The 72,089-nt window shown below is 39.7% G+C and overlaps 2 protein-coding genes across 4 annotated transcripts; both read right to left on the reverse strand.

The window, feature by feature from the left end:
• Window positions 1-527: 527 nt before the first annotated feature.
• LOC145436185 (carboxypeptidase B-like) lies at window positions 528-38,125 on the reverse strand. 3 transcript variants are annotated; one of them, XM_080313528.1, is made up of 13 exons: window positions 37,989-38,115; window positions 37,382-37,454; window positions 12,943-13,043; window positions 11,176-11,299; window positions 7,144-7,245; window positions 6,518-6,610; window positions 6,344-6,448; window positions 4,909-4,996; window positions 3,670-3,731; window positions 3,404-3,541; window positions 3,260-3,344; window positions 1,296-1,407; window positions 528-681 (listed from the first exon to the last, which is right to left on the reverse strand). In XM_080313528.1, the coding sequence occupies exons 1-13, from the start codon at window positions 38,054-38,056 to the stop codon at window positions 600-602; spliced, it is 1,233 nt and encodes a 410-aa protein (XP_080169654.1). In that variant the 5' UTR covers window positions 38,057-38,115; the 3' UTR covers window positions 528-599. The 3 variants fall into 3 exon arrangements, with proteins under 3 accessions (XP_080169654.1, XP_080169653.1, XP_080169655.1); XM_080313527.1 differs by lacking the exons at window positions 37,382-37,454; window positions 37,989-38,115 and adding exons at window positions 13,105-13,177; window positions 13,864-14,020; XM_080313529.1 differs by lacking the exons at window positions 528-681; window positions 1,296-1,407; window positions 3,260-3,344; ... (6 more) ...; window positions 11,176-11,299; window positions 12,943-13,043 and adding exons at window positions 29,888-30,052; window positions 30,681-30,792; window positions 31,987-32,071; ... (6 more) ...; window positions 36,534-36,657; window positions 37,209-37,309 and having other exon boundaries at window positions 37,989-38,125.
• A 5,692-nt stretch (window positions 38,126-43,817) lies between these two features.
• Window positions 43,818-56,436, reverse strand: LOC145436188 (carboxypeptidase B-like). The gene is made up of 13 exons (XM_080313536.1): window positions 56,286-56,436; window positions 55,618-55,690; window positions 55,457-55,557; window positions 54,846-54,954; window positions 53,795-53,896; window positions 53,164-53,256; window positions 53,005-53,097; window positions 52,864-52,951; window positions 47,161-47,222; window positions 45,381-45,521; window positions 45,236-45,320; window positions 44,043-44,154; window positions 43,818-43,983 (listed from the first exon to the last, which is right to left on the reverse strand). The coding sequence occupies exons 1-13, from the start codon at window positions 56,384-56,386 to the stop codon at window positions 43,902-43,904; spliced, it is 1,242 nt and encodes a 413-aa protein (XP_080169662.1). The 5' UTR covers window positions 56,387-56,436; the 3' UTR covers window positions 43,818-43,901.
• Between the last annotated feature and the right edge of the window lie 15,653 nt (window positions 56,437-72,089).

Raw genomic sequence — 72,089 nt, forward strand, 5'->3', positions numbered from 1 at the left:
TAACCAAAATATATAACTCTTGTACGCGATTAGTGCCATTTACTCAGTTTACCGCAACTGTACCGTTTCTGCGCTAAATTCGACCAAAACCCTGTCCAACCGAAGTGTCCGAATTAAGTGGACTCGACTGTAAATAAGAATATATTGCCACGATCTTAAGAAATATTGCGACATCCAAGTACCAAGTTGTTATGTTCGTAAATGCACGAACATAACACAAGTGATAACTCATATCTTTGAAATGAATACATCTTGCACTCTCTGAAGATTCTGAGTTTTCCGTAAATATGAAATTATTACAGTTACTAATATTTCTTCGAAACTATCTCATCATGAAGCTCTGATGATCTGCGATAGGTTCATAACCCTTGTTGTCGTTGAAATTATATCAGCACTTGAGACTTGACTGCTTTTCGTCGTTGCAGGCCTGCACGCGTCAACTTATATTGAAATGTAGTGAGACACGAATAAAATCTGCGCCCCCGGATACAAACACTCGCAACTGCGTTCAAGACACACGGACAAAATTCTCAAGGAATGCGATTTATTAAAACTGCAATCCTGGCCTTTTAGTGAATATTGGTTCGATGAGGTGCATTTTAACCGCATTGTCCGTCAACGATTGCGTTAGCAATGACTTTGAGGCCCTCGACTGTTTCTTCCGCAGTAGGCCGGATTTGACTGGAATACAATATACATACACGTTAAGTCAGTCCTGGCTACTTCTTAGCAGATAAGGCTAACGATGCACTTCTATATAGCTTTTCCTATAACTTGTTGTACCGACTGTAATGGATATGTTTTCATAATACTTCGACAGCTACTTAACAGTTTCCGGAGAAAACATTATTTTTGTCTACTTTGAGTTTCGTAAATCAGGAAGTAATTTTAATCACTGCAATGAGTGAAAATATCGTAAATGTGTACGAAATATCCCATCTATCCACGTAACTGAATAAATATTAATGCTATAAGCCCTCCTTTTTCAGTGTCAGCAGTCCTTTTGCAGAAGTTGCATGGACGAAGCATGCAATTTAGGAATTAGACACTGCCAATTTACTGGCGACAGTATGGAACCCTTCGAGTATGAAGCTGCTTTTGATACTACTTACTTGAGAAATTTTCAGTCCTTATTTTTTATACTTCCACTAAAAGTGGTTCCCAAATGTCACTACTTCTAATTGTAATGGAATAAAAAAACTCAGTGTTACTACTTCTGTAGGCTACTTGACTACCAACGCTGACTGTTTTAACTACATCTGTTTTATAGCGACATCGAACGTATTATTACTTACCGGTCAGGGAGCGTGAATCCATACAAGCCTTTGTCTCTCAGCTCAGCGGCGAAGGAGCATTTCACATTTTGTTTGTCGTAAAAGTAATCAGCTGTACTTCCGCTGGCAACGTCTGTCAAAGAAAATAAACTGCGCATTTTAAGGCACAGTATATGATTTCTGTAGTGGATCCATTTGGAATTCTTGTGGTCAAATTTCAAATTCGAAGCTTATCTAGATGACCCTGTTCGTCGGCAAAAGATGACTTTGAAAGACCTTGTATCGAAAAACATTACATGGATCTGAATATGGTGTAATCCAACATACAATATAAAGCTAGGGAATCCGTGAGCACCGTTGGTGGCAAATATCCAGCTTGATCAAAAAAATGTATCCGTTCACATAAGATTCCTTGGTAGGTTTTACCAAATTTCGATTCGAGTGCGCACAAAGGGAAATGTGTGTGGTTTCTCCCCAATATCGCCAACCTAACGTGGCTACAGCCTCGAACAAGTAGAATTATTGTCTAGATCAGTGGCTCCCAACGTGCGCGATATCGCCCCCCAGGGGGCGATTTCGCGGTCTAGGGGGGCGAAAATGACGAAGGGGGCGACAGGGGGCGAAAATGGACAAAGGGGGCGACGGGGGGCGAAAATAGCGGGGCGATGACGCGTCAAAACGGCTGACCTTTTTTTTCAGTCAACCCACGGAAATTAGACAAATTAGACATCGAGCTGAAAATTTGACCTTTTTTTTAGTCAAGATCGATTAGGTATGGTTGCGTTAGTTTCTTTTCATTTTGTAACACGTAAATTTCTCATTTGTTCCACCATGGAACCTTGACGATTTAGTTAGGTGTATCCGTCAACAATGAAAATTTCCTGAATGAATTTAGGTTACTGATTTAATTTTGCGTCTGAAAATATCATCAGTGATATGTGGGACGCAATGCAAATCAGATTAACGGTTTTGCGTTTCGGAATGAACGTTTTCCCACGTAAATACTCTCCGGAAGATGTAGGTTTCCGATACACCGAGTTAACAAAATTGCAACCTCGTTTTTTTAAGAACGACTTTCAAGAAGGGTGACGATTTATTTCGCTATTTTTCCAACGGGAATCTTGTGAAGACGAGTGAAGAAAAGTTACCTTTTTTATGAAAGCTACATCAGCCTCTGACTGTTTCTGGGAGATGACAAACGAGTCATCACACAAATCGACGGTACATAAATAATGTTTTGATTTCATCTACAGTGTAAAGTTTGCTCTCATGTAATACTACAAATACGTTTGGTAAATTACTTCCGAGGGGAGATCCCACGGCGACGCCGTCGAGTGGCCTGAGCGTAATTTAACTAAAGCTACATTCAATTGATGAAGTAGCGATAGGAACAGTTCAATGAAAACGTTTTGTGATAAGGGCAACGACATTATTGAAGGTGAGTTCAAACCACGGCTTGGGCAGGTATTCATGTTTCGGAAGTTTTCGTGGTCTCATCCTCACTGACCCCGGTGCTTAATCAGTGCAGTTAAAGGCCATACGGTTAGAGCGAGCCGCGCAACGAGATCGGCCGCAAAAAGGAACAGACAAAGGCGCATAGAGAGCGCTATGACGAGAAAAGTGAGCAAATTGTGAGCAAAAGTCTATGAGTATTACAATATTTAAACAAGTGGCAAAAATGACTTGAATATGCGTTAAGAGCCAAATAGTGTGTTTGTAACAAACAGCAACCCATCGGAAGAAAGTAGATGTTTATCCATGAAAGAGCCGCGTCTACCTGTTTTCTCCTACATTCAGAGGCAACCCGCGGGGTGTGCAATGATTGTTTACAGCAGGCGAGTCGATGCTGCTGATGAGAGTACTCAGTAAATGAGCACAGTCATGTCCCAACTAAATCACGTGCACGAATAAAATATCGAATTTGCAAGATAATGATCGATTGGGATGAAGGGTTCGTAGGTTGAGGAAAGAACTATATAACTTACATATAACACCGGAAATAGAGCCAGCTTCGTACGATTTCCCGTGTACTGCGCCAATGGCCGCAACGCTGTCGGTAGCAATTTTGTCCTGTGACATAAATAGCCATTAAGTTAAAATTGACATGGGAATATTTGATAGTGATTTACCAATGAGGCAGCGTCCGCACAGGAGTCATATGTGTAGCCATATGGGTACATCCACATTTGACTGTAAGCGTGTATATCAATGTACGCCTTCACGTTGCCAAGACTGGCGACAAAGTCCCTCTGTGCCTGAGTCTCAACCTGACAATAAACAAGTATCATTTCAGGTCTCAAATCCAAAGGTATAGCGCAGTAGGCACCAAAGCGCATAATATATTCCTTTTACACATAACTACATACAAGAGCAATGCTAACACATTTCAAGTTACCTCGGAAAATACACTTGGTCCGTAATACGTATCGGTGCACGCATTGCCGCTAGCTCCCTCGCCTGTAAGTATGAGTTATTAGAAACCTGATGCATAATATTGTCACCCACGTTACATTTATTATCGATGTAGTGACTGGGAAAATGTTACATCGACTCATTAGGCAAATAAATAGTTAATAGTAAGGCAAGTAATGTGTAGACTTTTCAATCGAATCGAATCCTTGTTGTATTTGCATCGGCAGTATTCTTTGATGCCTACCGGGATAAGGTGCAAGGCAAAATATTGCATGCTCGCCTGATGCATTGCGTTGGAATAACATATATAACATGTATTCAAGTTATGCATAAGGGACGATCAGTGATTGGCTGTTGCTGCATCTTGTCGACATCATTTGTATGTGCTGCGCGATTGTCGCCACGGGACATCTTAGATTAGGCTCTACGAGGGCATTCCTGGCCTAGATCCTTATTGCAAGCAATATTGAGAAGCCAGCCTCATACAACCAGCCGCGCAGGTGTTGTCTCACGAAAAGCCCGGAACTAAAGTGGGACGTGCTACAGCTCGACAGATTTGGAATCATTGAAACATCGGCGCCTTGCAAATGACCACAGTAGTCAAATCACTATCATTACCGATATGGCAGTTTTCCTGGGAGGGGAAATCCACGTCATATTGATTGCTATAAAGAAATTGTCATCAGAGATAGGACTATGATTTTTTCATATCGCCTCAGTGTTTTCTCGCTTTAATTATGATAGTAGCGGCTAGTATTGTGAGAAAATTTTGACACAACCCTCGTCCGTCTCCGATCCTATTTCTTTAAAATAACATCCGGTTTTTTTCTCTACGGTGGCCGTATAAAAGAAAAGTATGAATCCGGATCCGACCAAAAAATAAAGAATACAACGAATATCCGCGCTTGAGTGGATAGATACCGTCCCTGCATTATTGTAGGAGGGCTTTGAAATCATGCTTTGACTGGTTCCATATTTTCCTAGATCGCATTACTCCAATGAGTAATGACGTTTCTTTTATCTTAAGAAATGAACCGAAATTATTCAGAAATAAGCTAATGATAGCACACGACTAATTAAAATTCTAGTTGAAGCCATTGGTAGCTCATTGTCGTATCCGTGACCCAAGAGATAAGGGAAGCTACCCTGTGTAAGAAGCCTCTGTGTTTCTACATGAAAGTTTAATTATATATTCCTACTAATGTGATATGCACAGTCTTACCACTCCAATTTGCATCGAAATTGCGGTTAGGATCTACTCCCGTGCAGACTTTTGTGATTGGTTTCCTTGTTTTCCTCCACATTCTATCCTGTACAAAACGATGAGCAAATTATTTTCATTTGCTTTTCAATTGTATTCTACGCTGTTAGCGAAAATAGTGTGTAGGTGTCTATTCACGCCCGAAGGTAGGTATACGATGGTACACGAAACAGAACCCAAATCAGAATGATGTCGCAGTAATAAATCTACACGTCCGCAATTTCCCGGTCATGTCCGGAATTTCACTGTTAATACTGCGTCCGGGAGGAATTTCTAAAATATGCCTCAATGTCCGGAATTTGAAGGCTTGAAGTAAGCTTATAATTTTTTCCTAAATCAAAATGAACAATACTATTTTTGGGCAGATTTATGCTACACGAAATTTTTCTTCGCGCTGCGCGCGATCTAGTGTCACTTAAATTGGTTTTAATATGGGGACTACCACCCTCGCAAAAACTGCGATCAAAAATAAATAACAACAACTCTCATTTACAGAAATTAGTCTAATTGTAATCGCAATTACATGATAACGGTATATTCATTGAGTCGGTATAGGCCGTTTGGATGCTTCATTCGAGGAAGATGTTGAACGTAATCAGCTTCCAAAGTAGGCCGTGAGTTAGTCTGGGCAAATGTTCCGTCTTTTGATTAGTAATCAGAGTTGTCAAATTTTGAGCTGGATCGCGGAACATTTTCAAGTTGGAAAAGAAGTCGCGACCATAAAAGGTTGGAAACCACCGAATGTGTGGTATTTATGTAGCTCAGTGGTGTAGTGCGCACTGGCATTAGGCTGATAAATAAACTTATCGGTGTGACATGAACATGACTTAACGATGTACAATTATTCTCCTTGCATTTTCGAAGTCATCATCCTCCACCAGCTCTACCGCTAACTTTGATCATGTGGACGGGGAGAGGGCCAAATTATATAGTAATTTATGGAAGAACTAATATTATTGACATAATTCATTCACATCATTTAACGACCAGATATTTGGGCGGGAGGGGGCTGAAAAAATGTGACTCCGACCCTGGTTATAACTTTCAACACACAACCACATACTCCCGAATCGGATCGTGATCACCTCTTTGCTGGTGTGACATCATATTGATCGACAATGTGCTCATTTCTCATTTTAAAATCCGCTAGTGGGCGCTAAAGAGCATTTGAAATTTGCCTTACAAAAATATGGTCACCCTAGCCTATGGGCATACCTTCATACGTTCTTATGTGTATGAATAATTTGGATTATAATGTTGTACTCGATTTATGTCGGGTTATAAGTCAATCTAAGGTAGGTTCTGGCTTTTTGAGCCATTCACAGCCGTATATCAGGGGCGGTACACAAGTGGATATACACATTCTGATTTGATTAGAGTGTGGTATCAAACTCACAGTTGTCCACGTGTATACGTATCCATCAGGATTCGCAGATGGAATGATGTAAAACGTCAATTGGTTGCGGAGATTCACAATCGCTGAATCCGTTGACTCGGCAAGCTGAAGGCGCAAAGAGTGTCAAAGATTTACCATGAGCATTCAATGTTGTATTTCGATGGATATTCGTACCCATTTCGCAGTGAGCATGCATGTAGCTGGGCTGACCCATTCTCGCGAGTGAATACCGCAGTTGATGACGAATGATTGATCACCGGTACCTATCTGGAATAAACGAATATTTTACCGTTAGTATCTCAAAGTTTAGTTGTGCAGATAAGTACAATCTGTCAAGGGGGTTTTGCTATAATTTATTGGTCGTTTGCGCATTGCGACTTTGTTAGGTAAAAAGCATAATAGCACGGAATGTAGCTAGAAAATCTTGTTTATAGTTAATGCCATAATGTTGCTTTCTTATCATAAGTGCATTCCAGAGGTTTATATCGACAGAATTACTGACATATAAACATTATAAATTTTAAATTTTAATGCGAGCTTGAGGAGACTAATTTCAAATGTCGGTGCAAGACTAAATGCCGTTTAGGGTATACCCTGCTTCATGCTCGCGGAGCGTATAAAAGAATAACAATACGATCAGAAATATTTCTACAACGAACGTATTGTGCAGAAAATTGTCACGAAACCACGAAACCTGTAGTCTTATAAGAAAATCCCGTCCATTATTCCCATAAAATATGTATCGATAATTATGATTCCTAATACGGTGTATGGGGTGCAGCTTCAGCCTAGATTCTCACCTTAAGTGCCCCGATGGAACGGCCTTCGTACGAGGTTCCAATCACCAGTTGTGAGGCAACAGCAGAATTGGTAGTCGCAAAAACGTCAATCCACTGGTTGATCTAATATAATTAAAACATTACGTTTTAATAATAGCGTATGCATTTCCGAAATCAAAAGGAAAGAATTATGTAAAATATTCATACGTGTTGGAACTGCTCTAACTGCTCCAACGGGTATATTTGAATTATACGGGGATACAAAGTAAGAGGTGCCAAACTGAGTAATGCTGTCAATTTTTTTTTCAAGTAACTGATCTATATGTCAGTGGCAATAAATGTTATTTTATAATCGAGGAATACCGTTTTGATAGCTTCTCCCATCGCTTGAACTTCATTTTGTAGATATAACATACAGCTTTCAAAACAGGTAAAGTATTTCATTTTTGAGAAAGAGTGATCTATCCGCTGCATTGCAACTAATCGCAATGAAATAATCATAGCAAGGAAGTGCTGAATTAAATTGATTACGTTCAATGAGTACCGTGAGGAGGTGTTCAGAGTAGTTAGCTGGGGTAATGTATTTGAAGTGAAAGTATTTACCACTGTGCTTGGCCACTCAATTTCACGTGGGCGCTGCAATTACCAAGTTGTGACGAAACTACTTTAAATTTAAGAAGAAAACAGAAGGTACGAGAAACAGTTAAGTGAGTTGCTTCTCAAGGTAGATGGGATAGACGGCTAGCAAATCCTACTTCTGGTAGTCTGGCTGTTGAAAATCGCAAGATCCATCTTTGTGATTAACGCAAAATTACTAATGTTAATGACCCTTCAACTAAGTACAATCTTCGATGATGTTTTCGGGAATTACTCATAATGATATTCCACGCTGCTCGTAAGACGATATTTCAGATATAACTGATTCGCACTTTTCCCAAAACTACGTTTTTATTCTTGAAATCCAAAAGCAAAAAGTATTTGGATTTGAATAATAAACTGCACAAGCTGAAGTGAGAATATCATGAAAGCTAAACCACTTGTGTAAAAAGTAAAACTATAGTACAGACAAGCCGTGTGTGGAGAGCTACAGAAACGTAGAAATTCTCAGTTAACAGAAATGAGCGGAATTTGAAATTTTTATGACCTAACGCAATCCAAATCCGAAAGTACAGATCATAATCTTAGTCCTAATCCCGAAATTCTGTATATTTCAATCCTAATGCTAATCCGATATGAAGTAGAATTCCTCTTAGGAAGCCTACATCAGGGGTGTCAAACTCAACTTGGGTCGCGGGCCAGATTCAAAAGATTTGATCGCTCGCGGGCCTGAGTGTCAAATGATTCTAATATGTTATCTACAAATTCACTCCTTTATTTTTATTGGAATGCTTTGTTATCAACGCTATTGAAAATACTATTATATTTTACATCACGGATAATGTGGGCTCTATTCGAACAACACCGTTATTGACAAACAATGGAATTGGCAAAAATACGACGATTGGTCGATTGAATACAGTCATACACCATATACTCCCCTTGTATTATTCATGATGGTTCGCTGGCCCTATACGTATTCGTGGTGAAGCATACAACAGATTGTAAATGCGGATTGCGAGCGTTGGAATTTTGTTCATTAATTTTCTATCATCAATTCACCATTCGAGTGTTTCTATGGAGACCGGCGCTGGGGCCCTTTGAGCAAGGTAAACAGCAGTGTGACCGAATATATTTGAATTATATTCGTCGTGTAGCTCCAAGTCTTTTACAACGGTTTCGGATTCTCGTTTCTGCCTCCAGAAAACATCCAACTAAAACTGTGCACTTTTTTCCTTCTCAGAATGTGGTGTGAATATCACCGACTTTTTGCTGATGGTTACTTGAGTTAGAATTCAACACTGCCGACATATAATTACAGTGTAGCCTCTATGAACAATTGGACATGTTCGACATTTGCTGTCATGAGGTACTATTTGATATTTACATCAATATATTTATTACAAAAATCTCAACCTCTGTTATAAATGTGCTGGATTATACAATTATTTTGCAATTTTCTCAGAATGACCCCGAGGAAATGAATGAAATGAAATGCCCTGGCGGGCCGGATGCGGCCCACGGGCCGTATGTTTGACACCCCTGGCCTACATCTTATGCCTATAATTTTGCAAAAAGATATAAAGCGCATAATGAATGCCAAAGTACATGAAGAAACTTTGGTTAGACGAAAGATTTTGTCACCATTCGTTTCAGGACATTAATCTCACCGAAAACTCGTGATTCTAATCCTAATCAAAATCCATCAAAAAAGCAGAAATCCTAATCCAATCCTAATCCGTCAAAATTTCACAAATCCGGGTTTTCCATATCCTAATGCTAATCCATGCGCCTCACCGTCAGTTAGTGACCATCTCGGGAACTGTGGACTTTTTGGATCATTCGAAGTGTTGAGATGATTCGAGTGAGACTAGATTCACCTTTTCGTGTGACTTGACTCGACTCGAGTCACCTTGCTAAAATGACTTTACTTGACTTGACTCGGCGTATCAGAAATCTGGATTTACTCGTGACTCGGTGCAAAACTCACGAGTCAATTTCAAGTCGTCAAGCAATCGATGTCGATAAAAATCACTGTATCTCCCATGTGTTAGGATTATTCGCGAAAAGCTGGCGTAAACCGTGAGAGCGACCAATCATTCAGTGATCGTGCGTTTCACTGGGTCTCCATTGTTCTCTCACAAATAAATTGACCGCAAACGAAGTGATCGAAGCTTACAGCCTACGTTGTCGTAAGCTAATAGTAAAGTAATAAAATAGCAAAAATTCTACTTCTGTTCTCTGTTCTTACCTGAACCAAACCTCTTGTTTTGTTGAAATTGAATTCGAATATAATTTATATAGTCCTCGACCATTGGCGTAGGCTCGAATTGTATCACATATCAATTTGTAAATGGTTAATGTATTGCATCTTATCAATTCGTTTCTCTATTCTCTATTATCTATTTTGCCGGTAACTGTAAACAGAGCCTATGCAATTACTTACGTAGTATAACAGTTTTACGTATATATGAGCGATACAGCGACATCTTGCGTGTATATTGGACTCTATTTTCGTTCATAGGCTCGGAATCAATGGTTCCATACTATTACCGAGAATGCTATCACCGAGATGGACATTACCGAGAATGCTATTACCGAGAATGGACATTACCGAGAACGGACATTACCGAGAATGGACATTACCGAGAGCGGACATTACCGAGAATGGACATTACCGAGAATGGCCAATGCCAAGAATCTGGCTAAATGTCACGGACGTTGTCGAGAAATTTTTACCTGAGAATCGATACCAAATGTGGCAACGCCGTGATGCACACACATATGCATACCATGCCTGCATTGCATATATTGCATTCTCGGTAATGTCCATTCTCGGTGGTGTCCATTCTCGGTAATGTCCATTCTCGGTATTGTCCATTCTCGCTAATGTCCATTCTCGGTATTGTCTTTCTCGGTAATAGCATTCTCGGTAATAGCATTCTCGGTATTGACCGGACACCGGAATCAATAACCACTCAATCTGTGTTTCCGGCATCCAGCATAATGCCATGACGTAATCATGCCTCATACTTTGAAAAGGCCACTCGACTTGAATTGTGACTTGACTCTTGACTTCACTTGACTCAAGTCACCTTCGAAAATCGATTGACTTGACTTGACTCGAGTCAAAATGTGCAATGACTCGTGACTCGAAGGTAGTGACTTGATCCCAACACTGATCATGATCATTCGTGCATCTACGACGTCGTCATGAGTAGAGCACTCAGGTATTCGATTTTGCATAATATTAATTACAATCACAAGACTGTATGTGTCAATTTGTGTGAACAAGAGTAGGACGCATGAACGCGAGTAAAAAGTGTGAGAATGAAATTTTTTCTTAGCTAAGGACGTCACATGTTTAAGAAAGTTACAATTATTCATTATAGGGGCAGCGCGAATAACGCAACTATGCTATAATTAGGGCCACTGCAATATTTGCGTGATACTAACTTCATCAAGGGTGTGATATTGATCATAGAAAGCCTCGTCGGTTGCTATGTTCCACTGTTGACCGGGCGTGAATTGCGCCCGCGCGGCAATTTCCACGTCTTCAATGAATGTTTCGTATTTGATCCTGAAATATATATCAGTGTCAGTCGATCAACATGACGCGTGCAAATTACAGTGATATCGCCCGATCAACCGACCCTAATTAGGTATTGTCCACGTCAGTGGCCGTATTGTCAAGGTCGCTCACGCATATTGTGTGGTGTAATTTAGGGTTGCCATGTTTTTGTGACACAAATTCCGGACGATCTTTAGCGGCCACTAGCGGATTTCAAAATGGGGTATGAGCACATTGTCGATCAATATGCGCCACACCAGCGAAACTTTATCTATCGACTAGAAGTGGTCACGATTCGGTACAGGAGTATGTGGTTGTATTTTTCAGCCCCATCCCGCCCAAATAAACACTGATCTTGTGCCTAACGTAGGGTTATCGATGCAACTTATTAGGGCTTACTATATATGCATCTGGTCGTTAAATGGTTTGAATGAATTATGTCAATAACATTTGGTTCTTCCATATATTACCATAATACAATTTTGACCTCTCGCTGCTCACACGATAAGAGTTAGCGGTAGAGGTGGTGGAGGATGATGACTTCGAAAATGCAAGGAGCGTAAAGCACATCGTTCATGCCACACCGATAAGATTATTTATCAGCCTAATGCAGGTGCGCACTGCACCACCGAGATATAAACACATTTGACCCAATTCCAACCCGTAGAAGCTGAGTTATTTGAGTTTTTTTATATTAATTCTTGGATTATCCACCGATCAAGGATAATCCCCGAATTATCTAATGAAAACTCAAATAACTCAGCTTCTACGGGTTGAAATCCTCGATTATTGGTCGGAGTGAATTCAAATTTGGTGTGCGTCGTTTTTTATGGCAACCTAACGATTCAATCCCATAGCCGGGAAGTTTAAGGATTTTTTTTAACAGCCCTATTGTACAGACAGTGTCTTGAGCTGATGGTCACTGTATTCATCTACGCCACCGAAGTAGCAGTAGCCTCAAATTTCAAGTGAAAACAACAAATTCCAAGTACCTAAGTTACGCCTATTCTACACTTTTATAAAATAAGAAAGGCTTTGAAGTACAAGCATACGCAGTCTTAAACACTAACCACCTGTGTAATCCGAGAAAGTACGGGAAAAATTTAAAAATATTGAGGTACTTCTCAACTGAGCAATGACCACCTCTGGTCAACAGGGGATGAAAATCATAACTACTGATCAAGTTCATATTGCGTCTATCAAGTCTGTGGCAAGTACCCCGAAACAATGTTTCACTTAGAGCCTGTTGCAGATGAAGTGTCTGTCTTATCACTTTGTCTTGAAGACGTGTCGCGGTGGGACTATTTGAAGTTACGCCCTTCCCGTACATAATCGGCGGGTCAATTCAGAAGATTCAATTAATGGGAATGCCGGCCTCAACAAATTCGTTGCCACTTCTTTCGAGGTTGATTGATAAATTGCGATGATTACCACTATTTTGAACATTATATCGCATTATAGCTGATCTACCGTAGGATGAGTTTTCTTGCTATCTCGAACTAAAAGCTAGTATGGTTGGAGTCATAAAGAACGTGAACACCAACCACTAACAAGTTTTCGTAATTAATTCCGGAATAATGCTGTAAAACGCCACGATATTGTCGCAATCGCTTACACTGCAAAGGCTGCATTTCGAGAAATCAAGTACCCACTTGAAGAAATTCAGAGTCTCTTCAACCAAGGATCGGAATGTCGGTCTGACCATGAAATCAACGAAGTCACCCTCGTAGCGAAGGTCGGACCAGAAATCAAGCTGCAAAATTGTTTTAAAAGTAATTATGAAAAGCGGTTTGATACTTGCAAGGATTGCTCACGTCGTATTTCTCTTTCAAAGTCTTTATCGTTTCGAACTGTTTCAGGGTTGGGTAGGCGCGAAAGACGCGGTACCTGAAATTGGAAGTAAGACTTTTATATAATTAATCCGGCTTTACTAATTTAAAATAAGTAATATTGATTTTACGGTTCGACTTTTCAAATTCAACATCTGATTTCATAAATTAATACAATATCACAGTGTTATATGTGGGATGTATTAGCGCTGTCATATATTTCTCGATAAAAATTTCGAATATTCCATTTTGCGGCTGAACTTCACGATGGCAGGGGGAAGCGAGTGCCGCATTTGGTGAAACACTGCTGTCACGACACCATAAGTTGCTGGTTCTAGTCTCGGCTTTGCTGTGTTTCTATGTGTCGGAGGTTTATCTGGGCCCGGAGTAAGAGAGAGCCGAAATCTAGAAAGATGGCAGCTAAATATCACGTTGAAAGAGCAAAAGACATCTGACATTACTGAAATTCATGTACTGGGCGCAACTGACCTTAGGCGAGAAGAGTCAATGTTGTATGAATAAAACAAACAAACAATCACGATTCCAGATATCGAGCGTGGTTAATTTTATCAAATAAAGATTTACTCGGAAACTGATTTTATGCGACGAAAAAAGAAACTCATTAAAAAGCACAATATTCCAGCAAGAAATATCTGTTGAATCAGTTAATACATTTCAATGAGCAGAATTGGCAAGGGAAACTGCATAATGTTGCGCGGACAGTATACAGGCTTTATGACTCACCCGGAGTAGTCGACCTTAGCGACTGCCAAACCAAGCAGCGCCAACGCAATCACCGTTTTCATCAACATTCCGTAAGTTTCACGAGACGTATAATGTGCGATTTTAATGTACCGCCGCTGTCTTATATGCTCTTAAGATGCCATACCGATCCTGTCAATAGCGTTCACCTAATCACTATGTCTATATCTTTCACGTGTCGTTTTCCCGTACGTCGGTGGATCCGTCATGAGTACTGACATTGCCCAAAATAATATTGTGTTGTATAGATTAGAAGCAAGTCGATAAACTGAGAAACTAAAATAAAACAACATCCTTAACTAATATGGATAAGGTAGCTCAAGTAATGTTGCACAATCCCCGAAAAAACATGAAGGTGAATTCGTATGACGCATAAGTTGCGCAACTCCCCCATGCTACGTGAAAGCATCAGCCAGGACTTGCTGAAATATTCAGTTTGTTAAATTTCTGATACATGAGATCAGGGTTGTAACTAGGGCTGGGCAAAATCGAGTAATTGAGTGATTCGATTCTGAATCAGGCATTTTGCTTCGAGTCGAGTCGAGTATTCGAGTATCACTCATTATGATGTCATAACAGAATGCAATATGTCAAAGTTCAAATATGTACCTTTTATGCCTTCACAAGAATATAATGTCTGTTATCCATCATCATCAGGTACTTTGGTAATTTTTCGACCATACCGATTTCATTGGGCTTTGTGACAATGTTGTGGGATGAATAATGTTTCGGAAATGTGTTATTTCCAGCAACGTTAGTAGCTTTGTTTTATATGTTTTGCATGCTGCGACACGACTAATCAAGGTTTCAAGGCTTCTACAGTGGAAAATACTATCGAAACCATAATCCACGTTGATAAATTAACGTTCAGTGACGAGGAGCGTATAATTTCAGCACTCGAAAAATCGTATTTTACTACTCGACTCGAATCATTAACATTAATACTCGATTCAGATTCGAGTACTCGAATTATTTTGTCCAGCCCTAGTTGTAACCAACTCACAAGGTTGCGAGTCAAAAGTCAATTCGAGCTTCATATTATTAGGATAGAGTTGAGTCAAGTCATTTTCAATTCACCACGAGGTAATTTTGAGTTCAAGTAAAGGAACAACGGGTCAAGTCATAGCGCTAAGACTCGAGTCCAAGTCAATGTTCAACACACATCTGTGAAACCTCTGGGTAATATAAAAGGCCTTGTATTGATAAACATACTCATTTTCCTCATTAATAACATATTTATACAAACAGATAGAATTCAATTTCTGGGAGTATTTTTAAATGATAGGTCGTGGTACAGGAAATTCGAATGCGTAATATACAGTGACACGAGTCATGCGCAATGACTCGAGTACAAGTCGCGTCAATACGAAAATTGACTCGATTCGAATCATCACAACCCTGAATGACACATACTACGAGCTTAGGAGGATATTCCGGGAACGTTGCACGGTCCTGTTAGATCAGTGGTTCCCAACCTTTTTGTCATCATTCTCCACTTCAGATTTATTCCGAGCCTTCATTCCCCACCTGCACCGTAATAGCACTTTGTTAGCCCCGTAAAAGAAACGTTGGTATTGGGCCCCCAGAACCCCCTCAACCCCGCTGAGCCTGTACGCTTTTCTCCTACAACTTATCAGCTACATAGGGTCTACTGTTTGGTACGTCACCCTATTTTGACTAAACGCGCCAGGCGCAAAAATTTTTTATAATTAGTGTTTGAATCGGCCAATATGATCGGTAATTGCATATATTTTGCTATCAATTTTTTATCCCCTCTCTGCTTACGTAATCAGATTTACCGGTACAGCTGAGTGAGGTGTGTTGAAAAAGGTAGGACCACTAAATAAGAATTGAACATCTTCGGGCAGACCCGTTGGCATATTGACTTTGTTATATTATGCTATTCCGTGACCTCCTATATCTGCTATGTCAAAAGATATGGAAATCACCAAAACTAAAAGGCACACACGATTTTAAATTGGTATTGCTTTACTGGCAACTAATTTTTCCCTGCGGGATGGCATTTGTCCTGTGGGGCTCACATCGCCAGGACAGGAACATTCGGCGCCAGCCATTTAGCCAATTAAACATATAGGTATATTGTATTATATCGAAGTTGTGGGTCACGACAAGGGCATTCCTTCTCGGCTAAGGTCTTCTCGCTTCTGATCGTTCTGGCAAACTTCTCGGAGTTGCCCTGTTACATGGCCTATAACTTCATATGCCTTGGTGCGTCGTGGCGCAGTAATAACCGAAGCCGAAGTCTCCATTGCTATAAATTCTACGTATTTTCGTGGGGGAAAGGTACCCAATAATTGGATAATTGGCTATATTAAATCGCGCACCCAGCGCGAAATTTGTTTGAAAAAGTGGCATCAATTTTAAAATGTACTTTAATTTATGTTAATTCACGAAATAAATTTGGGCCCCTTCGAGCTCCCCCCCCCAATTATGGGGTTTGGGGTGCGGCAGTTACGGTCCTGTTCCCCACTACCCAGCACTTTTGTCATCACAGAGCAGCTATTTGCTGGTTTGACTACACAAGACACACAACCACACCAGCACGCAAGTAAGTCGCCTATAACTGCAACATAAAACGTATTGTGAACCGATACCAGTAACGCTGAAAATTTCGCGAAAGCGTTATTTCACGTCAAACTAGTCGTGCTGGATGCGTTTGTGACGCCATGATTGGCCATCCAGAGTTAAAATGAGGTTTTGTGAACAACACGCAATATAATTCTTGTTACATACATTCCAGAACAGTTAACTGGTAACGGTAATTGCGCATGTGTCTCCGTGAATATGTAGACTGTCCTATATATAATTTTGAACAAATGCGTCTATTCCCCACCAGAAACCATTCAATTCCCCACCAGTGGGGAATTCCCCACCGTTTGGGAACCACTGTGTTAGATTGAATTGCCTCTGCGACGTTAGAGTAAATCCATTATAAAGTCTCGTATTCACACGACCTTGAACTTTTTAGGGCAGTGGCTTTTGAACGGGGCTTCCAGATATGCAGGATACAATACACACACTCAGCTCATACGTATGATTTTTGATGACACCCACGAAATTGTAAAAGTCGTCATTGTTGATTGCAAGCAAATATAGGCACCATCGGCAATCGTGCTATGGCTGTCGTGATAATAGGCTAATTACAGTGGCGTACGCAAGGGAGTTATGGGTTGGAAATCGAGGCCCTGTCCTTTCAAAGTTTCAATACTATCTCGTTTTAGTCGATCAAAACACATATTCTACGGTGAGGTTTGCGTTTCCGAACGAAGTTGTTGAATGGAATAGCAGAAATCACGCTGACTTGAAATAAATATTCGTTCAGATGTTTTCGTTTTGTTAAAAAATTGCTTTTGTCCTTTTGACACTATAATGTTAAACAGTTGAGTTTTTGCGCCAGAGCGAATGTTAGTAGATGTTATACTTGGTGTAATCTGACTCCACAAGGTTACGTTTACAATTCGTTGCGTGTTTCTTTGCGTTCGACGACCGGCGTCCCACTCCGTAGGGTTCGTTGGCTGACGTACCACGAAGCCTGTCTACTGCACACGTATTCGAAGATCACACGGACGAATGTTTTGTTTCTGTCTCCACGACTTGTAACTTTATTAAATCAACGTACGACGACGTAATATCTTTCCGATCATAAATATAATTGAATGTATATATACGGTGTATTACATTCGTATATGTATCATAGCCACGAGAGATTACATGCATCAAACATCGTACGATTTATTTCTCTTATCTTTATTCACACGAATCGCAAAGGTCTTATCGGGTTTTCACTTCAGGGAAATAGGTACTGTTTCATAACACTCCTCATTGATCACCATTAAAATGGCGTTAATAATATATTTCGTTAAAAATTCCCCCTTCCTACCAAAAGAACTTGGTGTAAAAAAAAACGAATATATTGTTCAATACCTTATACCTAGGGTAATAACTAATGTAGCCAGTAGTGATGTAATAGGTTTGTAGATACTTGTATATTGTGTAGATTCTTTTTACAACTCAGCAAACATTCGGCTTTCCGAAGGCTTGCGGACTGGCGTAAGGGTTCACTAATTTAGGTGAGGTTAGGTGCGAACCACTGTTTCAGGTGAATGCACCATTCCTAATCAAGCATGGCACATTGCGTTTGGAACTATAATGTTTTAGTCTGTGTAAATATTTCGGACAGTTGGAGGAAACAGAGTGCATATGCAGATACCAAGGTGCTATATGACGTTATATCAATAATTCTTCACTGCCCGTCCACGATGCCTACTGACAATATCGTATGGATTTACCGGGTGACGATAGTTGACTAGTGACAAAATTATGGTAAATATATTATTGTAAGAGCACGTATCTCATTCGTGACACGTGTCGTTAACTTTTCATTGCGCAACACGTGCCATACAGCGTACACTGCTGTGCGTATGATCACCCAGTTTCTCGCGGTATAATTTGCAACAAACAAGCACGGTCTGGTCAATTCCCACCAAATAATCAGATAGCAGTACGAGAATGAGAGAAGCGGGCTATAATTAATTTACCACTTACTGCCGTGAGTTCTTAATAAAGATCAGCTCGTGAATATCTTATATAGTGTACCTGCTTTCATCCGTCTTTCCCAACACGGTTATGGAGCATACGACGGTAGGCTGGTAAAACAAAAACATCCCTGCCATAGCAGTATATTCCAAATAAATAGTCAAAATACATCGCCCCATTTTTACAGTCTACGGTCAATCGAAACTCAAGAATTCGCGTTTTTTAAATTTGGATACGATAATTACGAATAGCTTCTCTACATTCCGACTGATGGCCCGAATCCTGAACTTATCCTAGCTACCCTATAAACTTCATGTTATATTGCTCATTCAAAATTTATAATGTGTTTAGAGAGGAGTCCACTCAGCGCCATATCAACTGTAATATCATGAAAAGATATTACATCACGATGTCAAAAGTCTAAATTGTGACAGGTAGGAGATATGCGGTATACGGTATGTTTTGCTATCAAGTTACGGGATTGGGTAAGGATGAGAATAGTTTGCAAGTAAAGAACAACGGGGATATGCACCAGATTACGACAAATATCGGTTACAACGTACAGGTAGAATTTTATTGTGGGTTAGAACGACGCTAAACGTGACATGACAGACTTCATTAGCTAACAATATTTTTTTTTATCAAATCCAACACCTCCACGTATCAATGCAATAGTGGGACAGATGATAGGTCGTTGACTTCGCTATGTTTCTAGCTCGCGAACTCATGCAACGAACAAACACACTCATGTATTTAAAAACCTAAGTAATGTCCATTATATATATCTTGCAGTGTATTTTCGCCAGATCGGGAGTCTTCGAAAAAGGTACACGCAAGAGTCACAAACCTAAAAAAGTTCTACTACGCATGCTGTTCACCTGATCGAAAGAGATGTGAAAATCGAATCGAAATAGCTTGGCAAAAATTCAAAGAAAAATCATGTATCCCTATCTGCTCTTTACATCTGGGTGACTGATTAAATGTGATATATCAAGCTAAGGACATTACCAAATTAGTCATTTCAGTAGCAGGGTATATAGGCCTACACACGTGTCTATTTCTATTTTTCCGGTTACGATTTTCAGATGCTCCGTGGGAATAGTTTTGCCGAACTTTCAAGTCATACTTCGGCTTGTTGCGTTAATGATCATATTATATTTAAGGCTGGCTACTGACATGAGGATATCCAGCACAAAGAATATGATGAACGTCTGCTTGTCATAAGCGGTTGATTTAGTATTATCATTATATCTACTCAGGACTAAATAACAGTAAAATCATGAATTTTCACACAATTACAAGTAAAAGTAGCAATTACTCATACATGAGAAAAACATTTCAAGATGAGACATAGGAGGTAAGGTCTGAAATGTACAATAGTAAATATTTGTAAAAAGTAGACTAGGTCGTGTTGTGGTATACTTTCAGTAGAAACTCAATGTCTGACTGGGTGGCAGCTTTCGTAATTTCAAAATGACTCTTCTCGACAACTCGAAACTACGGATGACAATAAAAATAGATCAATTTCGAAGAAAATATTATGTTACAATGTTACAGTGGCTATTGCCCTCGATTACTTAGATGATTACACTCCCAAATGGGATTTCCACTTCACAAAAACATAACATAAAACAGTCAGTAGAGTTGTGTAAAAAAACTAATGAGTAGAATTGGAAGCAGGCAAAACCTACTTGACTACTGCGAAAAGGCAAAAGTACTTTTTTAGTGACCATGATCACCTTTTTATGTGATAACCCTATCACTACGATAGCCTGAAGAAATTCCTGGTTTATAGATTTTTTGATATGATCATCTTGCGATGCTGCTCTCTGACCGATCCTAAATGTGAAAGTTCTTCATTCTTACCCGGCATCACAAGTAATCAGAAATGAGCAGGGTCGTAACCAAGTCACAAGTCAATCTTACTTTTGGAGTTTTGACTCGAGTCAAGTCGAGTCATTTTCAATCCACCGCCGAGTCAAGTCCGAGTCCAAGTCAGTATGTAGAGGATTGAGTCCGAGCGTTGTTATTTCAGTCCGAGTTCGTGTCATCGTGTTCACTGTTCATTTTGGAGTTCAATCCGGTTCAACCAACTCTTTGCGACTCTGCTCGAGTGATATAGGATGACTCACGTTCATACCATAGTAATTTTCCTCGGTCTTAAAAAAATTTTGCCCTGTTTTTCAAGCACCAGGACTGGTGGAAGAAATAACAATCATGTAGTAACTTAACTATTCTTCGAAGTTACAATGAAATATCCGTCTTGCCCGTCATAGACTCGAGTTATTTGACTTGATCGATTCATGGACAATGACTTAAGTACAAGTCGAGTAGATACACAAATTGACTAGAGTCAAGTCGAGTCATTCTACGCATTTCAAAAACAATGACTCGAACAGAGTCACAAAAAAATCGTGGGTCGAGTCATTACTGCCGTGCAAATGAGACAATTCTAATTTTCCGAGTACAAATGTCAATAACAATATACGGAGAACCTAGATTAGAAATGGCTCGACAAAGTTCAAAGCTTCAAAATAGAAATAAAACAACCTTCAAATATAATGGGGATTATTTAACTCTCGTGACGCTACGCAATCCGCTGCCCACATAAAGCTGACTTGATATGGCACAAATGTTGGGTAACATCAGAGGTGGTTAAAGTAGTCAAGAAAGCTACTCAAGTAGAAGTAGAAGTAGCGACGGAAAAATCTACTCAAGTGCGAGTAGAAGTACTTGTTGCATAAGCAACCTAAAACTACTTGAAGTAGAAGTAGAATTGACTGACTTTAAATTTACTCAAGTAAGTAAGTAGTTGTGAAAACGATCCTAATTCGTTCACATGGATTGTCAAAAGGTGCGAATTGAGCTATGCGAAAGGTGCCGAGCTTCATTTATACATGATGTATACCAGGAGATATCCAATTTTCGACAACATAACCATTCTTCCACATCACGGGCTCAAAATGATAGTATTGATATGGAAATGCGATACTCATCCTGTGTTTTCTCGAACAGCACGTTTTAGAATATATCATGGCATGGCGCCCCCCCCCCCCATATTGTAAGGCCCATAGTTTAGTAGAAGAGCAATACCGAGAAATTGCATAGGATAGGGAGTAAACACTTTGCGCGATTAGTAAACGTTATATTTATAAAATCTATATATGCCATCTTTGAAACTAACGTGGCTATGACGCTGTCAGCATTGCATGTCCTGGAGTTGAACCAAAAGTAGTATCAGCAAATGTATAGACACATCACTGCTCATAGATTCAAATGTCCACCCTGTTCTAAGAATCGGGACAACCTACTTTCATCCCTATTTTTGAAAATTAGTTATATTCAAGTTACCAATGTGGTACTATCAGGGAAATCACCCTGATATACCACCGCGGTACAAATATCCTCAACGGATATAGACAGATTTCGATTGAGAACTATACACCGGGCAGAATCCCGCCTTTTGTCTATCTGGGCAAGGCCCCCTGTAAAACATACCTCCCAGAAGAAGACGCAACAAACCAAACATGCTACAGGTGTCTTCTTCCTGGGCACGGTTCCAAAGACTGCCCGAACCAAACTGCATGTTTAATATGCAAGGAATACGGACATAAAAAAATAAATTGCCCGAAAAACATAAACGAGGATCCAGAACAACAGACAAATCCAAAAGATACCACAGAAAACAACACAAATAATAATTCAAACGCAAGAAGACTCCTGCAATATGAGCCAGATGCTATATCGATGAGAGAGAGAGATCTCATGTGCTACCACAAACACAACAGACTCAAGTAGGGGAGAGAGACGCCAACCCTTTGACACAATTCTTACGAAATAGCGCCAACAACCAAGAAACATTGAAACAAACGGAAAGCGCAGAACAAAACACTGACGAACAACAAATAGACGAGGAAAAACAAGAAGAAAATGACATGATAGATCTATTCAGGGAAATTGCCGAAATAGGCGATACACCTGAAAAGACCGAATTAGACACGACAATAGTACAAGAAACGGAAAATGAAGAAGATAGTAGTGAAAGTACAAACGACGGGGACTTAGTCCTAGTCACAAGCGAAGACGAGGCTAGATCCCAGGTAGACAACACCAGTCACCCGGCAAGCGGATCGACCTCGATATTAAGAAAAAAATTCGAAAACCGCACCTTCACAGAGGAAGAATTCTTTGGTTCCCGCTCACCGAACAAAAGGAGCAGGGACGAGCAAAGTCCTACCGACAAACCCAAAAGCCAAAGAAGAAAAGCCAAAAAATAATAACCCTGTGTCCTATCCTATCTAATCTCGATGGCGATCAATGCTATATCTCTGAACGCCAATGGAATGCAAACACATTGGCACAAAATGAAAAAACTTATTCAGAAAGGATAAGAACTGGAACATAATATGCGTCCAAGAGACACACAGAATAGACATAAGGAAAATTGAAACATGGGCACAACAAAACGACGTATTATACTTTCCAAACCACATAAACATAGGCCAAAACTGGATTGATCAGGAAGAAAATAAAAAACACTACTACAGAGGTACGGCAATATTCGTCAAAAAGGAATTGGAAACAAAGTACAACATAGATCACCTGATACTGCGACGGGATAGGGCACAGACGCTACGCTTAACTGAAAAGGACACGAACGACATCGCCACCCTATACAATGTATATGGGCCCAGCGATGTTGGAAGATACCAAACTGAATTCTACCAAGACCTGATACGTCACATAGAAAAAAATAACCCGGAGAGTGCGATAATCTGTGGAGATTTTAATATCGTCACAGAAAAGATAGATTCAAAAAACACTGTGAATTTTAATCTGACGCCTGCCGCCAAAATATGGAAAGACTTCGTAGAAGCCTACAAAATACGAGACATATGGCGTTGGCGAAACCCAACTAAAAAACTATAAACCATAATGAAGGCAATACAATCAAGGCGAATTGATCGAATATACTTATCGGAACGTCTCCTCGCAAGAGTAAAGAGAACGACATACAAACTAAACACCATCTCCGATCATAAATTCATGCAGCAAATCCAAATCATAACACCAAATAACATCAAATGGGGACACGGCATCTGGAAAAACGATACCAGACACCTCCAGGATGAGGAGCTGTATACCAAAATCGAGAAAACCCACCAAAGGTGCACTGAACAGAAATGCCTTTTCAACGACGTGTACCAATGGTGGGACTACCTCAAAAAACAAATGAAAAAACAGCTTAAGAGCCATAGCTGGCAAAAGAAAGCTGAAAACGAAAACAAAATAAAAGCGCTTCAAGAAAAAGTAAGTCGCATACAAAATGAACAAAACCCGGACGAGAACCCAACCGACGCCCTAAAAGAACTGAAAAGGCTCGAAGATGAAGCGATACGGCATCAATGCCAACTTCACAAAATAAAAGACATTGAGGAAAATGAAAAACCTACAAGGTACTTTTTTCAAAAACTACAACAGCGAAGAGAAAGTAAAATCTTCAGCTCTGTAGTAAACGAACACGGTGCAGAAATCACCACCAAAGAAGAGATTCTACACACGGTGGAAAGATTCTACACAGATCTGTGGAGCGAATCCAAGAACGCAAACCCAGATTTACAAACTAAATACCTTGATACGGTTAAAGATATCAAGATCACCCCCGACCAGCGGGAAGATCTTAAAACCCCTATTACGGAAGACGAAATCAAGATCATAATACAGAAAATGGACAACGGTAAGACACCTGGACCAGATGGTCTAGCCAAGGAATTTTACGTTGCCTATTACAATCTGATTAAAAGTGACCTCCAAGAAGTTTTAAATAACTCATACCTCTTTGGAGGCATATGCCAAACATGGTCGGACGGAATTACCACCATGGTATATAAAAAAGGTAGCCCCCAGGAATTAAAAAACTGGAGGCCTATCACCTTATTGAATACCGACTATAAAATATTAACTGCAATTCTATCAGCAAGACTAACACCAATACTTCCGAACATTATTAACGGAACGCAGAAATGCGGCATAAAAGGAAGAGATATAACAGACGTGCTGAGAAATACCCACGCTGCAATAAAATACGCACGAGAGAGAGGCAAGGAACTCCTGGTCGTCAACCTCGACCAGGAGAAAGCGTTCGATAAAATCAACCATCAATACCTGCACAAAATCTTGGCAGGATATGACCTGCCCTCCCACTTCACTAAATTAATTGAAAATATTTACAGCGAAGCGAGCAGCAGGATTTTAGTTAATGGAGCACTGACCAATAAAATTAAACTGGGAAGGGGCATAAGACAGGGGTGTCCGCTCAGTATGAGTCTATACGCCATCTGCAGCGACCCCCTGGCTAGGCTTATAGAAAAAAATCCGAACACCGAGGCTTTTAGAATAGGAGGCATCAAAATGAAAATCCAGCAATACGCGGATGACCTGACCTGTTATCTAACGCGTGAAAAGGACATCGATCTCATATTCCAGGAATTTGAAAGATGCGAACGTGCAACGGGCCAAAAACTCAACGCACAAAAAACAGAAATCTTGCACATTAAACCGAAACGGAGCATCCCAACCCAGAAAACAAAATATCAAGAACTTACGAAACCGAGCATTAAAATACTCGGACAACACTTTGGAATAAACCAAATTAACGACACATGGGACATGAGAATTATGAAAATAAAGAGAATACTCCAAGCCTACAGACACAGAAAACTGTCCTGGGTAGGGAAGAAAACTATTCTAAACTCACTCGCCTCAAGCCAAATTATCTATAACGCCAGAGTAATCCCCATGCAAAAAGATCAGCAAAAACGAGTCGAAAAGCTATATTTCAATTTCCTATGGAATCCACAAAAAATGGAATCCATTCGAAGAAAAACGCTTATAGCAGAGAAAGATAAAGGAGGCTACGACATACCTGACGTAGAATCGCGGAATAAAGCATGTGAACTTGAAAAAATCTTAACACTGAAAAAACTTGATAAACCAACGGAACTATGGCACCAACACGCAATATACGAAATTGGAACGAAAATAAAAGGAAATAATGACACACTATACAAAAACAGCGAACCACATAGATACCCCACCCCAAAAAACTGGACCGATAGCATCGACATCTGGAAAAAAATAGATCTCGATGAAAAAGAGTGCCAAGACGTCACTCATAAATCCTTATACAAGGCAATTAAAAGCCTAAAGGAAAACCACCCAGAAATCAGAACCGGAAGGGGGGATAAAATCAATTGGAATAAAATAAATCAAACCAAGTATGGTATCTACAAAACCATTACAAACGAGGAATCGATTACTAACTATAAAACAGCTCACAACGCATATACTTTCGGAAATAAAAAAAGAAGCCGAAATATAACACACTCCAACACAGGAGTAACCTTAGACTTAAAATGCAAATTCTGCAACGCATATGATGACGATGTGATACATATTCTCACATCATGCAATTACACAAGAAAATCCTAACCCAGCTAGAAAACATCGTGGGGAGGAAACTGAATGCAGACAACATCCTATATAACATTGGAAACAGGAAAATAGACTGGACGATTCTGTCCATCTATAAAAAATCAATCATAAACTTCAAAATAGCATTAGACATAGAAAACAGAAAAGTCGCAGATGAAAATATAACGAAAAAGATAATCACCAAAATCCAAAGACGAGTCAGACGAATCGAAGCTAACTCACACACAGGTACGATACTCGGCAAAATAGACAGCTTAACTTAATATACGTAAACAAGACAACAAAATACGAAGAAAGCATAACACCCCCTAAAATCGGGGCCCAAACGAAAGTTTGGTCACCCCAACCAAAATTAAGGGGGAAAAAAAGTAGGAAAAATGTCTTCGGGAGAAGAGGGGAGGGGCCTAAAAAACCTCTGAACCACTCGCGTCCAGCAGGAAGCTTCTGACCCGCAAACGAAAATAAGACGAGAATGATAAGAATACCAATCTCAAACATTGGAGTGTTTGGTTGCACTAAGGTACAAGCAAACCTATTCCCTGATGATGAACAAGCATGGCAATGCGCCATAACCACTGAAATAAAAAATAGAGTGAACTACAAAGAAGAAACCGTTTTATTTAAGTTCGAAAACAGTTCAAACACCTTATTTAAAAAACCCCAAAAACCATAAAAAATAACAAAATGTGTAATCAAATCCCCGAGCGGGAGGCAGCCCTGTAGATGAGAGAGGGCTGCCAAACGCCGGCGGTTACGGAGAGCCGTATAAAAAAAAATGTATAGACACATCACTGCTCATAGATTCAAATGTCCACCCTGTTCTAAGAATCGGGACAACCTACTTTCATCCCTATTTTTGAAAATTAGTTATATTCAGGTTAACCAGCAGCTTATGAAATCTCGCCAATGTTTCTGACGCGTGTACCATATTCTCAAATCAATGGCTAGTTTGTTTTAAATAAAAATATATATAACTTCCAGATCCAGATGAGGTAAACCAAGTACGAAATAAAGAAATAATTTTGTCAACGCTCGCATCAAACAATTCGTCAACACGTCCCATGTCAAATTAGGAATTCGCAGGGTAATGACATGTCTACTTCATCATCACAGTCCCTAGTTACCATGCGTGATTATGACCCAGTAACAGCATGTAATTCTGCCATCGGACAGCGGCTATTGAAATACACGGAGTGTGCAAAACATTACAATATCAATCAGTTTTCAATAGATGCTCGTGGTCGTTCTCTTTTTCATTTAAAGGTCCTTGAATCAACCATTCTAAAGCTGCAAAAACCGATCCTCTGCCGCCAGAAGGAACATCTCTACACGCTGGGAATCTTCCATTAGTGTTGTTTTGTCATTCGGCTGTTTTACAGCTGATTTTTTGTGTGCTGTACCGTAACCGTGCGCTGTTTACTGCCGTTCGCGACTTGTGTACTTGTCATTATTGCGTCGTAACGACAAAATTCTTTTTATATTTCGAACTCGGTTAACCTCATTTACTGGCGTTCACTGCTGACGAGAGCCAGTCAAAAAGCTTCCAGTGGAATAAATTTAACAATATGAACGTATTGTTTGCTGCAATCCCAATTTTATATAGTGCGGCAGGCGAATGGATTTAGATGTTGAATGCTCGGTCCACGAGTGTTTTTTCCTTACGAACTGGTTACTGATGAGGACGATCCACTTATATATTAACTCCATATTTCTTCGGTCACTATATGACAGTGGTTCTTAAAGTGGAGGGCGTGGAAGCATCTGAAAGGAGACGCGAAGCCGCAGTAAACTGAATTTTTTTTCGGTTCATGGTTTTGGCTGTATCTATTGTCCATATTTCACATTTGACAATTCTCTCGTCTACAGCCATATCCTTCAATGCCATCAAACTGTTTGTTGGGATTGCTAGCATTCGGACTTATCTCTTGGATATTTTGTGATATTACGATAAAAGGGGCGCGCGATTTTCCACTGTCATACAGGGTTGAGTGTCTAATAAAGTTTAAGAACCCCTGCTATATGATTAAATTACAATATTGCTTTTGGGCTAATAATCTCAACTGAATATAGTGCTACCCGCGAATGGATTTAGATCAGGGCCGGCCAACCCGTGGCCCGCGAGAAGGTTTTGAGTGGCCCGCGAGGTAATTTCCGAAATTAGTAATGTTACAAGAAAGGAATGGCACAGATTGTGAACTTGCAAGGTCAAACAAAAATTTGATTAGTCTCGCCGCAACACTTGAGATGTGATGACTAAAATATCAGTTACGACGCATTGGCTTTTCCATGAGCCAGTCACAGTTTGGTAGATCTTCGTACACTACAATAAAGCAGAATAATTTGCGATAAATGTATCGAAAGTAAATATTTTCTACTCGCTTCGCGCAAGATGTTGTCACTCGATTTCTTGCTTTTAATATTGTTACCCCTTTTTGAAAATGAAAGAACGCCTAATGTATCAGATTGAGTCTAACTATATTCTCGATTACGAGACAAAGTGTCGTTCAACATATGCGACCTAGCGTTTGCGCTCGCAGAAAGACCGTCGACTATGAAACCTAGGCACAAAACTATTGACGCATGTTGGTCGAAGCTTTCGAAATTGATGTGTCCAGGCGCTGAACAGTCCAGTCCTGGCAAACTGAGCCCAGCGATATACTACAGGCCCGCAATATAGTCAAGTGACTATATTATTGAGCTATAAACTTCGAAAAATTTTCGCGCTTCGCGCGGCTAGTGGCCCGCGCAATATTTCGCCGATCGAATGTGGCCCTTTGGCTGAAAAGGTTGGCCAGCCCTGATTTAGATGTTGAATGCGGCCCGCGAGACCTAAAGTTTGCCCACCCATGATGTAACCCAATCGTAGTGAGCCGTGAGATGTACTTGTGTCCACACCATTGTAGGACACTATGAAAATACGTTACTATTTGGTTACTTTACTACTATAGTTTACGATAGCATGGCAGATTACGACGTAAGTGGTATGCTTTGATCACTTCGTCTGCTACAAATTTATTTTTTATATAGCAATGGAGACCCAGTATAACGTACAATCATTGAATGACTGGTTACTGTGAGATGGCACGCCTGCATATTGAGAATAATCCGAACATGTACAAGATACAGTGATTCAGTCGAAACATACTGCTGGATGACTCGAAATTGACTTGTAAACTGTGATCCGAGTCAATTGTCAATCCACATTTCCGGAGCGCTGAGTCACGTCAAGCCAAGTCCTTTTTTAAAGTGACTCCGGCCAAGTCAAGTGATGCGAAATAGTTTACTTTAGTGCAGGGTTGTATTGACTCGAGTCATGACTCGACTCGAGTCCGACTCCAGTCGCAATTTTCTGATGACTCGACTTGACTCGAGTTATTTTCTCAAAATACGGAACTGACTCGAATTGACCAGAGTCAATCAGTGTATTGACTCGACTTGGACTAGAGTCATTGCGCATGACTCGGACCAAGTCTCATAAGGCCAAGACCGACATTTTACTGTAATTTCGAATAATAGTAAAGTTATGACACGGTTGGTATTTCGTCAATTGGTACTGGAACCTGAAGATGCGACCAGACATTGTGAAAATTAAGGGAAAATAGTATACTTTAAATACGAACCATTCGATATCACCAAACAGAGTTATAAAAAGTGGTTTTAACAAGACTTTAAGTCAAAACTGAGTAGTCAATGCAATGACTTGGACTAGGACTCGACTCATAATACCATGATTCTGACTTGGCCCTCTGCTCGCTGAATTGGACTCGGACTTGACTTTGTGGTGAAATAAAAAAGACTAGAATTGACTCGGGTCAGAACTATAAAAGTGAGATTAACTTGTGACTCAGAATCTTGTGACTTGGTTACAACCCTGCTCTAGTGTGACTGGGGTCATCCCCGCACTGTCTGGAAACGCCGCACTCTCGTTACAGCTCGCAATGACATAAACACAATATTTCCAGGAAATGTGATTTATTAATAGTAGCATCTGCAGCCTAACCGCAACATTCACGGATTGTTGGTTTGGTGAAGCACACTTCAACCGCATTGTCCATCAACGATGGCGTTAGCGATGACTTTGAGACCTTCCACTGTTTCTTCTGCAGTTGGCCGGATTTGACTGAAATACATCGTACATGGACTGTGAGTCACACAACAGTCATTGTTAGCCTTTTTCTACCAGAGGGAATCAATAACAAAGTTTATCTACTTTTTACAGAGTACTCGAGTAGGTTTCGTTGACACTGGTAATACTTGCATTCGGTTTTAGGCTACTACCACTTAACTTGAACAGTCTTAGGCAAAACTGTACACTTTCTAGACTTCGAATTTTCTGTAGTAGAAAGTAAGTTTTGGATTTTTCTCATCACTTTTATATGTGAAATTACTATTTAGATTGTGTACAGAAGTCCATGTATCCTCGTAACTGAATAAACTGAAATTCCATCTACAATATTTGCAATGACATTATTCACTTTGTTGCAGTCACGAAGATGCATCTTGCTTGGAAGGTCGCAACCTCCGATTAACCGCTACAGGTATGCGAACCCCAGACCAAATCTTCTTCCGAAATTATTTGCTTGAGTATTTTAGACCCTCGTTCTCTTCTCTCATTTGAAGCAGTTTCCTCCTGTCCTAGAATCGCTACGTCTACTTGTAACTGAGTAGTTCTACTTCTACTTGAGTACCAACGTTGACTAGTTTCACTAACTCTGGTTACCGGTGACCTCAAAAGCCATATTCATTACCGGTCGGGAAGAGTGAATCCGTAAAGCCCTGTGTCTCTCAGCTCAGCGGCGAAGGAGCATTTCACGTTTTGATGGTCGTAAAAGTAATCGGCTGAGCTTCCGCTAGCAACGTCTGTCAAAGTAAAGGTTTGATATGTTTTGCGTGTTTGCAATTTCATAGCAAAATTGCCGTAGGCCTATTTTGGACAAGTTTTCGGATAATTTACCATCCGTTTCTATCAGCAATTCGCAAAGTAGCCGCCAGCGCCCCTGGTAGCGATAGCGAAGTCGAAAAGGGAACTAGCCACAAACCGAACGATATGGGGACTGTGAACAAAAGAGGCGTGGGAAATCGTTGATAAACATCGATATTTGTGCGCTGAGACGGGGTTATATAAATATGCGGTGACGTCGCCTGCTGTTGTACAAGGCACATGCAATGAAATCGAAACCAACATCTCCATACGTGTTCAATGGGATGTAATATTGAGTCTCCTTATCAATCAATCATGTCGAACAGATATCTTAGCCAGCGAGGCTCGCTGTAGTATCGGTCGCAAGATTTCTGCAGAACTATGATTAGTAAAAACATTTATCATGCTGATACGAATTATATCAAACTGAAAAGGCCATATCCGCCATTTGTGAGTAATAAACGAAGCAGGTTTTTGTTTGTTAGGTGTCCTTCCAACGCGAAATATTTTCTCAGGTCGAGCGTGGACCTGGACCGAAACCTACCGAAGCTACTAGATTTTCCATCTGATCAGCTTAAGCTGGTCTGCGCGCCATTTTGGCCGCTGCATATTCCGCTTCCGATGCGCGCTACAATGCAACAATGCATCGACGCCAGATCAAACAGTATGAAATGAAATTGCACCTGCGTCATTACTTTCGAATTTTGCCATTATGACGTCTGGATAATGCGTACGTCAACGTGACGGCAGTAGGATTTACCAGAACCGTTCTTGATCTGACTCCATATTTGTGCTTGTACTCTGGTCGTAGCTAATATCGAGGTGAAATAAATACCTCTTCGTGTTCGTCTTACTATTGTGCTTCTCGATTTATACGAGCGTGAACGTGACCCCCTCGCTACACTACATATGTCAGATTTAAAGATAAAAGACCTTGAGTGCATGCACCCTTTTGTAATTTCACATGATACAAACGTCCGGGACTATCGTATGACTGGACTAGTTGATCTGGAGTACAGTCTCGTCCCAGCTTGGGTGCTTGAGCCAATCATTTATTGAAACCAAAATATCTGGTCCATTTTAGAAAGTATTGACATGGGAGATTCGGTGAGGCAGGAAAAAAATTAACTTACATATGACGCCGGAAATGGAGCCTGCTTGGTACACTTTTCCGTGAACTGACCTAATTGCAGCGACGCTGTTCTTGGCAATTTGGTCCTGCAACACAAACGGCCTCAAAGTTAGAATTTCATCTGCCTTCCGTTCATTTCGATTTACCAGTGAGGCAGCGTCAGCACAAGCGCTATAAGTGTAGCCGTATGGGTACATCCACATTTGACTGTAGGCGTGGATATCAATGTATGCCTTTACGTTGCCAAGACTTTGGACAAGGTCCCTTTGTGCCTGGGTCTCAGCCTGCGGATAAAGGGATTGGTTTCATTTTTTAATTTCAAAGATATAGCGCGGCCGGTGGTGGAACATTCAACAAAATCTATCCCCATATTAGAACATACAAAATAACTGTTATCAATCACAGTGAAAATTACCTCAGAAAACGCACTTGGTCCGTAATAAGAATCGGAGCAAGCTTTGTTGCTAGCTCCCTCACCTGAAAGTAAAATTCATTCGATACATGGTACGTAACTTTTTCACTTGCTTTACATTGATCATCGATTGCGTTGTTGGAAAATATTACGTTTCAATTCAATTCAATACGGAAGTAAATGTGACAGGGACATGCAACCCGCTTATTACAGGCGTAGCCTAACTCACATATAACCGCATGGGCTGGGTTAGGCTGGGCGAATGCAGTTTGCAATCCGATGCGAAAAAAACAGTATTATTCAAGAAATAGGTGATGCATTTGCACAACAGTGTTATCTAACCCTACTCCGGTGATTCCTATCCGGGGATGGACTTCTACGTTAGTTTTATTCTTGTATATTCTGGGCAGGAAATATGGAATCTCATTTTTATTTGTTCAATATATCGCAGTGCTCAAAACTACAATTATGTACGTTTTCAATACTCCATTCAACACTGCTGACTACTAGGTACTCGGGTCTGATGGCCTGATCATAGTTGAGATTTCAACATTGCTGCAATACCTTTATAAGATAGCGCTCATGCATATTAGTTATGACAAATTGCTGTGATCCATATCGACGTTGATATATATTAGCATGACCATAGTATATAGTACATTAGGATTTATTTTATATTTGCATTTTACAATATTTTGCGAACGTAATTGCTATAGATCGCATATTAGAACCCGAAAAAGGTATTTAGAGATAGTCAGAGTCGCATTTATACGATTATTTTTTGTAATTTATGTTTTGATGAGGCAGAGTGGATTATCTGGGGTCTTCTTCCTTTATATATTCCACTCACCAATACTAATTGTGTTCTTATTGAGAGATTTCTATGATATGAACATTCTATGCTGCACATATTTAATTATTGTAGTGTGTGCAAATATGATAATAAAGGCCAAAAGGTTATTACTACTGGCAGCATGCTTTATATATTCTAATATGCGAGTACCAACGTCAACCCGATTCCAAATCATATAATTTTAAGGAGGAATTAGATTTTTGCATACACTGCAGGTGGTCACATGAAAAAAATTGGGAGCCACTGCCCCACGCTATATATAGCCCGAATAAGGGAGACAGTGGAATTCTTTCCAACTCCACTATACATATCCATCCTCAATCCGAATGCATTTCGGCATTTTGTAATCGGTGGCGAGCAATTAAAAAGTCACCGGATAAGCACATCGAACTTCTGTTTTACTAATGATATTTTTCTTTACAAGGTCAAATTGCGATCTTCTTCTAAATTCATATTTATTGAGGTAAGCCTATCGAACAAAACCCGATTCGGACTAAATATCGTCTTAACTTGTTGACTATGTACGTCTGAATGTTTGTTGGCGTTTTAAATGATGACGACATAAGCCTCCGGTACAACTTTCGCGCTTGGTAAAAATGAAAATACAGATTTCTTAACATACTCATAGCCCTCATATACTGTCTTACTCATGGAAAGTACATGTATACGGTCTTACCACTCCAGTTGGCATCGTAATTGCGGTTAGGATCGACACCGGTGCAGAGATTGGTTATTGGCTTCCTTGTTTTCCTCCACATTCTATCCTGAACGCAAATATGGGCAAAATATTCTCATTAGTCTCCAACTCCTGTTCTGGTAATAAACTCACAGTTGACCACGTGTACAAATATCCATCTGGATTCGCGGATGGAATAATGTAAAACGTCAATTGGTTGCGAAGGTTCACAATCTCCGAATCAGTTGACTCCGCAAGCTTAAAGTAGAAAAAATATCAAACATTTAGTATCAATTTTCAATGTCGCATTTCGATGTAGACTCGTACCCATTTCGCAGTGAGCATGCAGGTGGCTGGGCTGACCCATTCTCGTGAGTGGATACCGCAGTTGATGACGAATGACTGACCACCATTACCTATCTGGAAAGAGAAAACGTTCCACATTTAGATCTCTTACGTAGTTGCGCATATCAGTGTTGAGTGAAGGGAGTTTTTTCCAAAATTTATAGGCCTGTTTCGCAGACCGATTTTTCTTGGAACAGAAGCACGACAGTGCAGATAGTTGCCTACATATCTCTTATGATAACGTTTAAAGTTAATTAGTTATGAGCCAAGGCTAAGATATCGATGTAGGACGTGATAACCTATGTCTTCTATTTTATGTGCCTTGAAGACGTTTATATAAGTAGCATTGCTGACTGATCGATATCGCAAATTGTCAATGCCAATGCGGTGTCATAGATTGAATATGGTGTTGGATTGATTAATGTAAATTTTACTACGCACAAAAATCCTTACACCTGCTGACTGGAATATTTGATTTATACGACATTTTCATCGCAGGATAAAATCCGGAATATCTTTACTACGAACGAAGTCAATCTTTATGCTACAGCAACGGAATATTTTAACTATACACAAAAGCCATTGAATTTCACGATGTCAAATATCAATGCATTGAGGATGCAATATACTCCGCCACGCGATACTTGGGCGCTGGTGGATCTGAAAACCAAATCTACCCTAACCCTATCCTAATCCAAACCACAGCCCTAACTCAACCCTAACACTTCCCCTTGACGCGATCCTACAATTAAATTCACCTGTGATGTTAACTTGCCGCATGCTGATATGTCCTCAGACTATTTATGTGAGGACACATTCCGCGAAATATTGTATCGCGATAACCCACTGTTTGGTGAATAAACACATCCTTTAATAATATACAATACGCTTCCAGACCGATGATTCGTATTATATAGATGCATTTCGCATCTAGATTCTCACCTTAAGTGCTCTGATGGAACGGCCTTCGTATGAGGTTCCAATCACCAGTTGTGAGGCAACTTGTGAATTTGTAGTAGCAAAAACGGAAATCCACTGATTGATCTGATATAAAAATAATATCTGCTATGAACAACTTTGAACGAGGTGCATCTCCTAATTCAGAAGACGTGGAGAATGTGTGGACTGAAAATACTATTTTTAGGATGAAAATGCTCTATTTGTTACCCTGAATCGAGTTTACTCGAATGAAAGTCAAGTATAATGTTTGGAGATGAGAAATCACGGTCGAATTTTGTTCGATTAACATTGGCTCTGAATGTTGTTCTGTGATCTAGAAATTATGGTTCCTCTATTCCATGGCTACAACCGCTAAACCTCGATTTGTCATATCACAGCGTCTAGCATATTGCACATATAACATCATTTCTGTGGAGTGATATCCCCGTTTCATGGAAAATAATCGAAGTAAAATGATAATGACCTCGAACTACAAAATTATTCTGCTGAGGTGTATTGAGCATCGCTGCAAATGTCTACTCAATCAAAAGTAGACGTAGCAATTCTTAAGACTTGTTAAAATTATTTCATATGAAAGTAGAAAATGAAAGGTATGAAAAACGCCCAAGCAAGTAGCCTATAGTTTCCCAAGGGTTATTTGTAGAGGTCTGGCGTATTTCTGGCAGTAAATTACTGGTTGCGGGCAATTGCAGGATATGTCTCCGCAATTAACGGAAAATGAATAACCCCCTTCAAATAGATACAATCTACAAAGGTGTATTAAGTATAGTTAATGTGGTGGATATTACGATACTTATGGCAATTTCAGATAGTCAATTTATACAAACCTATCCCAGAAATACTTTTCAAAAGTACATTTAAGGAAGTAAGGAGTTGCGTCTGAGAAACTGTACAATCAGAAGTGAAAGTATTAGTATATGAGCAAATTCTCTTGATAAAGTACTACAGGTATAAAAACAAAATTTTTATTGAAAGCTCCATAAAAGTGGAAAGTCACCGTAGCTGACCATCTGGAGCATCGTGAACTTTGTGGGTCATGTTTGCACCTATGACGTTATCATGACTGAGGCACACGGGTATTGGATTTTCCCCAGTATAAACACGACCACATGGCTTGTGTTCGTAAATCTGTCCGACCTATAGAATGATACGCATGGAAGTGAGTGAAAAATGTGAAAATGCGATTGGTTCCAAAGCTTAAGAGATGGAACACCTATGAGAATGAAAATTACTCATTGTCGGGACGCGGGTAGCGCAATAAGGCGATGACTAGGACCGCTGTAATAGATGTATATTAATAACCTCGTCAAGGGTGTGATATTGATCGTAGAAAGCATCATCGGTCGCTATGTTCCATTCTTGACCGGGCGTGAATTGCGCTTGCGCGGCAATTTCCACGTCTTCGACGAATGTTTCGTATTTGATCCTGAAACATATATCATAACCGTGTTTGCACAAAACTTTATCTAGACGGCAGATTTCGGGCTTTCGGGAGAGGCTGTTTGCACTTTCATATGTCAAATACGACAAATATGTCATTAAGCTTATAAGTTGTCTGATCCCGCTATTCCTGTTGTCAGCAACTGCAGGGGAACTACGGCACTTTGGTGATTGGTTTATGAAGTTATTGTTTTATTGACACTCATAATTGGCGCTTTCAACAACTTGGTAATATGCGCCCGCACAGTAAATTACAACCAACTGCGCCACTCACTTCCCCTGGTTGATGAAGTGTTAGCCTAATCATCAGTTTGAATAAAATGACAGAAATAGCTAATCCAACGTAAGATATATTTTTATTGCTATTTAGATATAATAGTTGGTAGGGTAGTTGTTGCACGGGGGCTTATCGACCAATAACGAGTTTTAGAACCCCAAGACTGTGCTGCACGGGGTAAATATTCGAAAAAATACTTTGGAGATTATACTAAAGGTAAACACAACCGAGGTTCTATTTTGAATAAATTATATACCAACTTGAAAAAATTCATAGTCTCTTCAACCAGGGATCGGAATGTCGGTCTGACCATGAAATCAACGAAGTCCCCCTCGTAGCGAAGGTCGGACCAAAAGTCGAGCTGCAAAATTATTTTAAATGTGAGTGGCACAATCAGTATGATATGCAAGGTAGCCTATGCTCAGTTGCTCACGTCATATTTCTCTTGCATAGTCTTTATCGTTTCGAACTGCTTCAGGGTAGGATAAGCGCGAAAGACACGGTACCTGAAATTGAGAGAAAGCCTTTAAAATTAATCAGCCTTTATTGATTTCAAATCATTGACCTAGATTTTACGACCTGACTGTTTCAAATCCAAGGCCAATGTAACATTATTGCTTTTAATGTCACAGCTTTATGGAAGATATATATAGGCTCTATAATATAGCCTATATACCACGATAGAAGTGCCGACAAATCTCGACACCGCAATATCAAGGATTGTAGGAGGCTCACCTAGTGTGATTTTCGTGAATATATATGTCAAGATACAATACAGGATTATCCCCTTCCCCCCTCCCCCCCCCCAAAAAAAAAAGTAATATTGGTTTCCGCGCCGGCTTTAAACACGCAAGGATTGATTCCTAGGCTGATTTTCAGGAATAAGCCATATACTATTGAATAAAACATAGATTTAGGCAATCTCAAACTGCAAGTGTAAAAGGAACGAATAGATTTCAACGAACAGCGTTGACAAGAGAAGTTGGAGATATACAGCTTCTACATACTGTCACGCAGATAATACACGTTTTCAGACTCACCCGGAGTAGTCGACCTTAGCGACTGCCAAACCGAGCAGCGCTAACGCAATGACCGTTTTCGTTAACATTTCGAAGTTTCACGAGACGTATGTGCCATTGGAACATTTCGCCGTTTTATATGCTCCTGAGAGTTCATTACACTTCTGTTAATAGCCATCAGCTAATCACTATGTCTATATTATTCACATGTCGTTTACCCACACGTCGGAGTATGCACGAATTACGATGGGGTCGATAATAATATACGAGTTACATAGATTAGAAGCAACTCGATAAATTTAGATGCACGAAACGCAAGTAAAACAACCATCCTATGGATTATGTAACTCCTGTAATGTTGCGCAATCCCATACCAAAATATGTAGACTAATATATATGACGCATAAGTTGAGTTACTTCAGGGTTACCATGTTATCAGATCAGAAAAATAAGACACTTTTTCCAAGTTTCAATAACAGACATCAAACGGGAGAATTTATACAGACAATTGTGATTCTACGTTAGTTGATCTTTATTAGCTCCTGAAAAACCCTATATTCATGCTTGGTTTTCATATGCCATTCCTTTTTTAGCCTTCGCTGTCTAATCGACTAAAACTCAAGGCAAAACGATAGATAGTGCGGCATGAGCGAAAAATCAACATTTTGGCTTCGTTGGAGGAAATCTTATTTTAATTGAAAAAAGGACAAATCATCCTAAAATAAAACATATGGTATCCTGGTATCCCTAAGTATCTTCCCAATGCTAAGTGAAAGCACCAGTCTGGGCTCGCTGAAAGATTTAGTCTTTTAAATTTCTGTTCCGTGAATTTAGAATGATATACCACGAGCTCAGCAGATTATTCACGGGTGACCCCAAATACACTTGCAAATCCATTTCAAATAGGCAAACCAATGACTGTTACGGATACGAATAGACTGATACGGAATAGAAGCAATCACGCTGACAGAAAAGCTGGCTAAGACACTCAACGCCAACTACGATGCACTCCTCCGCTACGCACTCGGCATCCACCACCCGGAGCACATATCCACCAATGCTCTGCGCAAACTCACAAAAACAGTCCCATGCCGTTTGCTGGCTGCTGAACGACGCTTACGCTTAATCGGTCATCTAGTGCGGCATCAAGACGATCAACCAGCCGCCGCCATCATCAACCACATTCCGACGGAGCCATGGCGCAGAGGTGGCTGGAATAGAACCACATGGCGCTCAACAATAGAGACCGAGCTAGCGCAACGCGGGCTATCGCTCGAAGACGCCCACGACCGCCCACGATGGAGGCGCTTAATAAGGGCCGAAAACTCATTATCTTGATGTTCGTTTGTTTCCTGTTTTCTTTTGCCCTTTTATTTAATTGAAAGACGATATATATATATAATGACTGTTGTCAGTCGAATCTGATTCGGGCAAATCAGGTAGATCCAGAAAATAAATTGCTGTGCTGCAGGAATGTGCATATTTGGTTGCGATTGGTAGCCGTAAAATACTGGGTGGGAATTAGGAGTCTGTCGTGTCGGACAACTAAAATATATTCCGTATTACCATATGTCGGTAGGGTCGTGAGCAGGAAGTTGAACAGTGCTTTCTGTTCGTTTCTGATGTTTCAGTTCGGCTGAACAGCTTCTTGGAGGTACAGAACTTCAATATACAATTGAATAGTATATTTATATTGAATAAACCCGAATATTTTCCGTTGACACTCGTCAGGGGTAATCGTCAGCAACTAGTAGATATACGATGTTCTTTTGAATTCTCTACTAGTTGCTGACGATCACTCCCGACGAGTGTCACCCGAAAATATTTGAGTTTATTTCAATATGAATAAACTATTTAATTCGACTGAACAGCATATCTGTTATAAAAACTCGTATTCACACGAACCAGAACGTTATAAGACAGTAGTTCTTGATCGGTCCTCTCGGATATTCAGGACGCCAGTCAACTCATACATATGACTTGTGACGACAATACTTTCATTGTGATGACCATCATATGCTGCGTTTCCAGGCACGGCCGATCGGCTCGTTTTCGAGAGACTCGGACGACGAACGAGAGAAGTTTTGTTGCACAGCACACCCACGTCGGCCGACTTGTTGGCCATCGAGTGAACATTTCGGCTCGGCCGTTTGGCTATGCTTGTGCTGTATCTTTGATCAGCTGATTGCTATTTGTTACTTACAATACACTTGTCGTATCAAATTAACCATGGCTTACACTCCGGACAGACCTTGGACGCATTAAGAAACCAAGAGTTTGATTATGACTGCAACGGAAGTTAGCAGTACCGGTAATGATGCGAATCAGCCAATGGCTACTGAAATCTTCTTCGTGATCTGCTCACAGGCTGCTGCCACAATTTGAGGGTTTGTTTTCTGTTGCATGGATACACAGCACGGTTTTACCACAATGTATGTGGACTTATAAACTTATTCACATTCCCCTGGTAAGCAAGTCATCAACAAGACACTCGGAGCCCATCTCTGAATCATGACGACGAAGCAGCAGCAGCACCACCGGTAGATTAGATAAAAAGTTACTAGTCTGCGTTCGAAATTATCGGACCACGTTATCCCATGTCTGTATCGCTCACTTACTAAGATATCCCACCTTTCATGTTGATAGCTACTGTCAGTTTTAATCAAGTGGCTGGTTCATCATGACCATTTTACATGCTTCATTTAGGCCTGTGTCCAGTTTAAAGTGGTTTGTCTGATTGAATGACCGCTACATGTCGTCTTGGCTCATTCCTATCGACTCATTTTATCACAATCTTTCGACGTGGTGAAATTACTACTGGGTAAGTAAGCCAAAAACCTCATTACGAACGCTTCGCCCACCTAGTTCGACCAAGTCACAGTCGGATTACGTCTGGTCATAGAAACACGGCGGACATGTACATTGTACATTGTACAACGCATGCGCCATGGCCTTTCGGCCGTCTGTCGGACGTGCATGGAAACGAAGTAATTGTCACTTGTCAGTTCAAGGAAAATAGGCCTAATCGGTATTCAATAGTCGGTAGTTCTGACTGTTGTGACTGTGAATGTGTTGAGTTGCGATTCGCCTGAAAAAAATACGAACATTTCAAGGCTAGACCTCGCATTTGTGAACGAATATCTTGAACAGTGAGAGGAGCCTCCAAAGTCCAGATCTGATAATTCAATCTATTTAAAATCGCAAATTGTTATCATTACACAGGACAGAAGCGGTGACGAGCGGATTTCTAATAATTTGAATTAGCATATCAGGCAGTTTCTGGAGAGACGGAGCTTTAGAAAATATCGTATGATGTAATACCAATAATCCTCCAGTGTCCGCACACCATGCCGAACTCACAACGTCAAACGGATTTACTAATGTGTCATCAGTTGACGAAACTATACTATTGAACAAAGCCATGACCGAAACAGCACTTCCTCAGCTCCTCCCTCCAAACGTTGGTTTTGTCCCCGAAACGCCCACTTCTATAAATTATGCGTATGTTTTCATGGAGGAAAAACCTATTAACCAAGATGAGTGGCAACATTACATCGCGCCGAGAAAAATGTTTGAAAATATTGCACAAATTTCCCCCAAAAAACACTCTATAATTTGTGGTAATTCACGAAATAATTTGGGGCCCCCTACGAGCCCCCCCCCCCGTCCCCTCAACTGGGGGTTTAGGGATGCGGCAGTTAAGGGCATGATTACATCTCGTATCTAAGTGTTGCGACTGATGTAATTCACTCTGCAAGATCTATCGTGCAATGCATGCGTATGATTACCCTGTTTCTCGCAACCCAATTTTCGACCAACAAGCAAGGCATGTTCAATTCTCACCAAACAATGAGATAACAGTGCAAAAACAACTGAAACGGACAATAAATATTTACTTCTTCAATGCCAGAGGCTCTTCCTAATGATCAGCTTGTAGATATCTTATTTCTTGTGCCTTCGTGCATCTAATCATTTGCTAACGATTATGCTTTCCACGTGTTTACACAACATTGTGTTGACAAAGAAATTATCCCTGGTAAGGTTGCATTCGAAACACACGTTCGAAGCACTTTGTTTAAAACATGTTTTAAACAGTGTTTTAAACGAATTCATAAAAATATTTTTTGTTTTTTTAATCGCGGTCCAATTAAACCTTTATTGTGTAAACACGTCCGAAAAAACACGTAGTATGAACCTACGGCCTATTTGCACCCGAAATAGTCGACGTGCGATGTGGGATGGCTGGAAGCCGCTAAATCGTCGTCGGTTCAACAGTTTTTGCAGGTAGATATAGATGATTGGTACGGAATGGGTATTCTAATGATGATGGCCGCTGACTGCGAAAATGCTACATAACGAATTAGGCCTGGTGAAGGATATTTTTGGTCTCTTCATGACAGTGATTGGAAACCCTTTTCGTAGAAGGAGCCATATTAACCCAACATTTTCAATTGTCAATGTCAATTCAAAAATACATGTTTTAAACAACGGCCTTGTTTTTAACATGTTTGTTTTAAATTGACTTGTGTTTTAAACGCAACCATAATCGCTGCCATAATGTTATATTTTAAATAAAAATTAATTTTTTTTACAGTCTACCTACGGTCGATCAGCAACTTAAGGAATTCGCGCTTATCAAGTTCAAAGACGATAATTACAGCTAGCCTTTTCAGTTTTTACTGATGCCCTAAATCACTGAACTAATGCTATTCGTATGTACTCAAACTTGTATGGAAAAACCCATATCTACACATACAACACCATGTGATATTCCTCGGTCAACATTTATAATGTGTTTAGTCAGGAGTCAACTCAAAGCCTAATCAAGTTTATTTATCATAAAAAATATGACATGACGATGTCCAAAGTCTCAATCGTGACGGCTATCAGGTGGCGCTGTAGGCTACATCTTACTATCAAAATGGGATCGGCTAAGAATTAGGATAGTTGACTCGTGAAGAACAACGAGGCTATGGACAAGATCACGTCCGGTATACAGTTTCAGGTAGAATGTTATGACGCGTTTGAACTACTCTAAACTTTGTCAAGACAGAATTTATTTCTTTATTATTTTACGGAATATGGTGTGAGTATCACCGAATTGCTCCTTATAGTGACTAAATTGAAACACGTTCCTTGCCGTCGGATTGTTATATTCTGTCCTTTTGACATGTCAGAGATCCGCTGTTTACGAGGATTATTAGGAAGTATTTTTCACTAAAAATCACAACATATGATATAAATGTTTTACATATTACAAATTTTTCTAATCTACTCAGAATTACTTCGTGGGCCGTATGCTTGACTCCCCTGTCATACACTGTACATACATAGTGTACATATGTGCCTGATTCTGTGTGCATTTCCAAGATTCATACCCAACATCAGAAGTGATCAGAAATGAGTTACTTTTCCGAGTACAAACATAAGGTTTGCCTACCTGCACCATTCACAGGTGATTTTGCTTTTCCACTACAGTCACTGAGATTAGTGTTACAATTTCGAACATAACAACTTACGATTAACTGATAAAAGTACGAATCTCTCCACTAAATCTAATTTTTGTGGCGACTACACTCACTTGAGTAGTTTTTTTTTTAAATCTTATTTTCGGTTTGCACTGGAACCGTCCTGGATATCTCACTTAAACTTCAATTTGAGCATCAAAGATGACTGCTTTGATCGCTCTGCTTAACATATCTGTATTGGTGGCGTTATCTTCGTGGTCAATCCACGCCTACTAAAAGTTTGAAATGAATATTCATTACAATAGGAAGACATCGATTACAGTAATTCTCGACAGAGAATTCTTCCTGAGACAATGGACGGTAGTTACATAGAAATAATGCATTATATCGCTCGACAATATATTGAATTAATGCACAAATCATCTTATCATCTAGTGCCTCCATTTATATGCAACTATTTATTGACTCAAGCGCATGTGCCGTCCAATATCGCCTCCGCCATCACTTGAAGTCCAGCGTAAGTCTCCTCGCCAGTCGGAATAATTTGACTGCAATAAAAATATTGTTGAATGCCTGCGTGCTATATTCAAGAGTTCTATTGTATTACTCTTCAGGCAGGAGGAATCCGTACGCCCCAGTGTCTCTCAACTCGGCTGTAAAGGAGCACTTGATCTTCCCGGTCTCGTAGAAATAATCGACTGTAGTTCCGGATGCCGGGTCTATAGGGTGGATACAAGACAGTGCACATAGTTCGGACTTACAAATGTTTTCATCGTATACAGATAAAATGGCCAAGTTTTGTCTGCATAACGTTTTTGAGTTTTAGTGATTACGACGAGGTAACAATATAGAATGCTTATTAAGATACATGTGAACAGCTAGATTACAGTCTTAACCTTCACCTCATTTAACCAACACGTTTTTTTAATTTACCCACATACACTATAACTTGAGTATCTAAGTTAGGGAAGCGCCTTGCAAACGAATTACAAGCAATTATTGTAGCTATATAAGTGTCAGTATAGTGCCTGAATGTTGACATTGATTTCAGTGAATTGCGGAGTGGAGATAATTCGATTGATCTCATTAGAATCACTTGACTTGACTTTTTTCATTTCCCTCTGAATGGCTTGACGCGGAATCTACATATGACAAATACGGAAAAGCTTCCGACTCAGAATCTCGTATTCGAGGTAATTTTCCAGGTCCTAGGACATATTTTACTTCTAAAACCATTCAGAACCTCCTAGAACGCTGTGGATTGGCTTCGTTAAATTCCAATGATGTTTTCGATGTCGGTAATTCCGTCGTAAGCACCATCATACACAAAACAACTTCTTCATGCCCCTAACTACTGGTATTGTGGCATTTGCTGATATTTAATACCTTTCCCACCGTGCATAAATTCGTTCAGTCTACCTTTTGTGGGATTACTTACTCGAATTCCACTGAATAGTTTAATGCCAAACCTATTTACTTGGTATGGTCGATTCTTTTAATGTGTAAAATTTTCATTACATCTTCTCGATAGTAGGCCTACTTACGTTAGTATATTTCATACTTTCGTTTTCAAATTCTAGTCAAAGTCTAGTCAAGTTACCAAGATCATATTGACTGCAGCATCAGCACAGGTGCTTGACGGCATTACACGCACCCCATCACTACTCGTGACACCGAAACGTTGGTTAATACCGAATTAACCATTACAAGTTGATCAAAAGTACAATTATTCCCTCAGTCTAACAGCACATAACTTCCATCCACCAACTGCCAATGACTATCAAGGCCATAATTACTTACATATCGTGGTTGCGATTGGGCCCCCAGTATACCTTTTGCGGTGAACCCCTCTGATAGCAGCAAGGACATTCGTTGTTATTGCTCCCTGAGACAAACGAGAGATGATGAAACAACATCCTTCACTCACGGTTTACAATTTCTTTACCAAATCACCGCTATCCGCGCACTCAACATTTGAGTATCCGTACGGATACATCCACATCTGACTGTAGGCGTGGATGTCAATGTATGCCTTCACTGTACTTCCGAGTTGTCCAATGTAATCTCTCAGAGCTTGAGTCTCGCTCTGCAATTCGACATCGAGTATTTTATACTTATTGACAGATACCATGCATTGCTATTGTTCGTATTTTGAATAATAATAATTAGAATAAATAGTACATAAAACTGACCAGTATTTTGCACGCTTTCGACGTGAGCGCAGAAATACATTTAATTGCAAGAAATCACACGCGACATCTGTCTCATGCTACATCAAAGGAGATCTCTGATCCCTTGCCGGTTAATTGTATCTCGACGACAGATGACAGCGTGAAGTCATGTGAAAACGGATCAAGGCTAAAAATTCATCAATGGTAGTAATAAAATAACATGAGCTTCAACGGTATGCAAAGCTACACTGGATGGGAAATAGAGGTGCAACTATCCGATGTTCATACCAGCTAATGGCGTAAGGTACAAATCAAGCCATCGGCATTTTATGTTACAGAATTACTACATCCACACCCATTACGATTTGTGACAGCGATTTTATGTTCGTTTACCCACTTTTTGCGTCTTTTACCGGTTAATAGACAAAAACATAACAAAACACTGGTGTATTTGACCCATTTCAATCCACAAATTGACTGTCGGATACTGCATATTTCCTGATTGGCACCCTGCGCTAAGGCGGAAATCGACGAAATACATGGGATTCGGAGATACGGCTACCGTGCATAATATTATCATTCACAAGCATGGTAGAAAAACGAATACGTTTTTTCCAATTCTACACACTTGAAAATGAGCCATCTACTATTTCACGACTTCACAATACCGACATACGGATGTACCATCGTTCCAAGCGAAGAATAAATGATCACCGTGACTGCGAACCAAAAATACTATTTTCTTTTTACCAGATATTATGTTATTTTGTATAAGAGTGAGTCACATTATTCTGACTAGGCATATACCCTTCTTAGCCAGCGCGCTACTTTTATTCCATCAGCTATCAGCAAGCCAAAAGTAGCCTACGTTCGCAATAAATCCATAAATATTTCCTGTCGTACCAGAAGCACAGAAATAAAGTTTTCTAAGAAGCATCTGTGGGTTAAGTGACTGTTGCTGAAGTACCCAAAGTAGAGAATCAAGAACGCGTGTTCGACATAATTTTGGTACTCAATTACGAATAGAAGTGGCAATTTCCCAGGCATGTCAAAACTATCAGTGGAATTGTAAAAATAGAGTGTAAACATTACTTGAGTAAGTACATATAAGATGACATGTCCGAAACGTCGTATACCTTTATTAATACATTCAAAATTGCAGGGCACGTCTTCGCGACTAACGCAAACTAAATAATGGCTCTGAAGAAAGAAAGGAGGAAAGAATGCGGAACCTACTGAGCTTTGTGAAAATGTAAAATTAACTCGTTGCCATGGTTGGTATGCAAGTGCTGGGTCCCATTCCAGTTTTTGTAACCGCTTCAAAATAGAATGAGTCTCCCACCCCTATAGCCACCTATAGGACCAACCTCAACAATGAATTATTAAAGTCTGACTCGATTAAAAACTATCGTAAAATCGAATGAGGCGAATGTCTGTGTCGAGTATTCCTGGTAAGTTAGAAATTGATATTGAAGATAGGTCCGTAACACTTAACGTTCACGAGTATGATACGACAACCACCTTCTCAACTCCTCAATAGTTTAATTTACTTACCTCAGAAAATGCTTCCGGCCCGTAATAAGTTTGAGTGCATGGATTGGAACTTGCTCCCTCCTCTGAATAGAAAACTATTTCAGCGACACTTAACAACGGATAATAAATATGCTGGGAAGTTGGAGACTTACTATTTCCGACTGACTATATATATGATCACAGCTTGACAGTAGCGGTGAGTAACGAATTGTAAACATTCTTTTATGTAATATTCCGCTTACTTGCATTATTTACTCAATTGATTATCGTCTTACACTACTTTGACTTCTACTTAGTAGTTTTCAGGCAAAACTTCTTGTCTTTCAATTTATAAGAACAGATAGAATTTTTTTGACATGACTGTATCCCTCTTTTAAATCAAATTGGTATAACTACCTGGGTAAAAATAACCGTGAATCCACGTGCAACCATTCGACCACGTTTACTTTTCAAAACTGCTTACATGGTTACGCTACAGACTTTTCATTTTTATTGCTACTTCAAGAAGTTTCGACATGTCTTGGACTTTTCTGCTCGTGTGCTACTTATACTTGGAATTAAGTGAAATTCCAGGCATTCTTCTACCACAACTGGAACACCAACGCTGACTATTCTGACTCTGCACAATGATGCAGGATATTTACATGCTGGGATATGCAGTCGCAATCTTTATTCTAACTCTCCACTCACCTATGCGCCTATCACTTTATTAGATCAGTTACCATGTGTCATACAGCTACGTTACGTTGACGTTAGCAAAACACTTATCCAGATGTAAATGGGCGATGTTACTATATTGAGTGTGCCTAAATTTGATTTCGGTTAACACCCGAGGCCCGACTCGCCGATGCGCTGTCACTGGTATATTGGACATACATAATAATAATAATAATTGTGGGTAGATCTGTATGTTTTAGATTGATTGGCTGTACCAAACCGATCTCTCAAATGTGGTCAGTAACGAAGCACGGCTACTTGCTATGAGTACTCAAGTTTTGTCTACTCACACTAGTTAGTGAAGTGCTCTCGGACTACTTCAACTTCTACCCGGCAGTTAGATGCAAAACTACGTACATTATATTTTTATTCGTCTGCCAAGCAGACATGGGGTAATCGTGATTAGTAATCGTAATCGATTACGACGATTACAGCATTTCCAAGTAATCGTAATCGCAATCGATTACATTCGAAAAAAATCCGAAGTAATCGTAATCGTAATCGATTATTTCACATATCTAATCGATTTCTTGGTGAAAGAACGATTACTTTTTATTTGTAGAATGACTATTGGCTGAAACTGAACAGTGAACAAGGAAGAGTGCCATATTTTACCATGTTATTGGTAGGAGATGTCGGCTTTTCAAGCCCCGCTGCTCATTATCACGTCACAAGCATTAGCTTTGCTCGTCGATGATTACGTAACGAATTATCCACACATAGTAAATATATATTCGATATATAGGCCTATGCAACCGTGTGATTCTAAGAATCGTCGGCATGTCGTATATCAGGTTAATAATATACTCCAGACATCACCATCTAACACAGGCCTGGGCAATGCGGCCCGTGGAGCGATTCTGTGTGCCCCGCCAAAGGTTGCTTGAAATTTAAAATATAAAACCTACTTTATAATGTTGCTGCTTGTAAAGTAAAGTCAATGAAGCAAATCATGCCGTTAGAATTAAAGTCACAAGAAGTCATCAAACCTTCTTTGTTGCCATTGTCACATTACGCATTACACGGTCTGTGTTTCAAATTGTACGTGATGTGTATCCAAATCCATAATTCGTAAAACAAGTGAATCAGTGCTCATCATTTCTCTGAATATATCACCACCCATAAAGGATGTCAAAAAAGAAAGCTGAAAGTTGAAATTCAATGATGGCTAATAACTGCAACTTTGGCTAAACAACGAGGTCATTTCGGCAAGCTGCACAGTGCCCACGTCTCGGAAACCAGCTACCAAGACAATAAGCTAGGCTATATATTACCCTCAGGACCGTAACACCCGTACCCCAAACCCCCCAATTGGATGGCGAGCTCGACGGGCGCCCAAAATCATTTTGTGAATGAACATAAATTATAGGGTATTATTTTGAAAATTTATGCAACTTCATTCAATTTTTTTTCGGTGCGATTTAACGATCAATTGTTTTTAGAATTGGGCATTTCGGCGTTAGCCATTACCGCGCCACGAAGCACCAAAATAAATGAACTTTAGGCCAACACGGGATTCCAAAAAGGCACTGCAATTGCAATTGCTGATCAAATTAACTAAGTAAAGGGAAAAAAGCTCGACGGCGAGAAAACCTTGGCCGAAAAGGACTGCCCTTATGTTGACCGAAAACCTCGAAGTCCAATGGTCCATAGGCAATATTTGCCAGTGAAGAAATACTAATCGGGAATCGGGTGCGTCTTTTTAATTTGGTACGCTTTGGCGATTTCAATATCTTTTCACATAGCAGACGAGAGGTCACGAAATAACAACATGTAGCGAAGTAATGATACCAACTGGCGCTCCCGAATATTAAAAAATATAGCAATATATATGCAATTACCAATATTATTGACCGATTAAATCATGAATCATGAAAAAATTCTGCGCTTCGCGCGATTAGGGCATAAACGTTTCCAATTAGTGTATACAAGACATCTCGTGCATCGTAGGTGCAACTCTATGGGGGGCCCAAGACCAACGCTTGGGGGGATGACGACGGGCTGTTTCGGTCATTCCAAGTACATTTTAATGTATTGATATAAAAACGCGGATAGGGGTTTAAAGAGACTGTAAAATGTATTATGTTTAACATTGTTTCAAAATATGACAACAAATAAATATTTTTTTGGTAATTAACCGTCACTTTGTCGTTCCCCAATATCAACACATCCACTGAGCACCAATTCGTGTAATTCACTGCTCCCAATCTAGAAATAAAATCAATACGCTGGATATTCTAAAATTTCTGACTCGGCCCGCCAACATATTTCTGCTTTTAATTTGGCCCGCGGAGAAAAATAATTGGCCACCCCTGATCTAACAGCATAATAATAACCGCCACTCTGCCTAGTTTTAAATAGTAACGTTTCTATGTTTGGTTATGCAGTTTTACGGTTGAGTATAAGCCTATGACTGCGTTCACTGGACAAAGATTTGAAATTTTGTACTCTTCAAATATTACGATTTCCACATCAAATCGTTACAAATCAACGTATGTTGATATAAATCATGACCGGGTTGTTCTTTGCTATCGCGAGTATAAGGCAGTTCGCATTATATGTGTTAAATGGATTGTAGGCAATATGCATGCGTAAATGCGTATGTTCATCGTTCAACTGCGAGAAATATTATGCAATATTGCAGAATTTTATGTTCACTTTATCTTATTTATTCTAGTATGCCCCTACCTGAAACAGGCACCAATCGGTATTTCGCAATTCTTTACCGGGGCCTACGTATATGCCCTGTCTTTACTCGACATTTGAATGTGCCGTTATAGCCATTCGCCGTTATAGCCATTCGCCGTTATAGTCATAGCCACACCATATGAGCTTGCGTTGTAGCTAGAATCAGGACCAAAACAGCAGCCCCCGCAGGGTGATCAATCAAACGTCTGGGGGCGATTCCCCCCAATACCTCTGTTTTACAGTCGACCTTGCCACAACAACTGAAAGACACGATTGAGTCAATATGCATTCGGTGTGTAATCAACAATTATAACATCTTCGGACGGGCCCGTTGATATTATTACTTTGTTGCATGTACGGTTGCATTTAAAACAAAAATCAATTTAAACAAACGTTTAAAACAAGGCCCATGTTTTAAACATGTTTTTAGTGTTTTTTTGTTTTTGTTTTTGCCATGACGTTACTAATATTTAATTGCGACATCGCAGTGGATTGACGTTGGCAATTGAAAATATAGGATAAACATGGCTCTTTCGACGAAAACAGCTTCCGACCACTGTCATAAACAAACTAAAAATATATTTAACGAGGTCTTCACCGTTATGCAGCATTTTTACGGTCGGCGGTAATCATCATCAGAACACCCATTCTGTACCAATGATCAATATCTACATGTTAAAACTGTTGCACCGACAACGATTGTAAGGGTTCCAGCCTTCCCACATCGTATACATAGACTATTATGGGTGAAAACCGTTCGTGGGCTCATACTACATGGTCTTTCCTATACGTAGGTCTATTTACACACTTACGGTATAATTAGACAACGTTTGAAAAAAACAGTTTTTTTTAAAGGCATTTGTTTAAAACATTGTTTAAAACATGTTTTAAACAAACTGTTTTAAAACACCGTTTGTTTTAAATGCAACCCTAGTCGCATGTTGTTAACTGGCGATCTCCCGCCTAGTCAAAAGATATTGTAGTCGAACAAACGTTGCAGACTAAACTGAACGAAAAACATTTCGTGAGACGCATACACAAATTGTCTTTTCTTCACGGGATGTATCATTTTCCTCTATGGGTACACCGGGTGGCATTGTACTGCGGGGCTTATGTTAGGATAGGACTATTCGTCGCGCCCATTCAGCGCAGCTATGGACAATGGACAGTGGACACTGGATAGTGAACACATATACATGGACGTTTCGGCCAAGATCTTTCTTTGGTAGCACATGTTGGTCATACGTCTGTATATGTCTTGGTGTCGTGGCGCGGTAGTGGTCGGCACCGAAATTTCGATTTCTATATATTATGTATAATATTTTCTTGATGGGGAGGGGTATGCACATTAAAATCAAGATATCTAGCGACATGAAATCGCGAAGGGTGAGGAAAATTTTCAAGTTAAATTAATCATTCAAAAACACTCTTTAACTTATTTTGATTAACGAAATAATTTGGCCCTCTTTGAGCTCGCGCCCCACCGAATAAGGGGGTTTGGTGTGCGGCAGTTATGGCCCTTTTTAGAGTGCAAATCGTTGGATCTGAGAAATCGTCATCTATAAAGTTATGTAATGGTATATAGTGACGTAACAAGCGAATGATAATTGTTCTCTCATGAGGCCTTTTCATCACAAGTTGTATTGTCTTCCAATATGTCTTCAAAAATAAATAGAAAAAGTAAATGTAATCGTGAGTAATCGTGATTACTTTTCAAATGTAATCGTAATCGTAATCGACTACTTCCAGATTTTGCTGTAATCGTAATCGTAATCGTAATCGCGTGATACCGAAGTAATCGTAATCGCAATCGATTACATTCATAAAGTAATCACCCCATGTCTGCTGCCAAGTAGAATGTATAGTCTCTATACTCGTTTATATCTTTATTGTGAGTGAAATTATCTAATTAAATTTGCAAAATACCCCTTGTATTATTTAAAAAAAAACTCCTCTTTAAGCGGTGGCGTCAGTCGTTTTGTAATGTCGAGAAGATACATATTGTGTTTCGAATGAAACAGCAACCCGTTTTCGATCTTAACTAATGAATCTCCAAGTGACTTCTACTTTCCCCAACCACCAACTACATTATTTCTCATGATTTTATTCTGTACCTCTACTTCATATGATTTTCGAATTTCCTGCAAATCGCTCGCTCTAATTGACCACCACTGATGTCCCATTGTCGATTGAGACAGGGTTCGGGCACTAGCATTCCTATGTCAAGGGTGTCATCAATGTCCATGAGTTAATCTATAAAGCTCGTATACGACTGGGATGAGCGCATAAATATTCACTAGAGCATAACAAGATTCTTACGTGACCATGCGTATGCGAAATTACGGTTGGGATCGACACCGACGCACGCAGTTCCAGCAGGATTTCTAGTTTTTCTCCACATCCTATCCTGTAATGCGTCGGTGTTATATTGATATCCCTAAAGGTACATCAGAAACTTACATCCGACCATGTGTACGCATATCCGTCCGGGTTAGCAGATGGCACGATGTAGTACGTCAAAGACGTCAGCTGATCGCTGTCCGTCTCCAGTAGCTGGTGTGAGAAAACACACACGTCATTCATTGGAATAAAAGCGTAAATTCGAGATGTCCGTCATACCCTATTTGCAGTGTACAAACACGTGGCGGTGGTGATCCATTCTCTGGCGTGGATGCCGCAGTGGATAAAGAATACATCGGGACCGGTTCCAATCTGAACGCAATCATTGGTGCTAGAAAGAACGGCTTTCCTAATCCAGTACTAGTGGAAGTAACTCGATAAATTTATTCACAATTACAAAACGAAGTAACTATTTCCAAGACATGTGAAAACCACTTCAATGCATAAAATGTAGACCTGAATAGTACTGATTATGAAATTAAGCACACCCATGCTTATGAGGATAAAGACGATTTGATGTGAACTGGACTTGGTTTTTGTTGTATTTTATTTTTGATTCAGAGTTAAATTCAATTTTTAAGTCTTTGCGAATTCGATGATTCCTATTCAAACTGGCAGTAGGACTAGAAGATGCTGAAGGGCCGTAGGGTCATTAGCCATAGCTTAGAAAAGTCGTTAAGTGAATACTTAAACGTGAGTAGTAATTCATGACGTTACCTCTACTTGAGTACTAACGTTAACAACGTTGACCACCTCTGAGTAGAAGTACTTCGTTACCGCCTCCGGCCGGTGACACCCCAGATTTAAAAAAGATCTTAATAAGGATATTTTCACCAAGTTTCAATCTTACCTTAAGTCCATTGATGTTTCGTCCCTCGAAAGACATTCCAATGGTTACTTTTGAGACCGTCGATTGGTGTGTAGACGCGAATTCATCCATCCAGTTATTGATCTACATACGTCAAACAGTGAAAAACAGCAATTTCCAATGATACTTCAGACCGCGCAACGCAGTTGGTATGACAGAGTGGAATTGGATGGCCGTGGCAATAAGCAAGCAGAAAATGGCGAAAGATTGGAAAGTATATGAGTAATGGCGCGGCCGTAGTTTTAGTGCTGCGACACCGAGTCAACGGTGATGCCATTAAGAAAGAAAATTCGGATGCTACTTGGCTCCCCTTCCTGCATCAACAGAAAAAGATCAGCAATTGATTATTCTGCGACAAGACCCGTGCATCTAATTACGGAATCGTGAATCATTCATAAAACGTGGCTACCAGCGGTGTAAATATAACTAACTTTTACATATTTGCCAATCAGCATCCAGTGTTCTCTGTGTTACATAGAGCCTTCATGATTCCATCTTGCTAAAGATTCGAACCTTACCAACTAACATTTCGACATTACAGTCAAATGTACGCCTTTTGATTAACACCCATGTGACCGGATCGCTATTATTGAGTGAACAGATTACATACTTTTATAGTCGAAGGCCGGGTTATGACTTTTGAGGTGGCTTCATTTTTTTCAAGTTGGAGATTACTATTAAAAAAGTATCTAATGGCGAGAAAGATGACAGTTACTGATATTTCTGACTATCAAACTGAGAGTTTCTTAAAGTATGGGTTGCGAAGGGTATAAATTTGGGTCGCGATAACCACAGAGCAATTGCTAAATGCTAAAATAATGCGCCTCGATTTGAAATCGCGTGCTCATGATTCATAAAATGTATTGCGTGTAACAGGTGATCATCGCCTTTTATATTTAGTAGATGAACGCAAATGAGTAGAATACTGACAATAAAAACGCATTCAAGTCGACGTGTGAGGTTGGGGTTGCGAGATGAAATAAAACTCAGATTTACGTCGCGGTCTAAAGAGTTTTGGAACCAACGATCAAACCTCTTCTAGTGTGTGATAATTGCCATAAAAATCTGTCGCTTTCGTGTTCGATTGCAATTGCGCTCTCGAGGCCTCTTCTACGTCTTCGATGAAAATCTCGTAGGGTATTCTAAAACAAAACAAGAATTATGTAGCTGTGTTGGCCAATTGATACTGATTTTTCATCAGGGAGTAGTCTTATGAGCAAACTTTATTGAATCATTGGTAGGATGTCTTCAAAAGAAGCGGTTTGCAGGACATGACTCACGTGTAACTCGCATGCACGTAACTATAACAATCACATATATAGCCTAGAGTTACACGCAGTGACCATTTCCTATTCGGTCGGCTCCCGACTGATAGCGATAGCAGCGTTAAGTGCAATTCACCACAAAAGTGTATCTACGATTCTGGCAACAGGAATAGTACCCAACCGCATTATGTTGTGCGCCATGGTAACGAATTCCCCGTACTATACATTAAGCTAGGACCTAGTTGGCACTACTATCTGATTTCCGGTGATACTATTTCCCATGCACTTAAAAATCATTTAAATCCACACTAAACTGGCAAGGAATTTCCATACTAACTAATAATTAAAACAACTAAGAAGGATTGGCACATGTAAATACCTGAAATGGTCAAGAGTTTCTTCGACCAAAGAACGGAATACAGGGCGCACCATGAAGTCCATGTAGCCACTGGCCTTTCCGTAGTCCAGCCAGATATCGAGCTATAACAGAGAACACGTTCGCAGACATCCCAAATCTATCGATGCCACGTCAATGCTTACGTCATACTTTTCCTTTAATGTCTCGATGGTGTTCAGCTGTTCCGGTGTCGGATACGCTCGTAAGACGCGGTACCTAATTTGAGATATTTCACCTTCAGGGACAATATAGGCAATCCGTAAAGCGCTTTTCTGGACCAAACTAGTAACTAATCATGAAAATATTGATTCTAGGGCAGTGGTTCTCAACCTTTTTTAGACACGCCCCCTTAATGATAGCGAAAAATTTCGCGCCCCCCCCTTATTGTCATATCACAAAACCCAACCGGGATGCTAGCAACCCCAACAGATTGTTTGATGTCAAGGTAGGTTATGACTATTGATGAGAGAATTCAAAAATATGAAATTCGGTCTGTATATAGAGAAACACGCGTGAATTGGAGATATGTATATGGAAGTTTAATTACGCACCTTTTATGCAACCGCAAAGAATACAATGTCTGATAGACCCACATTTAAATCACATTAGTCTATATAGGACTTATTTAGCTGTTTTGGCCATGGCTTGATATGGCTTCGATAATTAGAACACGACGACTATTCTCCTATATGGCGCATTGTCTCAAACAGACGCAAAAAGCTACTAAACATTACGACCTTTACTTCTTTGGTATCAGTAATTATGATCAACTAATCGTAGTTAGTACTTTGGTATTGACACACATGCTTACCCGGTGTAGTCGACTTTTGCGACTGCTACTCCGAACAGCGCTAACGGTATCAGCAACTTCCACATCTTACAATAGTTGATAAATGCAGTGCCTTCATGCATCCACGAGTGTATATATCCAACAATTGTGTTTGTTGGGAATTAAAATAGCTTTCTTGCTGATTCATTGTGTATTTTGGTTAGATTAAAGCCCGTTTTTTCTCAAACGTGTTTGCTCACTTGGCATCTCCCACAGTCCGCAAAATCGATGACGCGTGACTAGTGGGAGCGTATCTGATGCAGCTTTTTGTTGATCTACCACGTGCCTGGTCTGATGCTTAGGAGCAGAGCACACTGGAAAGTATTTATAAATATAGTGAGAAAGTGTTATGATCTGTGCGAAGCAGATTAGACGATTAGGCTGACACGAAACAAACTACATGCGCGTTGTGTAAATTATATTTTTTCACATCCAACGCTTCGATAAACAATTGTGTTCGTAGTGACCAGTGACGTATTGGTACGTTCCACGCAGTGGTGGCTTCTGGGGTGGGCGGTTGCCCAGGGCTTCCCTGGTCGAAGGCCCTCCTCTTTGGTTTAAGCACTTTTTCAAAGATTATAATGAATAAACGTGGACATCCGTGTACCAATCAAGAAGATCGTTACGTACAGATGAGTCAATCCTCAAATCTCTCCATTTGTTATAAAAGTCCCATATGTCCCGATAATTCTCAAGTCTCTGCATGCGGTCAAGCTAAGCTACTTAGTTATGATGTAGTCTATTCTTGCAACAATGCGATAACAGATATATGGCCTAAAGAGAGCACCTGACTTAAACCTTGACGTGGTGTGCACTGTGTTGACTCATTACTAATATCAGCCGATAGCTTTACAGATTAGTGTGGTCTTCTTATCCTGCAGCATTGTGTCGCTATTTTATTATTTCACGCTACATGACATGGGGCCGGCAACCTTTTGTGTGCATAGCGTGCCAAAAAGTCAAAAAATGTCAAATTATCACCAACTTGCGTGCCAAACATTTATTTTATTCATATTTAACGTTTCAAGCTAGGAATAGCACCAAACGTTTTTCTGCAGCTGACAACAGAATCCGGTAGCCTACGCCAGTGATTTTTGAATTAATGGTCGCTACCGACCAATCGCTTACATGTGATGTACGTAATATTTACATAATTTATTTTTAGTCGCACAATGATCGATCTGCCGTGGTTGATTTGGTCGTTTCCAAGTTCACTGTGTTCAGTACCACATCCAATAATGACAGCTAGGGCGATCAGTGTTGTTACGATGATATGGTAAGATGATGATGAAAAATGAATCCACCCCTGTATCATTCAAGTCGGTTTTGTGTCACCATAAGGTTGGTCTGACACCGTTTGCAGACAGATATGTTTGCAAATGTCGCGGTGAAGCGGTAAAGATTGCCGTTGCTGCAGATATTCTGGAATCGCTTGCACATCAGACAAAACGAAAAGAATATCTCATTCCGAGAGAAGAATCCGATTCCAAATTCGCATTTCGACTGGGCTCATTATTTTTCCTCGACGGGTTTCATCTGATACATGCGGCTTGAGCTGCGGGCGCTGGTCACTTCGGCACCTTGACAATGGACATATCGATGTCGAACGTTTTGGCCAGCCCGCGACGGGTATTTTATTTCTCGGTTTTATCGCCGCCAATCATTTTTGCAGGACATACACATACACGGCACGGAGTTGCATGGTCGCATGTTGCCCGAAACGTTATGTCTAATTCCTGTCTTCTATAGCGTGAAAATGACCAGCGCCGAAGTGCCGTTTCATACATTACAGGGTTGCCAGATTGGCCCTTTCGGCCTTTTTTAGAGGCAGTTGGCCCCAAAATAATAATTTGGCCCCTTGGCCCTTTATTTTCAATTTTTGGCCCTTTTTGGAAGCAGTTGAGACATACCGTCGAACTAAGTATTCAAATAAATATATCTCGCAAATTGAGCTGACAATGTTTATGCCAATGTCAAAGATTCGAGTGGAAACACTGTAGAACAAGGGTGTCAAACATCCTGCCCGCGGGCTGCATCCGGCCCACCAAGCAATTCTGAGTAGATTGAACAAATCTTAAATTTTTCAGCACAGCATTTGCAGCAAATATTGAGATTTTTTGCAGGAAATACGTCCTTGTTCATAGGGTCCATTATAACCACCCAACTACGGCGCCATGGTTTCACTCTAGTTACCGCTATAGTGATATGTCGGTGAAATTGATATCCAATTTCAAGAAGACAAAAAGTGAACACTAAATTTAAAGTTATTTACACAAGCTAAAACGCCAATGCGGAACCTTTATATGCATTTTACGTGGAGAGAATATTAGTTGCACAGATGCATTATAAAAATATCTGCAGTCGCACTGCCGTGTCACTTTCGACTAGGGCTGGGCAAAATCGAGTACCTGAGTGATTCGATTCTGAATCACGAAATATGCTTCGAGTCGAGTAATCGAGTATCACTCATTATGACGTCATAACAGAATGTAATACGCCAAATATCAAATATGTATCGTTTATACGTCACCACAAAGATTATAATGCCTGTTATCCATCTCATAATACATACTTGGCTATTTTTTCGACCATACCGATTTCATTCCTCTTGGTGATAATCTTGTGGGACAATCATGACTTCGGAAATGTGTTACGTCCTGCAATCTTCGTATATAGATTCGTACCATATGTTTCGTATGCTACGATACCGCCAATCGAGGTTTCGATGCTTAACAGTGAAAATTAGTTCCGAAACTATAACTGTCGTTAATAAATTACCTTTCAGTGGGAGAACCCTATAATTTCAGTACTCGAGAAAAATCGTATTTTACTACTCGACTCGAATCATTGAAATTAATACTCGATTCAGATTCGATGTACTCGAGTCATTGTGCCCAGCCCTACTTTGTTTTTGTAGAATGTAGACTGTGTTGGAATTGTAAATACAGATTTGTGAACAGTGGACGAAAAAGCATCGAACATGACTGGAAGCTATGTAGCAGAAAAAGTCTGAAGAAGAGCACCCTTATAGTACTTAATGATTGATAGAAATTTCAAAGAAAAAAATTCAACATAACCGTAGAGTTTTTTGGTAAAAAACCTAAAAATTAGGGATATAAGTTGGATAAGTTTCAAATGTAAAGAAACTATTTTCTCAATGTTTAATTAAAATTCATAAAATTTAATCACTCTCATATTATAGCACAAAAAGTTTAATTTTACGATTTTATATTCAGTCGGAAGAGGCTTGAAATAATGAAGCAGTTATTGTAGTTGGATCCAGTGTAGTTGCAGGTAGTGGATTTGGTGTCCTACAACACTATCAACAATATAAAACTGGATTTCCAGGTGTCTATGGGTAATGTTGCAACGTTATTGAACAATTTGGCCCTTTTTTGGCCCCTTTTCCGGCGCTGTGTGGCCCTTTTTCGCAAAAGATGTCTGGCAACCCTGATACATTAGTTGCGCTCCCGCAGGCTGCACAAGTGCACATGCACATAGAACACTCCTAGACTAAAGCATCCAAACGGTTTTATACGATATTCGGTTGGCGTTCTTTCATAGCTGCTAAAGGGCTCCTGGAAGTCTTGCCCAGCCCCCCCCCCTATTGTAGGGCCACTTCTTCCACGGCCATGCACGGTCAATTGTAGGGCCACTACTTCCACGGCTGCAATACCAATTGATTCGAGTCTGCCACAGCTCAACAGCTACCTATTTACATCATACTGTTTCACGCTTTAGTAGCTAACAAATGGGATCATGGTGTGAAAAATGGCTGCAACGCCTGCAAGATCGCCAGTTTCAGTTTCGCACATCTGCACATCTGCCCATTAGATCGCCATTTTTGTATCGTAAATATCGAAGTTGGAATGTTGATCATCGCAGTGAAGTTATCTGCAAATATTTTTCAAACAGTCTACTTCAGTGGTTCTTATCATTTGCTCCACCCACCCCTCCCCCCCCTTTTTGTGCAATACATTCATGCTAAAGTTAAGAGCTTATGGTGCTGCAGTATTCCCTATTATTGCGAACTAAATTAATTGTGAGCATATATCTTCCTACCGCATTTTCATTTCACTCACTAGTCTCACAAATCTATAACGCTAAATCCAATACGCAATCAATTTATCCGTATCGCTGATCGCAGAGTTGGATTCGGGATATCTACATAAATTCTGCTCGAACGCGATAGGTAAGCTGCGGGCCCGTACCCGATAGTGATCCGTGCAACAATCCGGCAGTTACGGAATCGAAATAAAGATATCAGGCCAGCTGGTTTAAATGAATATTGTAGCCTAGAAGAAAAACATTATGAATGCAACAAACAACAACAACAAACACGAGGGAGCAGGATGCCGTATTGTAAATTACAGGATTTTGTCCCATATAATTTATTCTGTCATTAATTGGTACTCGGTAATGAAATATCCACCATTGTGATGTTTCGTAAAACAATAGGCAGTGGGCGACGTAATTTACAATGGAGTGAATGTTTTACCAGACCTCAATCCATTGTCCCCTGATATGTTGACGCACTCGTGTGCACCATAATAACTTTACCATCAGTCTCCTCTCGCCAGAAACAGCCAGTTTGCCAACAAGAGTTAGGTAATCAAATTAATAAAAGTTAGCGTGGTATTCTTTCAGTGTATCATATGGCCATACACCGAAAGAAAGCAGATGTGTTACAGTGTGTTACTTACAGTGAAAATAATTTCACTAGAATGGAGTTGGTTAGTGCCGGTTCCGTCTACTTTACACTTGACGCGACTAATGATCAAGTGACTTCATTGGTTTTGAAATATACTGTTACACTTTCTAGTGCAGTGGTTCTCAACCTTTTTGTCCTCGCGGACCTCTTTCGGACCGTCACGGACCCCCGCGAACCCCCAAATAGTTTTAGTTCTAATTTAGCTCAATTATCGTGCAATCGTCATCTGTCTCGTGCAAATGAAAACTGTAGGCTTGCTGATAAACAGCAACAAAATGACTTTTCTTGAAAATAAGATCAAAATGTCCATGTAGAAATTGAGTTGACTTCTATATATTAGGCCTACTTCAAAGCGAATTCTGCAATTGCATTTCTTGAAATACGTGATCATATCTTGAAAATCCGAGCCTTCGATAGGGTATCAACGAGTGCCGAAAATCCATTTCCACAAATATGGGTGGTGGCAAATGTAATACTAACGCGTAACGCTTCCGACGACAAATTTGGGTACGATCGCAACAAATATGGCACCAAAATTTACAAATAAATTTTTTAATGAACATTTAACGTCAAGCCTGGTCATTTCTATCTAACAGTTTATCTTGAAGTTATTGTGGAAAAATAGTTACAGTATATATATCACAGGAGAAAATGGATATTTGTAAACATGCCGAAGTCACCGTGATTGATCTTACTCATCAAACTTTTTTCCCCACAATCCTCAACAAAACATCTGTAAGCAGGATAATGTTTGTACCGGTGGGCTATTGGCAGTTTTGCAAATAAAATGAGTCTACACGGTAGGATATTTAATCTCAGACTGCCATTATGTTAATGTGAGCTTTATAGTTTTACTTGTAATGAAGCGAAACTGCCTCGTGATTTTACGAATTAAAAAAAAATACAAATTATAGCTTATCAACTATTTTGAGGCTTCGCGGCCCTCCTAAAAATGCTTCGCGGACCCCCGGTTTAGAACCACTGGTGGGTATCATTCATATAAATTGGCCTTAATTTTAAATTACAGAAGGGATACCAATCAATGTTCCCTCTAAGCTGCGCGCGTGCGCGGCCGCGAACTGCTGACAAAGTCGCCGCGCGCACAAAAAAGCCGAAGTGATGATTTTTTTTAGTCTCCCTGTTGTCCAAGGAACCGCGCAGTGAGTTGGTGAGTGCGCGCAGACTCGTGAAAATTGGAGAAAACATTGATTCCTATACGAAAAGTAACAGATCGAGAGACAATAAATCGCGCGAAGTCCTAGAAAATTTCAAGTCAAATAAATCTGCCACGAATTATTCTAATTTATGGTCGCGAAAATCGAGAAAAAAGAAATGTACCAAATTGAATTTTCATGAGCGCATATGGTCACTACGCCACATAATTATGAACTAAGCTACAATCCCCGCCAATATCCTAGTCTTGCGCTCCCTACGCTCGTCGCTGCCGAACTCCGTGTTATTAAGGATATCTGTGGTGTAATCAATGACGCGTACAACAATCAAAACAAGCGGTTGTTGTTGTTGTTTGAGGTTATCGTGGTGTTTTGACGATATTCGTTATTTTTGATTCCGCAAATGCTGACTTGTTGACTTGTAGCCCGGCCCACTTCTAGGCTTTTTAAGACGCCATATCTGCGGATGAGAGGGCGAGGAGCAGCATAGATTAACTAAAAACAGTACATGCAGTATGTCGGTGTCGGTCTTAGCAGTGTTGCCAGTTGGCGCATTTGGGGGAGATAGTGCGTATAGTAGTGAGCGTCGGTCAGGGTTGTAAGTAATTAGTGCTGGGCACAATGATTCGAGTACTCGAATCTGAATCGGATCTATTTATCTTTTCACCCTAACTCATTTCTCCGGAAGACACTTTGAAAAGGGGTTACCGGTGAAACATGAACGGGCTACACGTGAAACATTACATATATATGGCTCAGAGATTTCCTCGAGGCGTTTCGGATTTTGGTTGTTTCTTTAACTTATTGGCATGACGATTCATGATATACATAGCCCTCAAGGCATGCCATCCGCTTGCATTGTTTTCTTCCGCTCGAATGCATTTATCTTTTGATAGATTAGATTTATTCCGAAGTTTCAATGACGTGATGTTTGATTTCAAAATAACTCCCTCAGGGCAAGTCAGCACATTTCTTTAAAACTGCTTCTAATTAAATCAAATTTCTAAGCCGACAATCTGTCTATTGCACACAATTTCCAATTTATTGCCACTAGGAATGGACTATGTTTTATCCCGAATGTTTTAATCGCGTTCCAAAACTTTTCTGATTTGGGCCCATTCCAGCTTGCAAAGAACATCGCTATCGATCGTCAGCCAATAATTCATAATCGTTTAGTACACCTTTAATAGTGAGTGTTTGTATTGGTAAGGAGAAGGCGGGAAGTGCCCTTATACCGCAAATCCCTAGATTTGGCGCGCGCCCACGCTCTCTCCACGTCTTATGAGAAGGTATGGGAAATATATCAACATACCTTTCGCCATTACTGTTGCCCATGACTAGGATGCGAAACGACATCGGATCCCATAACTTGACATGTGCTCGTTCATGAATTCTCTTCGACGGCCTCTTTTCTGGAATTTGTTGCGTCCTAATGTTACCAGAACTCCCCGACAACTGTGCTAAAACTAAGCAACACAGCATTATCGGTTACTGCGCTGGAAAGTGGTGCTGTCGCATTCTTGACAGACTTTAACACACTTCGTGCGACCACATTCCACTTTTCCGGGTAATTATTTTGGCACACCCATTCGTGCATATATATACGCAGTACTTACCAACCGGTTGGCTTAGTCGATTTTGCACATTTCGCCTTCGCCAACTGTTTCACGCTTCACATAGGTGTCATAATGACGCTGTAATAAATACTGAAATACATTTATTTTAATCTTTGCTTGCTGTGACTTTTTGACTGTAGAATATCGTAATCGATTTTTGCTTGGCTCACCTGAGGGCTGAGGTTATCAATTCTCCCCCCGCTTCCATTAAAATGAGCAATTGTGTCTATATGCTATAGAATGAGGTTCGGTCTATGTGCTTGTAAGTGTAACCGACTTTCTGTAAACCGCGATGATTGTTCATGGTATTTTCCAGGACAAAAAATATGCAAGGATGAATCATAGTTATTTATAAGAAGTGAATTGAGAAGATTCAGCACATCATCGTAGCGACTTCCCACGCCAAGATGCAAAACTGAATTCTGGAGAAAATGTCATCAAAATAAGTTGTTTAAAAGGGGGACATAAGATGGCTGTACCTAATTTAACAAGTAAATCGTTGTTTGCAGATTTAAATTGAACAGCCCACATCGTGTACTATTGTCATAATATGAGCAGTTACGCCAATAATAGGTGCATTTTTGTAATTCTTTTAATGTGACACCGTGATAAGGATGCTACACCTAAATCACCATAAAGATTTCACCCGCAAAGTCGAGGACTAAAAAATAACGCGCCTATAACCAACACTACATTGATAACATGGATTATACGGATAATCTGGATAACAATTCCTTGGTGTGAACGTAACTCTATCTATTATGGAACAGATATCGAATATTTTTTTATGTTGTGAATTCCGTCAAACTACCTTCGTCACTTCTGCAAATAATCTCAAAACACCTATTTTATTTATGTCTCAACGTGCCAAACATAAATTCCAAATCTAACTATCGTTCGAGTTGTGCAATATAATATAACCTACGACATACTGCAAAAGCACTTCAAGAGATTAAATTTGATTATCGTATCAGTTCTGTGCATTAGCTTATTGGTCACGACACGATTGGTACCTCGATTAACACTACAACTTAATCGTATTACTTTTATACGACCTTGAAAACAGATGAATTAAATTTCGTAAAGATATTTACAAAGTTACCACTTTAATATTGGAATCTAGGCCTGGTCCTAAAGGTGGGAATAATCCGTCACTGACCATCCCTGGCGAATACTGATATCGCAAATAGCGGCCCGGTCCTTCCGAGTCAATGAATACTTCATATTGATTCCTTCCAATTGCCAATGGTCGCCAAATTCATGTTCAGTCCCAAGTCTGGATTGGCATTGCTTCGAATTATCGACGATGGCGAGATAACGTCCAGTTAGTTGGGACTGCTTTTGCCGCATTTCCTGTCTGCCCGATGAACCACTCGCCATTAGTCTGTTGTCGTAATAAAATTCGCATGTAGGTTTCTCGCACAGAACATTGGCTTGCTGATATTCATATTGCGAGCAGAACTGATGAGCCAATGTAATGATTGGATTTGGCTTCTTCATTTGGAGTGCAGTCTCTTTCATATATTGAAGGCATAGGACACTGGAAAACTATGCCTATCAACGGCAACAGCGTTTTTGACACCGTCCAAGGAGTTGGGATGATAACTATTATTACCGCTTTTAAGACGATCAAGATCGCTCCCCACTGTGACGTTTGACAGGGCATATACGTAGAAAAACTGGCACTTCAGAAGTCCGGTACTGGCCACCAATATGAAAGAGATGAAAAAAGAGATGCCTTGGGTTCAAGAAGTAATTTTCACAGCTGTACTGAACATCACTCAATGATGGATTGAGCAGTTTGCAACAGTCTTTAGATGAACTTCGGGCAAGGATTTCACTCTCGGTTCGTTTGCTTCTTCTGTAGAATGTACCAGATGTCTAACTTCAAAGCCTGACAGCAGTCAACAGCGACCTTGTACGGTCCAGTAATAAATTAATTACTCATTATGTGTATTCCGTACGTGATATTACCTTAATACAACCAAATACTCCAATCATGGTAATTGCACAGCTAAACAGGTGTAATTACTGATAAACTCGATTATAAATGATAGGCCTACACATGTAGCACACTTCAAATTATAATACGAATTTATACATTCCCATCCATCATGCACAATTTACAACTTGAATAACACTCCAAGGTATGTTTCAACATATATATGCTGAGGCCTTTCCTGCCCAATATACATCCATATAAAATATACCAACAATATGCCGATAGATGACCACAAAAGGACTGTCATTCGAAGACTAGGGTCAAATATATTTATATCGTTGTGTTCCGGTGTTTTCCTTTGATTCATTACTTTGTATTGGTGTCTTAAGCTTTTTATATATTCGTATACGCTGTGATCCAAAGACAACATAGGTCCTTATTCTGCACGAAATTTAAACTCTATTCCAGCTAGGGTAGAGGGTCTTGGCTTAATATATGCGTAGCCAAGTATAACGCTTGAAAATATGACCAAAAAGGTTCTAAATTTTCAAGGTAACAAGGCATTAATGTTTTATTCTTTTGTTATTTATGGAGCGAATTTAGGTAATATGTTTTATTCTACCTCCCCCCAATTATTTCAAACGGTTACTATCCCATAACTCTATAGCTCTGTACATATTACTTTAGCTTTAGTCCAACGTTTTATTTCATTTCCGACGCATCTACTAACTAGCCTGAGGGCATGTCAGGTCCCGATGTGTTGAAATGACAACAAAAGTATTTTAAAACATGACGACATTCGTCTATATCCGAGCAAATTTTGGCGTAGCGATACAAAACTGCAGCAATTACTAACAAAACGTGCTCATGACCTACATGACTAACAATAGAGACATGCATTTACAAATGTATTCATAAACCGAAAGTCAATTGTCACATCCACATTTCTGCCTTCAAATCATGATCACGTAACTCTTTTGATTACTTATATTGTTCTCAAAACACTCAGAGTGCATTCTGACCAATTAGCATATCGTCACCTCACAGATCAGAGTCTTTCAGCCTTCCAGATATTTTTGATTACTCGCAATTGTAGTTGAGGCATCGATTCCTCATTCGCGTTATGTCGTTTCCTGGATTTATCAAACACTTTCGCTTCACGTCGCATAGGCAAGTTCTACAGTAAACGGGGTTTCGTCTCGAGTTCCGCGACTTCCAATGCAATATCTTCCAAATACTGTTCTGATTCGTTCCGTCGTCGGTTCATCGGCTTTGTGGAGCGATTCCGGCGCAATTTATCACGATGTTGCATTCTGTATGCTTTGCTACTGGTGCAAGCGGCCGGTTTAATCATTATATGATTAAGTGCCATTAGGGATGACCTCCTAATTTCGCCCATCTGTATCCTAACAGGTTTTATTCATTCAATGCCCATTAACGGTCACTGGTCAGTTCTGGTGTTTGAGTCTGATAATGGCTATGTCTTTCAGTACTTTGTGTTGATAGTTCATTTCAGTGGTGTTTTGATCACCACAACTGAGTGCATAAGTCATGCGGATAACTTACAACATAACATATTATACGTAAAATTATCTATCCATGAATTTGCAAAAGATTCACTCACACGAAAACATAAAAATAGTTGCGCATTTTTCTGGCGATAGATTGACCAACATAGTACTGATGCAGTTAAACATAAACTAAAACGTAGCTTGCCGTGTTGGCGCAGCTGTTGCATGCAACATGCGTGAGCATTTGTACTATAACTGTTATTGAGCACATAATTTCTAAACAAAGGATAATATACGCGATAAAATTTTCAATTTCCCACTCCGAAGCGCACATATTTCGAAACATACAATGATGTCACAATTTTTTTTCAATAATATTACAGTAAACTTGCGGACACTTTGATCATACAGATCGAGCATGAACTGACAGTTTAGCGTTAACACTTTCGTCGTGACGAATGCGTGAACCCTTCGTATCATCATTCAATTTTCGACAAATCTGTTTCGTAAAACAGATATGTGTACTTCAAGAAACTATTGATAATAAAGCATTATTCACTAGAAACAGTTATTAACTTACTCTATGACATTTTGGATACCTCGGGACATGTTTCTTGAATTGAAAATCAAGCCAGGATTAGCTCTCGGATTTAAATTCAAACATACATACATCTAATTCATTTGGAAAATTCATTTTCAAACATGTCTATAATGTTTGGTTGGGTAGCCTATTCACTTTAGAGTCCGACGAATCTATATTCACTATAAAAGATCAAATCGTCTTATGTAGCCCTGGACAATATTAGTTATGTACTCATACTCGGACTAAATTTGAATCAAGGTCTTCAGATCCAAGACAAGTACATCCTGATCCACAATACGAAATGTAGGCTACCCATTTCATTGGACAACTCGATACAATTGTAATATCCTCATTATTATATAATTATGCTCCGAAACTTTCTTCATATATCTTAGCCTTCCACATTCGCCATGATGTAACCAATAAATATCTCAATATTTTGTTTTCGAATCGGTTATGCTATGTGCCGAACACCCTGAGATTGAAATAAGATTTCGAATCAGGACGTGTCGTATATAGATATATCGATATATTATTGCTGTCGGCGATCAACATTCCAAGTTTCGAGAAAAAAATACATAAATACATCTATTGTCATCAGATAACGTCATCTTAACCTCTCATGTCGAAATTGGCCAGTTTATTTGCAATTCTTTCGGGTTGAGCAACATTCTTTCAGTAATCTTCCGAATCACCTCGAAAGGAAAGCTACCAAACCACTTCCATTGTCGTCACACCACGTCAATCATAATATGATATCTTTGATATCTATCGCATTTTTGCAAAACTAAAAATGACTTTGGAAACATACAATTGTCGTACTCGATGAAATTTGGTCTTATCATGCTTCGCACAACTTTTTTCAACAATTATTACCAAGGTTTAAGTGAAATAGGTGAGGCTTTCCGCATTTAACATTGAAATCTTCTATATCACGTAACCACAGAGTTTTGTGATTCCTGACCTGCATTGGCTTTATCATTACGTATTTCTACAGTTGTCTTGTATATTGAACCTTTATTGATAAATAAAATATATCGCAAACATATTCATTGTAATAATAATAATAATGAGTTTCCATGGTATTAATTTGATTCTTAACTGAAATACCGCGCACTACACTGTAATGTAAGGGCAATTTCGTCGTGTCCTTTATACATTACAGGTAGTTATTATCGATGGGACCAATATTAGTAAACTAGTTGTACGAATAATACATATTGTTTCCCCAGTGGCTTGTATCAGTTCCTAGTCAGCATCGTATTGGTAGCCTGAGCCTCCGTCGTTGTAAACTTACCTTCTGACACTCTTCAACCACTAAGCCTTTATGGTTTCTTCGGTATTGAGTGAAATAATATTTGAGTTCATGTTCCTCAAACATCACGGCATCCGTTTTTGTTTTCCAGTTAGCTGGACTTAAAATGCATGTATACGAATTTCAACTCACTATAATCACTTCAATAAACCACAGTCACACATAAATGAGTTTATCAGTGCCGCTACGATAACTCATTATCATACAACTCAGTAACCGTTTTTTTGTTTCTGCCGCTTACGTCTTCATTACTGGTTTTTGACCACAGGGTGCCGCGGGGTCATGAGGTATTATTACACGACTACGGCCAAATATCTGATTAGTTTGAACTTGTTCCCTGCGGATTTAGTGTATATTCAAACCGGATAATTTTGCTATTCGGCAGGTCTGTCGCTTTCTCTCAACATAACGTAAAATTTGTCAAGACAGACTGAAGTACGGAGCCTGTGAAAGCGGATATATTGTTATGACACAATTATCGTGCTTTGCTTGACGTGAGAACAGAAGGCAACCACAAGAAAATTTTAATTGGCCTTCTTCATTCGTAATATTCACTTTCACGTCATTACATACAACGCATTCGCTCATCTTTAGTTCTAGACTCCATTGATTAAATGATTTACATACGCAATTCGCCGATAAATCAACAAAAATTGAAAGCAGTTTTTTTATATCGCAGCAAAATTTTAATAAAAATCGACATCTTTTTTGCATTTTATCGTGGTTTTTCGAGCTATAATAAAAATTTTTATATTGTTTTTATGATTTATTTTCATTACGCACCAAAAAATATATAATAAAATATTTTTGTACATTTTCAAATTATTTCGTATGTGCACCGATATATAGTAAATAAGTAGTTATAACTGGGAACTGCAAGGCATGCTATATAAAATCCAATTTGAACACCACAGAATATAGAAAAAGGTAACCTTCAGAATTCATTTCTTTCTAGCCAGGACCGTGATAGGAAATTAGGATTCGCTATTTCATAATCTGCGTTTATGTGCCATATGCGCAAAGCTTGACTGAATTGTTGTAACACGTTTAAACACAAGGGGTATCCGTATCCGGCCAATATGAAATTATGATGATGATCTCAATAATATCTAGTCTTTCGCATCCACAAATCGCGCTTTCCGTATATCTCAAGTTCGCTGAATCGTCTTGTTTTGCGATCTTTCGTCAAATACAATGTGGACATATCAAATATTTATAGGAACTATTTTGTGTGATATCAAAATCGCAATAATTAACATTTTCAGTTACCAATATATGTCCTTTCCAGGGCTTTGGAATTACTACCTCAATAATGATAATAATCGACTCGTGTTGAGTAATTAACCCACCATTTTACGTATTTCATGCAAATTCTCAGTAACTTAGCCGTGTGATCCAAATTTTTATTTATTTTATCGGGTTCCTAATTAGTACATTGTTACCCGCTGTATTTTCGATTACAATACCTTATCGAACCATGGACTCCTTCTGTTGATACTCCGATCAACATGAAATATGGTAAGTTACGTTTTAATTGAGGGCTCCGGTGCGCACACTATCATGTTTATTACTTAAACTCACGCACTCGTTGACATAGTTATCGGAGACTTCCTCCAACTTTAATTTGGCCTACATAATGTTGGTCGAGTTGATTCGCGATGTCGCCATCTATGTAGTGATAGAACGCTATTGATTCTAAGTCGTCGCCCACCCGGTTGTTAGCATCGTTTCCGCAGTATTCGTTCTCTGTTCTGATACATTGACTTGAGAAATTAAGTTCTTGAATGAGCGTCGTTTATTCTAACTTCAACCGAACTCGTGTATTAACCATATGCAATATACCTCCTTGTCGCCACTGTCGCAATATTATCCGGCTAGATCACTGTTTATCATTTGTCTGGATACGAGGAATATCATGTGTGTCAGGATCCACTTATAATTTGTTTATTTTCTGAGCATCTACCATTCAAATATACCTTACATTCACTTGACGCGTCGTTTTATTATGATTTAACCGTGCATTTTGCCTAGAGCAATAATAAATTCGCCTAGTTTTTATATAACGTAATTAGTCATTGGTTGTGAAATTCTTGAGCGACGTCAATTTCGTACGTCACACATTTTGTTTTCGACTGGTTCCGGGATCGCCTCTTTCGCGCCCAAGTCAAGAATGTCATATTCTCACTTTGATTTCTTTTTTTTCTTGTTATGACCACCGTGCGTCTTATTTGAATACATGATTCACTTGTATCCGAATTCCAATACTATACGGTGAATAACTCACAAGCTTATATATGGATCAAATATCATAATCACCCATAATCATCCCATAGCGGTGAATCCAGCACTAGATCCTCTGAATCGAGTATTAATTCTAATGATTCGAATCGAGTAGTAAAAGACGATTTTTTCAAGTACTGAAATTATACGCTCCTCGCACGCAACTGAAAGTTAATTTGCTAATGAATATTCTAGTTATTTTGATACTATTTTCCACCGAGGAAGCGTTGGAACCTTGATTGGCCGTGTCGTAGCATACGAGACACAGTAACGAACGTTACAAGAAATGACACATTTTCGAAGTCATGATCATCCCACAACATTGTCACGAAATCCAATGAAATCGGTACGGTCAAAAAATACCAAAGTATCCTTAATGACGGGTGACGGATAACAGGCATTATGTTCTTTGAGGTGAGAGGTGGCATAAAAGTTATATATTTGAAGTTTGACATAGTACAATCTGTTGTGATATCATCATCATGGTGAGTGTTACTCGAATGCTCAACTCAACCGAGAGACATCCTGTACTAGAGTAATTTGCCTCTAGTATAAAACTCCTGATTCAAGAGAATCAGTAGACTCATTTGCTAAACCTACTTGTAACAACGTCTGAAATATATTCGTATGTCTTGTGTAATATTGCCGTCTTAAGA

Source organism: Botryllus schlosseri, chromosome 3, assembly GCF_051294905.1.
Source record: "Botryllus schlosseri isolate E-star chromosome 3, Bs_hap1, whole genome shotgun sequence".
Classification (NCBI taxonomy): domain Eukaryota; kingdom Metazoa; phylum Chordata; class Ascidiacea; order Stolidobranchia; family Styelidae; genus Botryllus; species Botryllus schlosseri.

What these genes read in the sequence shown, in the direction of transcription:
- LOC145436185 (XM_080313528.1), bottom strand. Translation starts at nt 38,056, where the DNA reads ATGTTAACGAAAACGGTCATTGCGTTAGCGCTGCTCGGTTTGGCAGTC. An exon ending in GCATGCTCACTGCGAAATGG is followed by an intron (nt 6,449 to 6,517) that starts GTACGAATATCC and finishes TTGCGCCTTCAG; the next exon opens with CTTGCCGAGTCAACGGATTC. An exon ending in GTGCGGACGCTGCCTCATTG is followed by an intron (nt 3,345 to 3,403) that starts GTAAATCACTAT and finishes TTTATGTCACAG; the next exon opens with GACAAAATTGCTACCGACAG.
- LOC145436188 (XM_080313536.1), bottom strand. Translation starts at nt 56,386, where the DNA reads ATGCATGAAGGCACTGCATTTATCAACTATTGTAAGATGTGGAAGTTG. An exon ending in ATTATCACACACTAGAAGAG is followed by an intron (nt 53,897 to 54,845) that starts GTTTGATCGTTG and finishes TGACGTATGTAG; the next exon opens with ATCAATAACTGGATGGATGA. An exon ending in TTTCGCATACGCATGGTCAC is followed by an intron (nt 47,223 to 52,863) that starts GTAAGAATCTTG and finishes TTTTCTATTCAG; the next exon opens with AGGAGGGAGCAAGTTCCAAT.